The sequence below is a fragment of the Hypanus sabinus genome, chromosome 12, assembly GCF_030144855.1.
Source record: "Hypanus sabinus isolate sHypSab1 chromosome 12, sHypSab1.hap1, whole genome shotgun sequence".
Lineage (NCBI taxonomy): Eukaryota > Metazoa > Chordata > Chondrichthyes > Myliobatiformes > Dasyatidae > Hypanus > Hypanus sabinus.
Window position 1 is genome coordinate 56,674 of NC_082717.1, and position 72,089 is coordinate 128,762.

General features: G+C 44.4%; 2 protein-coding genes across 2 annotated transcripts; both read right to left on the reverse strand.

Moving 5' to 3' along the window:
- Positions 1–13,071: 13,071 nt before the first annotated feature.
- Positions 13,072–53,543, reverse strand: LOC132403303 (zinc finger protein 850-like). The gene is made up of 3 exons (XM_059986756.1): positions 53,489–53,543; positions 39,996–41,216; positions 13,072–16,762 (listed from the first exon to the last, which is right to left on the reverse strand). The coding sequence occupies exons 2-3, from the start codon at positions 41,141–41,143 to the stop codon at positions 15,742–15,744; spliced, it is 2,169 nt and encodes a 722-aa protein (XP_059842739.1). The 5' UTR covers positions 41,144–41,216; positions 53,489–53,543; the 3' UTR covers positions 13,072–15,741.
- A 14,100-nt stretch (positions 53,544–67,643) lies between these two features.
- On the reverse strand, positions 67,644–71,090 carry LOC132402427 (gastrula zinc finger protein XlCGF49.1-like). Its single transcript, XM_059985282.1, has 2 exons — positions 71,038–71,090; positions 67,644–70,015 (listed from the first exon to the last, which is right to left on the reverse strand). Exon 2 carries the CDS (start codon positions 69,203–69,205, stop codon positions 68,537–68,539), a length of 669 nt encoding a protein of 222 aa, XP_059841265.1. The 5' UTR covers positions 69,206–70,015; positions 71,038–71,090; the 3' UTR covers positions 67,644–68,536.
- Positions 71,091–72,089: the final 999 nt, after the last annotated feature.

Genomic DNA, 72,089 nt, shown 5'->3' on the forward strand with positions numbered 1-72,089 from the left:
GTTTATCTCTAACAGTACAAAGAACTTTACTGTCTTCTTTTTCTTCCTTCTTCAATACATCTGTTCCTACACTCTGGTTTCCCTCCCCCTCATATCTAGTTTAAATCCACTGGAGCCTCTCTAGCAAATCTACCTGCAGGAATATTTGTCCCCCTCCAGTTCAGATGTAAACCGTCCCGCTGGAACAGGTCCCACTTTCCCTGGAAAACTGCCGAATTATCTATAAATCTGAAGCCCTCCCTCCTACACCATGTCTTCAGCCACGTGTTGATCTGCACTATCTTACTATTTCTAAACCCACCTGCACGTGGCTCTGGAAGCAATCTTGATATTGCTGTCCTGGAGGTCCTGTCCTTTAACTTGGCACCTTGCTCCCTAAACTCACCTTTCAGGACTTCCTCACTCTTCCTACCCACGTCATTGGTCCCTACATGGACCACGATATCTGGGAGCTCACCCTCCCTCTTGAGAATACTGAGAACTGGTTCTGAGATATCGCGGACCCTGGCATCAGGGAGGCAACAGACCATCCGGGATTATTGATCTCTTCCACAGAACCTGCTATCTGTCCCCCTAACTATCGAATCCTCTATCACTACTGCTCTCCTCTTTTCTCTCCTTCCCTTCTGAGCTAAGGGTCCAGTCTCGGTGCCAGAGACGCAACCACTGCAACTTGTCCCTGGTAGGTCATCCTCACCATCAGGATCCAAAACGGTATACTTATTGTTGGTGGGAATGGCCACAGGGGTGCTCTGCTCTTCCTGGAAAGGTGTAAGAATAACAGAGTTGTCATGGTGGGAGATTTTAATTTCCCAAATATCGATTGGCACCTCCCTGGAGACTTGATTTAGATGGGGTGGAGTTTGTTAGGTGTGTTCAGGAAGGTTTCTTGACACAATATGTGGATAAGCCTACAAGAGGAGGGACGGTACTTGATTTGGTACTGGGAAACAAACTAGGTCAGGTGTCAGTAGGAGAGCATTTTGGCGATAGTGATCACAATTCTATCTCCTTTACCAAAGCATTGGAGAGGGATAGGAACAGACAAGTTAGGGAAACGTTTAATTGGAGTAGGAGGAATTATGAGGCTATCAGGCAGGATCTTGGAAGGTTAAATTGGGAACAGATGTTCTCAGGGTAAGGAACGGAAGAAATGTGGCAAATGTTCAGGGGATATTTGAGATATCAAGGCTTATTGGGAGAGTGGGGAGGTGTAGACATTGCTTTGTGGATCCAGTGCTGGCTTGCCAATGGAAGGTGGGGAGTGGTTGTGGATGGGTCGTGTTCTGCATGCAGGTAGGTGACCAGTAGTGTACCTCAGAGATCTATTCTGAGACCCTTGTTCTTTGTGATTTTTGTGGATGGCTTGAATAGGGATGTAGAGGGATGTGTTAGTGGGTTTTGTGATGGCATGGGGGTTGGTTTTGTTGTGGATGGTGTGGAGGACTGTCAGGGGTTGCAGCGGGACGTTGGTGGGATGTGGGACGGGGCTGGGAGATGGTCGGTGGCGTTCAGCCCAGATGGGTGTGTTACGGATTCAGCAACAACAAATATATAAGTGTGGCAGGGTTTTTTATAACAAATAAAACATTTATTAAACACTGAAAAACAAACCCCCAGAAGTAAACAATCCACTAACATAACCAAAAATCAGCTGCTGTGGCAGCTTAAACAGTTCTTAAAGGAATAAAGCGAAAACAGTTCTTAAAGCGATGTTGAAAAAAAAGTTCTTCAAAGTAGTACTGCAAAAGTTCAAAAAGCTTACAGTCCATTAAATGAGAGACTTTTTAGACATTTAAATTCTCTTTCACGTCATGTTGTTGGGGTTCCCAGTCGAACTATACTTTTCCCGGAGAATTTACGAAGATGAAAATGAAACGGCTTAAAGGCACTGACCTTTCCTTTACAAAACTGTACCCAACCCTTTCTGCTATTATTCGCAGGGGTTACCACAGGGACAGCCAACGAATTCCTTCCGAATGAGGATCAAACAAGGTTGAACCTGTTTCACCATCGAAATCTACTTTTTCGATCTTTTAGCTCCCGAACTCCAATCTTCACTCTCCACTGATTTTTAACTGGCAGTATTATAAAGAAACTGCTGGCAATGACCTTTTAAACTTTAGGCATTAAATAAAACTCCACCTTTCAACCAAACTGCGTCATAATATTGGACCACGTAGTGGCATGGAGTCAAAATGGCAAATCCAGCCACGAACTGCCCCTCCTCACAGGGAGGGGTCCTCCTTTTATACCCTGCAAAAAAAACCCGTCACATGACCTCTACTGGCAGGAAAATAACGTCACTCCACCATCACAAGACCATTACCTTAAGTCCAGTATAGCTTCAACACCACTGTCACGTGACAAGTACAAGATACCCACGGGTACGTGTACGGGAGAGATACCTCCCTCCAAAAAAAATTGGTTTGTCAAGAACAAAATTTTAACAATTATTTACAAGAAAAAAAGCATGTATAAATTTTATAACACAGTATACATAGTATCATCATATAACATCTTACAACTTACAATACAGTAGGAGTGTTACAATTGTAAAAAAACCACTCCATAAAAAAAATTACATTGTACATTTAACATCGAGATAGACAATCAGCAACCATATTATCTTTACCTTTAATATGAGTTATTCACAATATTGTACTCTTGTAACATCAAATTCCAATTTAATAACCTTCTGTTTTTGTTTTTCATCTTACTCAGAAACACTAATGGATTATGATCAATGTAAACAATAAGTGGTTTTTGAGTTGTACCAACATATACGTCAAAATGTTCTAAAGCTAAAACAAGAGATAACAATTCTCTATTGTTGAATAGTTTCTTTGATGCTTATTAAATTTCTTAGAAAAGTAAGCTACTGGATGATCAACCTCATCACCCACATTCCTTTGCATTAATACTGCTCCTGCAGCCTCATCACGAGCATCTACAGCTAATGAAAAAGGTTTTTTCAAAGTCAGGTGCCTTAAGCACAGGTTGCTGATATGTCATAGTTTTCAATTTTTCAAATGCTTCTTGACAAGGCACTGTCCACACAAACTTCACATTCTTCTGCAAGAGGTTAGTTAATGGAAGGGCAACATTAGCAAAATTCTTACAAAATTTTTGATAATATCCTACCATTCCCAAGAACCCTCTGAGAGCTTTTTTTTTCCTGTTGGAGTGGGAATCTCTAAAATTGCCCGAACTTTTGCCTGAACAGGAGCTACCTTACCTTGATCCACAACATAACCAAGGTAAGTCACAGTGGCATATCCGAATTCACTCTTAGCTAAATTAATAGTTAAGTTAGCTTTTGAAAGCCTTTCAAACAATTTCTCCACTGCAATAATGTGTGCTTCCCAAGTATCATTTCCTGTCACTAAATCATCAATATAAGCATCTGTATCTTTCAATCCCTGAATCACTGAGTTAATCATCCTCTGGAAAGTACCTGGGGCATTCTTCATCCCAAATGGAAGAACATTATATTCATATAGCCCAGATGGAGTTACAAATGCAGAAATCTCTCTACCTCTTGTCTGTTAATGGAACACACCAATACCCTTTCAATAAATCAATCTTTGTAAGGAACCTTGCTTTTCCAACTTTAGCTACACAATCATTTACTCTAGGAATTGGATGTGCATCTGTTTTCGTTACAGCATTCACCTTCCTATAGTCCGTACAAAACCTAATACTACCATCTGGTTTTGGCACCATAACACAGGGTGAACTCCAATTCGAGTTAGGAGGTCTAATAATATTATTCTCTAACATACATTTAATTTCTTTCTCAGCAAGTTCACATTTTTCTATGTTCATCCTATATGGGTGTTGTTTAATGGATTTGGCATCTCCAACATCTACATCATGTGAAGCTATAGTAGTCCTTCTCGGAACGTCTGGAAACAAATCCTTATATTAAAAAATTAATTTCTTCATCTGCTGTTTCTGCTCTGGCTGTAAATGTGCTAGTTTCTCATTAATATTTTCCAGAATGGTTGAATTTGGTAACCTGACAGAAACAATGTTGGATTTAGAATGAAATTCAGATGAATCATCTATCATGTTCCTAGTTAAATCAAATTCATTATCATTAACCACAACAGTCTCAGTATCAGATTGTTTCTCATAATATGGCTTTATTTTATTTATATGGCAAAGTTGTGTTGACCTTCTATGATCTGGAGTTTTTATCAAGTAATCCACATCATTGATTTTAGACACAATTTCATAAGGACCATGAAATCTAGCTTGTAAAGGATTCGTTTGCACTGGGAAAAGAACCAGCACCTTATCTCCAGGCTTAAACATCCTCATCCTAGCTTCTTTATCATACCAAGTTTTCATTTTCTCCTGAGCCAATTTTAAATTTTCCTTGGCTAAGCTACAAGCTTTATGTAACCTGTCCTTAAATTTCAAAACATTGTCCAACAAATTAGTGTGTACATCCTTACTAATCCACTGTTCTTTTAATAAAGGTCCTCTAACTCTATGCCCAAATACAAGTTCAAATGGACTGAAACCTAAAGATCTTGTACTGATTCCCTTACTGCAAATAAAAGTAACTTTATACCCTCATCCCAATCACTTTCATCTTCCACACAATATGTCCTAATCATATTCTTGAGGGTAGAATGAAACCTCTCCAAGGCACCTTGCGATTCTGGATGGTATGCAGACAAAGTGATTTGCTTAGCTCCCAATTTATAAACTATCTGTTGAAATAATCCAGACATAAAATTACTGCCTTGATCAGTTTGTATTTCCTTAGGGAATCCAAAATAAGTAAAGAATTTTATAAGAGCCTTTGTCACAGTTTTGGCTGTTATATTCCTAAGTGGCACTGCCTCTGGAAACCTAGACAAAGTACACATGATAGTCAACAAGTACTGATAACCAGTTTTTGTCTTTGGTAATGGACCGACACAATCTAAAATAACTTAAGAAAATGGTTCACCAAATGCTGGAATAGATTGTAATGGAGCCACTGGTGTAACTTGATTTGGTTTACCCACAATTTGACAAGCATGGCACGTTTTACAAAACATCACCACACCTTTTCTTAGACCAGGCCAGTAAAAATGTTTTAAAATCTTGTCCACAGTTTTCCTTACCCCTTGATGTCCACCTAAGGGCACACTATGAGCTAAAGTCAAAATCTCATTTCGATAAACTTTAGGGACAACTACCTGGTAAACAATATTCTATTCATCACTTGCAGGAATTGTAGGTGATCTCCACTTCCTCATCAACATTCCTTTTTCCAAGTAATATCCTACTGGCACCTTCTCAATTTCACTATCTGCTAGAACTTGTTCTCTTAATTTTATAATCTCAGGGTCTCTATTCTGCTCTGCTATCATCTCCTTCCAAGACAGAGATAAATCTTCATAGTCAGACTTACTCCAAGAATCTTGTTCAAACAATGAAGGTAAGAAAGTCTCTGACACATCCTCAAAACTTGAATCCTGAGCTGAACAGTCATGAGTAACAACCTCATTCTGCGCATCAATCTTTTTAGCCATAGCTCTAGTCACAACACAGGAAGAATCTGTGTTAGAATTCATCTCTGGTTTCTCTGACTCCATTGTCAAATGCACTTCAGGAAAAACTTGTCCACCTGCCAAGTCATTACCTAACAATAAAAAAAATCCTTCACAGGTAAGCTAGACTGTAATCCTACTTTAACAAATCCTGTAACTAACCCTGACTTTAAATTTACTTTATGTAAATGTACAGGCATAAAAGCACTCCCAACACCTCGTATATAATTTACCTCACCAGTATCAGACTCTTCATTAAACTTCAATACACTGTCTAACATCAGTGATTGAGAAGCTCCAGTATCCCCAAGGATTTTTATGGCACCGGAGTAGATCTTTCTTTCAAGGATACAACCCCTTCAGTTATAAAATGATCATATCCCTTTTTAACTTGGTCAGACTCTAACAAAACCTCATTTGTGTTTATCGAACCCTGTAATTTTACAGGTGCTTCAGTATATTGCACACAAGCATCTGGGACTGCTTCCTTCTCCTTTTTCAATCGGAAACAGTTAGCTATTACATGGCCAGGTTTCTTACAATGGTTACAAATAGGACCAAGTTGTCTTTCCTTCACAGGTTTTCCTTCCTCCTTACCTTTCTCATTAACTTCTGATTTAATTTCTGATTTACCTTGAGTCTCTGTGTTATTTTTCCTCTTAAAAATTCTGCCCTGAGGAAATTTATTCTTATGGATTAAAACATACTCATCAGCTAATCTAGCAGAGTCCTGCAATGTATCAGTATCCCTCTCATTTAAGTAGGTCCTTACTTCAACAGGGATGTTTCTTTTAAATTCCTCCATTAAAATCAGCTCTTTCAATGTATTATCATCCCCATTTACATTTTTAGAGGAAACCCATCTCTCAAAACACACAGCCTTATCATAGGCAAGTTCCACATAAGTTTTTTCCACAGACTTCTTCAAACTTCTGAATCTTTCTCTATATGCTCTTGGGACCAATTCATATGCTTTCAAAATCTGCTGTTTCACAATATCATAATCAAGTGCTTGTGCAGCAGATATGCTGTATAAACTTGTGCTTTGCCTTTAATTACACTCTGTAACAACACTGACCATTTATCTTTCGGCCACTCTGAAATCTGAGCAATCGTTTCAAAATGTTGGAAATATCTTTCCACTTCTGTTTCACTAAATGGAGGGACCAATTTAATTTCTTGACTAGCAACAAACGGTTTTCTAGAACCAGAAGACTGATTCTCAGACCTTAATCCCGCCATCGCATATTCAAATTCCCTCTGTTTACTTTCAGCTTCTAACCTACAACGCTCCAACTTCATTTGTTTGATTTGCAACTGCATCTCTAGGTTACTTATTGGAAACGACTCTAAAATCGATTCATCAAAATCACCCGAATTTACATAGTGTGACACGATTTTTCTCTGTATTAGAGCCTTTGATGTAGACCTCAAAGTACCTTTAAGTTCAAATCTACTAGCTATCTCAGACACCTCAGTTTTTTTTGCCTTCGCTAACAACTCTGCATCTGGTGAAGCCAGAAACTAATCAATATTCATTGTTGCCTAATACTACTCACAAGCCAATCAAACAAAAGAATCGAGTATTCCCCTTTCTAAAACACCGATTCAAAATTTAATAAGCATTTAAACTCAAAAAATGGTTCATCCCGAACGAGCCTCCGTATTTATGTTACGGATTCAATAACAATAAATATATAAGTGTGACAGGGTTTTTTTATAACAAATAAAACATTTATTAAACACTGAAAAACAAACCCCCAGAAGTAAACAAACCACTAACGTAACTGGAAATCAGCTGCTGTGCGGCAGCTTAAACAGTTCTTAAAGGAATAAAGCAAAAACAGTTCTTCAAAGTAGTACTGCAAAAGTTCAAAACGCTTAAAGTCCTTTAAAGGAGAGACTTTTTAAACAATTTAAATTCTCTTTCACGTCATGTTGTTGGGGTTCCCAGTCGAACTATACTTTTCCTGGAGAATTTACGAAGATGAAAATGAAACGGCTTAAAGGCACTGACCTTTCCTTTACAAAACTGTACCCAACCCTTTCTGCTATTATTCGCAGGGGTTACCACAGGGACAGCCAACGAATTCCTTCCGAATGAGGATCAAACAAGGTTGAACCTGTTTCACCGTCGAAATCGACTTTCCTCGATCTTTTAGCTCCCGAACTCCAATCTTCACTCTCCACTGATTTTTAACTCGCAGTATTATAAAGAAACTGCTGGCGATGACCTTTTAAACTTTAGGCATTAAATAAAACTCCACCTTTCAACCAAACTGCGTCATAATATTGGACCACGTAGTGGCATGGAGTCAAAATGGCAAATCCAGCCACGAACTGCCCCTCCTCACAGGGAGGGGTCCTCCTTTTATACCCTGCAAAAAAAACCTGTCACATGACCTCTACTGGCAGGAAAATAACGTCACTCCACCATCACAAGACCACTACCTTAAGTCCAGTATAGCTTCAACACCACTGTTACGTGACAAGTACAAGATACCCACGGGTACGTAACAGGTGTGAGATGGTTCATTTTGGTGGGTCAGGTGTGGTGACGGACTGTAGTGTTGGTGGTGGCACTCTTGGCAGCGTGGAGGATAGGAAGCATCTTGGGGTCCAAGTCCATAGGACGCTCGGAGCAGCTGTGCAGGTGGCTCTGTAGTTGGGAGGGTGTGCGCTGTGTTGGCCTTCATTGATCGTGGAGTTGAATTTGGGAGCCAGGAGGTAGTGTTGTACTTGTATGGGACCCTGGTCAAACCCCACTTTGAAAACTGTGCTCAGTTCTGGTCACCTCACTGCAGGAAGGATGTGGAAACCATAGAAAGGGTACAGAGGAGATTTACAAGGATGTTGCCTGGATTGAGGAGCATGCCTTATGGGGATAGGTTGAGTGAACTCCTTGGAGCGATGGAGGATGAGGAGTGACCTGATAGAGGTGTAGAAGATGATAAGAGGCATTGATCATATGGATAGTCAGACGCATTTTCCCAGGGCTGAAATGGTTGCCAAAAGATTTTGCAGTATGTGGGAAGTCAGGGCGAGCACTGTTGTCCCTGATGACTACACCTGCAAAAGGTGCATCCAGCTGCAGCTCCTTAAAAACCATGTTAGGGAACTGGAGCTGGAGCTGGAGCTGGATGAACTTCAGATCATTCGGGAAGCAGAGGCAGAAATAGACAGGAGTTTCAGGGAGATAGTCACCCCGAGGAGTCAGGAGACAGGTAGTGTCAGGGTGAGTCAGGGTGACTGTCAGGAGAGGGCAGTGGAATAGACAGGAAGAGCAGAGCACTCCTGTGGCCGTTCCCATCAACAATAAGTATACCGTTTTGGATACTGTTGGTGGGGACAACCCACCAGGGACAAGTTGCAGTGGTTGCATCTCTGGCATCGAGACTGGACCCAGTCAGAAGGGAAGGAGGGAAAAGAGGAGAGCAGTAGTGATAGGGGATTTGATAGCTAGGGGGACAGTTTAAATCCACTGGAGCCTCTCTAGCAAATCTACCTGCAAGAATATTTGTCCCCCTCCAGTTCAGATGTAAACCGTCCTGCTGGAAAACTGCCCAATTATCTATAAATCTGAAGCCCTCCATCCTGCACCATGTCTTCCTCCACGTGTTGATCTGCACTATCTTACTATTTCTAAACCCACCTGCACGTGGCACTGGTAGCAATCCTGAGATTGCTATCCTGGAGGTCCTGTCCTTTAACTTGGCACCTAGCTCCCTAAACTCACCTTTCAGGACCTCCTCACTCTTCCTACCCACGTCATTGGTCCCTACATGGACCATGACATCTGGCTGCTCACCCTCCCTCTTGAGAATACTGAGAACTCGATCTGAAATATCGCGGACCCTGGCACCAGGGAGGCAACAGACCATCCGGGATTCTCAATCTCTTCCACAGAACCTCCTATCTGTCCCCCTAACTATCGAATCCTCTACTGATGGTTACTTTACACACTTCATGATCTTTGACGTTAACAACTTCCACCAGTCTGTTAGTTTCTTCCACAGTGAAGACTGATGCAAAATACTTATTCAATTCATCCGCTATTTCTTTGTTCCTCATTATTAACTCTCCAGCATCATTCTCCAGCAGTCTGATATCACCTCTTGCTCGCTTTTACACATCATGTATCTGAAAAAAACTTTCGTATCCTCTTGAATATTAACAGATCTTGAATCTGTTAGTATCTCCTCCCTCTTGCTTCTGTCACTGCCTTTACACCACTGTAAAATTGATACATTGGACTTCACCTTCTTATTCTCAAATTTTGGGATGAATTTGATCACTTTATCCTAAGGATTCTGTTACCTTAAGCTCTCTAATCAATTCCAGAATTTATTGCAAAATATTGAATTGAGAATAGCTGATCCCCTCGTGGGCTCAACCACAATAAGCCATCTCATATGCATTCTAGAAATTCCCCCCCTATTTGAAACTGCATAATCTAATTTTCCCAATCTGCCTGCATATTGAAACATTGTAACTTTGCCCTTTTGGCATGCATTTTCTACTTCCCGTTGGAACTTGCGGACCACATCCTTACTACTGTTTGCTGGTCTGTACATACCTCCAATTAGGGTCTGTTTACCCTTGTAGTGCCTTTACTCTCTCCACAATAATTCATCATCTGATCCATCGTCACCTCTTTCTAAAGATTCAATTTCAATTTTTTACCAACAGAGCCATGCCACCCTCTCTGCTTTCCTTCCTGTCCTTTCAATGCAAGGAGTATCCTTGGACATTAAGTTTGCAGCTATAATCTTCTTTCAGCCATGATTCAGTGATACCTGCCAATCTGTAACTGTGCTACAAGTTCATTGGCCTTATTCAGTATACTGCACGTATTCAAATATACCACCTTCAGTCTTGTATTCAACTTTCCCAATTCTGTCCACCTTTTACATTGGCAACTCATCCTGTTGATTGCAATGTTGCCTGGCCTTCAGCCTATCCTCGCTAGGAATATTACTACACATTGCCTCTATTTGTAAACCAACTGCCTCATCTTCAGCACTATCACTCCGGTTCCCATCCCCCTGCCACCCACCTGAACAACACAAAGATCACATTGTTTCTCCAACATGGGCCGAGATTCACGACAATGGTGAGATGTCAGAGCTCACTATGGAGACTAAAATTATTTAATCTGAAATGCTGTCCTTCACTCATTGATACCTTTTGTAAATCTTTCTACAGCTTACAAGTGACAAAGAATTTGTGAACGGGAATCCAAACGCAACAACACGTCAATTTTAATGTCTCTGTCCAGATTTAAAGGAGTAAACAGATACTTCCATTGTGACACCAATATATCAGTTGTTGATTCTTGGGAATGAAGAAGTATCTCATCCCAGCTGGAAACATGTTTTGTGTCTGAAATAGAAACATAGAAAACTTACAGCACAATACAGGCGCTTCGGCCCACAAGGTTGTGCCGAACACATCCCTGCCCAAGAAATTACTAGGCTTCTCTATATCCCTCTATTTTTCTAAGCTCCATGTACCTATCCAAGTCTCTTAAAAGACCCTATCGTATCTGCCTCCACCATCTTTGCTGGCACCCCATTCCATGCACTCACCACTCTCTGAGTAAAAAACTTTCCTGGCATCTCCTCTGTACCTGCTCCCCAGCATCTTAAACCTGTGTCCTCTTGTGCAACCACTTAGCCCTGCGAAAAAGCCTCTGACTATCCACACGATAAACACCTCTCAACATCTTATACACCTCTATCAGGTCACCTCTGATCCTCTGTCGCTCCAAGGAGAAAAGGCCGAAGTCACTCAACCTATCCTCGTAAGACATGCTCCCCAATCCTGGAAACATCCCCATAAATCTCCTCTGTACCCTTTCTGTGGCTTCCATATCCTTCCTGTAGTGAGGAACCGAAACTGAGCATAGTACTCTAAGTGGGGTCTGACCAGGGTCCTATACAGCTGCAACATTACCTCTCGGCTCCTAAATTCAATTCAACGATTGATGAAGGCCAATACACCATATGCCTTCTTAACCACAGGGTCAACCTACGCAGCCACTTTGACCGTCCTATGGACTCGGACCCCAGGATTCCTCTGATCCTTCACTCTGCCTAGAGTCCTACTATTAATACTATATTCTGCCATCATATTTGACCTACCAGAATGAACCACTTCACACTTATCTGGGTTGAACTCCATCTGCCGCTTCTCAGCCCAGTTCTGTATCCTATCAATGTCTCGCTGTAAACTCTGACAGCCCTCCACGCTATCCACAGCACCCAAACTTACTAACCCATCCCTCCACTTCCTCATCCAGGTCATTTATAAAAATCATGAAGAGTAAGGGTCCCAGAACAGATCCCTGAGGCACTCCACTGGTGACCAACTTCCATACAGAATATGACCCTTCTCCAACCACTCTTTGTCTTCTCTGGGCAAGCCAGTTCTCGATCCACAAAGCAATGTCCCCTTGGATCCCATGCCTCCTTACTTTCTCAATAAGCCTTGCATGGGGTATCTTATCTTAAATGTTGTAACTCAGTGAAATCTACTGGAACCAGGGTGCTGAGAACCTCATTCTTCAACTGCATTGATTGTACGAGGGATTCCCTACAGCTAACATCCAACCTTGTGAAGCACTACTGAGTTCACACTGTGGAGAGACCATTCACCTGCTCAGTATCCGGGAAGGGATTTACTTGGTCATCCGGTGTACAGAGGCATAAGAAATTTCACACCGGAGAGAGACAGTTCACCTGTTCCGTTTGTGGGAAAGGATTGATTGGATCATTTGACCTGCTGGCACACCAGTCAGTTCACAGAAATGCTTTCTATAACTACTCATGCCCTTCAAGCACCGATTTAGCTTTACTCTTTTTATCCCAAGAAAATTATATGTTCATAGTTTTTAAAGACTTCAAAGAATGAACTTCTTTTATCATTTACAGCTTTGACGATGATTTCAGGTCTATTCCCTAACGTTTAATTAATTTGTGATGAGATGCATTTTTATCTGACTGCATTGTTTCCATTTTAACAAACAAAAATTGACTTTGGATTCTGCTTAATTCTCCAGTGTCTTATAATATACAAGCATAAATGCAAATTAGAAGCAGGAGTAAGATATTTAAGTCTTCTCTGCCAGTTATTAACATTAATGATGATCCAGATGTGACCTCAGTGCTCCATTCCCAATGGCTCTGTTGCTTATTAAGAATCTAATTTCGGATTAAAGTTATTCAAAGACTACTTTGAACATTCTTGAAGGAAAAAAGTTCCAAGGACGAACAACACTGAGAGAAAAACATTGTCTAATTTGTTTCAAACAAATAACCCTTATACAGTATGTACCCTGAATTAAGAAATACAATGTCATTTCCACATTTACTCTGTCATCTCCTCTTGCTCTTCTAAATCCAAAAGATAAAAGTCTATATTGTCCAGCACTCCCCATGACAAACTGCCTATTACATTCAATAGCCTAGTGAACCTACTCTGAACTACTACTCAAAAAACAAATATACAAACACAGAAATGATGAAAGAAAGATGAGTTTTATTTGTCACAAGTACATTGGAATATTGAATAACAATGCAACGCGTTGTTTGAGTCAATGACCAACACAGCTGGTAAATAAGTTGTGGGCACCGAACAAGTGTTGCCATGCTTCCAGCGCCAACATAACATGCCCACAACTTACTAACCTGGATCCGTATGTCAGGAGGAAATTGGAGCATCCAGAGGAAACCCATGTCCTCACGGGAGAACAGCGGCATTAATTGAAACCCAGTCTTATGATTGCTGGAGTTGTGAAGTGTAAAGTTAACTGCGATATTACCATGCTCCCCTGGATTGCATCCTTCTCTTTGGTAATCGTCTCAAATAAAACCAAAGTATTCTTTATCACTGATGACACAATTAAAAAAGTTTCAGAATGGATATCCTGTTCCTAAGAAGGCTTATTTTGCCATTTGCAATGAATTTTTTTTGCTAAAATCTTAACTCATGCCTTGTTTGTCACTGAGTTTGACTGTCCCAATATATTCATAGAAACACAGAAACATAGAAAACCTACAGCACATTACAGGCTATTCCGGTCATAAAGTTGTGCTGAACATATCCCTACCTGAGAAATTACTGGGGTTACACATAGCCCTCTATTTTTCTAAGCTCCATGTACCCATCCAAAAGTCTCTTAAAAGACCCTATCGTATCCACCTCCACCACTGTTGCCGGCAGCCCATTCCACGCACTCACTACTCTCTGCATAAAAAAACTTACCTCTGACATCTCCTCTGTACCAACGCCCAAGCACATTAAACCTGTGCTCTCTGGTGGCAGCCATTTCAGCCCTGGGAAAAAGCCTCTGACTATCCACATGATCAATGCCTCTCATCATCTTATACACTTTTATCAGGTCACCTCTCATCCTCCGTCACTCCAAGGAGAAAAGGCCGAGTTCACTCAACCTGTTTTCATAAGGCATGCTCCTGGATGGACATTGTTCTTTCATCTCATCTGAAGGAACATCAGCGAGTTCACATTGGGGAGAAGCCGTTCAGCTGCTCAGATATGTGAAGGGGTTCAGACACTTCTTCAGTCTAAGGAAGCTGGAGAGAGGCCATTCACTTGTTCTGTTTGTCAGAAGGCATTTATTCAATCATCTCACCTACTGGCACACCAGTCAGTTGACACTGGGGTGAAGCTGTTCACCTGATCTGAATGTGGGGAGAGATTCACTTGGTCAACCAACCTTGTTGTGCACAACCCAGTTCACACTGGGGAAACATTTTAAATCAGCTGAATGCTGACTATTTCTCCATTACAGTTGCTGAATACAGAGGCAAGTTCAAAATTGACTGGTGGTGCCGAACTTGGCAAATATTGCTGCTGTTCATCAAACCCAGCAACTGATTTCAAGTTATTTACCAGTGTGAGCTCGGTAGTCTCACAGGGGTGGATGATTGAGTGAATCACGTCCCACAGTCTGAGCAGGTGAATGGCCTCTTCCTAGAGTGAACTGACTGGTGTACCAATACTGGTGAGATGATCGAGTGATTGAGTAAATCCCTTCTCACAAGTGGAACAGGTGAACGGCTTCTCTCTGGTGTCTCTATATGTCGGATGACAGAGTGAATCCCTTACAACAGTTGAAGCAGGTGAATGGTGTCTGCCCAGTGTGAACTCGCTGGTAAGTCAGCAGATCAGATGGCAGAGTGAATCGCAGCAGTCTGACAGAGACTGGGGAGGAGAATTCAGTCCGGCAGAGACAGGGGATGATATCTTCAATCTGGCAGGAGACCTGGTGTGAAATCAAACCACTGACCCATTGATGGTCTCTCCCAAGCTGCAGGTCTCATCCTCAGTCTCTCTTGGACTGAAGTATCCAATCTCCAGTTTCTCCCAGACTGAAGGTCCCATCCCCAGTCTCTCCTGGACTGAAAGTCCAATCTCCAGTTTCTCCCAGACTGAAGATGTCACACCTAGTTTCTCCATGACTGAAGGTCCAGTCCCAGGGCATGTGGTAGGGGTGGGTTCAGAGAGCCAGTGCTGAACGATGGAGCTGAGTGGCTCAGCAGGAGGACTGGCTAAGCTGCAGCTACCAGCATGGGATGGTGGGAGAGAATGGCCTGGTCCACAGCCTTACCGATGCGATTACAGTTCTCGCTTAATCCCTCTCAGAATGTTCCTGTGAATGTAGCTGTGAGAGTCAATGGGTTTGTAATGGACATCAGTGGATAAACTGTCCCCAATGATAGAGGCAGAGAAATTGAGAAAGGGGAGGGATGTGTCAGAAATGAACCAGGTAAATTTAGGGGAAGGGTGGAAATTAGAGGCAAAGTTGATGAAGTTGACTAGTTTGGCACCAATACAGTCATCAATGTAGCATAGGAAAAGTGGGAAGGTGACATCAGTTTAGGCTTGGAACATATAGACTGTTCCACATAGCTGACAAACAGGCAGGCATAGCTGGGACCCATGTGAGTACCATGGATACACCTTTTGTTTGAAGGAAGTGGGAGGAGCCTAGGGGTAATAATTGACAGTGAGGACTAGTTCCGTATGATGGAGGAGAGTGGTGGTGGAGGGTAACTCGTGTCCAGAAAAATGGAGAGCTTTGAGGCCTTTTTGGTGGGGTATGGATGTGTATAGGGACTCGACATCCATGGTGAAAGTAAGATGGTCGGGGCCAGAGAACATGAAATTACTGAAAAGATTGCATCTTTCTTTTTCTGCCAGCATGAACTCGCTGGTGTGTCTGTAGGTTGGATGATCGAGTGAATTTCTTCCCACAATCCAAGCAAGTGAATGGCCTTTCCCCAGTGTGAACTCGCTGGTGTACCAGTAGGTCAGACGATTGAGTGAATCCCTTCCCACATACAAAGCAGGTGAACGGCCTTTGTCCAGTGTGAACTCGCTGGTGTACTTTCAGATTAGAAGACCGAGTAAAACCCTTGCCACAATCTGAGCAGGTGAACGGCCTCTCCCCAGTGTGAATTCGCTGATGGACTTTCATTTCAGATGATCGGGTGAATCTCTTCCCACAGTCTGCGCAGGCAAATGGCCTCTCCGCAGTATGAACTGACTGGTGTGCCACTAGGTTAGATGACCGAGTGAATCCCTTCCCACAGTCTGAGCAGGTGAATGGCTTTGCCCCAGTGTGAATTGACTTGTGTGTCAGTAGGTCAGATGACCGAGTGAATCCCTTCCCACAATCCGAGCAGATGAATGGTGTTTCCCCAGTGTGAACTCGCTGGTGTACCAGTAGGTCAGATGACCGAGTAAACCCCTTCCCACAGTCTGAGCAGGTGAATGGCCTCTCCCCAGTGTGAACTCGCAGATGTACCTTGAGTTTAGATAGGTGAGTAAACCTCTTCCCACAGTCTGAGCAGGTGAATGGCCTCTCTCCAGTGTGCACTGCCTGGTGTGCCAGTAGTTTAGATGACCCAGTAAACCCCTTACCACAATGAGAGCAGGTGAACAGGCATTCACCAGTGTGAACTGACTGGTGTTTCAGCAGGTTAGATGACCGAGTGAATCCCTTCCCACAGTCAGAGCAGGTGAATGGCCTCTCACCAGTGTGAGCTTGTTGGTGTCTCCGTAGGTTGGATGACCGAGTGAATCCTTTCCCACATTCTGAGCAGGTGAACGGCATCTCCCAGTGTGAACTCACTAGTGTGTCTGCAGCTGGGATGAGATGACTGAGTGAATCACTTCCCACAGTCCTCCATCACTTCTCTGTCAATTCAACGAATCAGATATCAGACACAGTCAATCCCCTGAACAATTAATCCTGTTGAAGAACTGATCTCCCATGAATAAATGCTAGAGTGTTCTCAGCACCATGTTTCCCCAGGAGTTCACTGAATTAAAACAGAAAACCTCATGTCAGTGACAAGGCTCGTTTCCAGCTGGGTTGAGATATTTCTTCATCTCCAAGCATCAGGACTGATATATTGGTGTTACAAGGTGAATTCAGGTCACTCCTTAAACATCTGGACAAAGATGCGAAATGTGATGTGTTGCTGTGTCTGAGATTCCTGGACACAAATTATTTTTGCTGTTTCGCACCTGTAGAAAGATTTACAAAAGGAATCAATAGACAAAGGACTGAATTTCAGGACGTGCATGGTGATGAACACTGGTAGAAGAAATAAAAGCGTAGACTATTTTCTAACTGGAGAGAAATTTCTAAAGTGTCAAAGAGACTTTTAAATCCTCGTGCTGGTTGAGTCGGCAATGAGGAAGGCCAATTAACATTCATTTTCAGACAATCAAAACATAAAGGAAGGATCCATTGCTGAGGCTTTACAATGAACTGACAAGGCCTCACTTGGAGTATTGGGAGTAGTTTTAAGCCCCATATCTAAGAAAGGATGTGCTGACATTGGAAAGGCCTCAGAGGCGGCTCACAAAAGTGATAATCCAGGAATGAAAGTCTTGTCATATGAGGAGCATTTGATGGCTCTGGGCCTCTACTCACCGGAATTCAGAAGAATGAGGGGGACCTCACTGAAAACCTATCAAATATTGAAAGGTCTCGATAGAATGGATGTGGAGAGGATGTTTCCTGTGGTGGAACTAAGTGGCCTAATTCTGCTCATTTATGTTATGGTCATATTTTAGATGAGGTAGTGTTAGTCTCTCTCCTGAGCTTTGACATCACAGTTACAGTGAGATTCAACCGAACCTGGGAGAAGCAGTCATCCTCTAACTGGGCATAGTGCCAGCATCTGGACTGACCATCAACTTCCTCTCTGTACAAAACTGGGACATTTCTGCCCGTCTGCAGCCTGCGACTTGGCTGAGTTTGATTCTCTCCATTGGTGTTATTCACCATTCTCTCTAAGCTGCTTGTGGCTGGCTGCACAACTGAAATGCTACCATACAGTTCACATTTGGTGCTGCACTGACAGAATTTTCTTTCACATAATGTTAATTGAAAGTGCCATGCAGTTTTCAGGCCGTGTAAAAAATCCCTAGTCAGACCAATGGCTGGTCCAACAGTGCTACAAAGAGCCTGTGATATTACCTGGAGACTTTCCAGTTACTCTGACCCATCCCCCCCAGGTGACTAACGGCAGTGAACCCATCAATGACAGTGTGAATTAATAGGAGGGGGAGAGCGGAACTTTTCCTAGTGCAGTGTCATATTTTGTGATGTGAAATCTACAGGACACTTGTTACCCAGAACAAAGGTGTTTGTTATCATTGTGTACTCACTGAGAATAGTATGTTCTCATGGGTAGAAAGTTCTGGAAGAAGAGGTGGTAGAACTAAAGCTTTTTGGAAGGTTCTGTGTTTTTTTTTTCACACATCACTAACTGGCATTTTCGCTGACTGGAAGGTGAACTCTTCATCTCAGTTGAACTGAGAACTGTATTTTTGTTCCAAGATCCTAATCCTTGGATCGTTTGATTTGAGTGTATCTGGTACGTACATGTATAAAGACAATCATGCATACAAACTTAGTGTTTGGGCAATATCTCCCCACTTTATTGCTTGTACATTGCACATATAACGACGTTTACTCCTTTGGATGTAAGGATTCAATTAGTATTATTATTATTATGCGATACCTATTGCTCAGCAATGTTTGCCAAACGCTTCCGCTCCCAATCCTACACCTGTACTTCGAAACACGTTTATAGACTGGCTGTGAGGGCGCAGGTAGACTCACCTATGGCTTACTCTTTACCCAGAAACGAGACACCCTTTTATCGGCTACGGTCCCAGCAATGCGCATGCGTCATAAAATGGCGACAGCGCCAGCTCATCGTCAGCAGAAAGCTTAACGGGCCCGGAAGATTGTGGGGCCGGGAGAGGGGGAAAGGACCGAGACTGACCCGGAGTGCGGATCTCACAGAAATTGTCCCTCAGTCGCGGTTCACCGGTGCCGTTAAGATTTTCACCCGGAGTCCCGCTCCTACCTGTTGTCGAGCCTCCGCGACCCATTTGACCATCGAGCGCAAGCGCAGTTTTTCCGGAACTGTCTCTGACCCCCTACGCATACGCATGCGCATGTAATTGCCTGGTCACGGACGGTGAGTTCTGCAACAAACACGCGGAAGTCAGCAGATGCTGGAAATCCAAAGCAACTCAGACAAATCGCTGGAGGAACTCAGCAGATCAGGCAGCATCGATAAAAAAGAATAAGCAGTCGCGATTTGCGCTGAGCAGGATGGGGAAAGATACCAGGTTAAAAAAAATGGGGAGGGGAAAGAGGCTAGCTGTAAGGTGACCGGTGAAGCTAGGTGGGTGGGAAAAGTCAAGTGGACCGTAGTAGAGAGGGAAGGAGAGGAGACCCGAAGGAAGTATTAGGCAGGTGAGAAGTAAAGGGTCAGAGTGGGGAATAGAAGAAGGCGGGGTGGGGGGATTTGTTTATAAATATTCATACCATCACATTGGAGGGTACTCAAACCAAATATAAAGTTCCAACCTGACAGTGGTCTTTTTGCAGCACAAGGGGAGACACCATAGATCGACATGTCAGAACGGGAATGGGAATCAGTATGAAAATTGCTTGCTGACAGGGAAATTCTGCTTGTGGCAGATTCTGTTAAATTGATGATGTCATGCTCAGGATGGAGGAGCAACACCTTATATTCTGTCTTGGTACCCTCCAACCTGATGAACTGAACTGCAGTGCACCAGTCTTGTCTGTTTGAATGGAGTGACACCAAAGGAAAGCTACATCTTCATCTGAATAACGGTCGTCTTTCACCTTCTGAGGAACTGTTGTTGAGTGACCATACAACCATATAACAATTACACCATGGAAACAGTCCATCTTGGTCCTTCTAGTCCGTGCTGAACACTTACTCTCACCTAGTCCCACCCACCTACATTCAGCCCATAACCCTCCATTACTTTCCTGTCCATATACCTATCCAATTTTTTTTAAATGACAAAATCGAACCTGCCTCTACCACTTCTACTGGAAGCTCGTTCCACACAACTACCACTCCCTGAGGAAAGAAGTTCCCCCTCGTGTTACCCCTAAACTTTTGCCCCCTAACTCTCAACTCATGTCCTCTTGTTTGAATCTCCCCTACTCTCAATGGAAAAAGCCTATCCACGTCAACTCTATCTGTCCGCCTCATAATTTTAAATACCTCTATCAAGTTCACCCTCAGCCTTCTACACTCCAAAGAATAAAGACCTAACTTGTTCAACCTTTCACTGTAACTTAGGTGCTGAAACACAGGTAACATTCTAGTAAATCTCCTCTGTACTCTCTAATTTGTTGACATCTTTCCTATAATTCAGTGACCAGAACTGTACATAATACTCCAAATTCGGCCTTACCAATGCCTTGTACAATTTTAACATTACGTCCCAACTCCTATACTCAATGCTGTGATTTATAAAGGTCAGCATACCAAAAACTTTCTTCACCACCCTATCCACAGGAACCCTATCCATAGTTCCAGCTTCAGGGAACTATGCACCATTATTCCTAGATCACTCTGTTCTACTGCATTCCTTAATGTCCTGCCATTTACCATTTATGTCCTATTTTGATTATTCCTACCAAACTAGCACCTCACACTTATCAGCACTAAACTCCATCTGCCATCTTTCAGCTCAGTCTTCTAACTGGCCTAAATCTCTCTGCAAGCTTTGAAAACATACTTCATTATCCACAATGCCACCTATCTTAGTATAATCTGCATATTTACTAATCCAATTTACCATACCATCATCCAGATCATTAATGTATATGACAAACAACATTGGACCCAGTACAGATCCCTGAGGCACACCACTAGGCACCGGCCTCCAACCTGACAAACAGTTATCCACAATTACTCTCAGGCATCTCCCATTCAAACACTGTTGAATCCATTTTACTACTTCAATGCTAATCGCTAACGATTGAACCTTCCAAACTAACCTTCTGTGCGGAACCTTGTCAAAGGCCTTAATGAAGTCCATATCACAACATCCACTGTTTTACCCTCGTCAACTTTGCTCGTAACCTCTTCAAAAAATTCAATAAGATTTGTCAAACATGACCTTCCACGTACAAATCCATGTTGACTGCTCCTAATCAGACCCTGTCTATCCAGATAATTATATATACCATCTCTAAGAGTACTTTTCACTAATTTACCCACCACTGATGTCAAACTGACAGGCCTATAATTGCTAGGTTTACTCTTAGAACCCTTTTTAAACAATGAAACCACACGAGCAATGCGCCAATCCTCCGGCACCATCCCTGTTTCTAATGACATTTGAAATATTTCTGTCAGAGCCCCTGCTATTTCTGTACAAATTTCCCTAAAGGTCCTAGGGAATATCCTGTCAGAATCTGGAGAGTTATCCACTTTTATATTCTTTAAAAGCTCTAGTACTTCCTCTTCTTTAATCATCATAGTTTCCATAACTACCCTACTTGCTCCCTTATCTTACACAATTCAATATCCTTCTCCTTAGTGAATACCGATGAAAAGAAATTGTTCAAAATCTCCCCCATCTCTTTTGGCTCCACACATAGCTGTCCACTCTGATTCTCTAAAGGACCAATTTTTTCCCTCACTATCCTTTTGCTATTAATATAACTGTAGAAACCCTTTGGATTTATTTTCACCTTACTTGCCAAAGCAACCTCCTATCTTAGCTTTATTAATTTCTTTTTAAGATTCTTTTTATGTTCTTTATATTCCTCGAGCACCTCATTTACTCCGTGCTACCTATATTTACTGTAGATCTCTCTCTTTTTCCGAACCAAGTTTCCAGTATCTCTTGAAAACCATGACTCTCTCAAACTTCTAACCTTTCCTTTCAACCTAACAGGAACATAAAGATTTTGCACACTCAAAATTTCACCTTTAAATGACCACCATTTCTCTATTACATCCTTCCCATAAAACAAATTGTCCCAATCCACTCCTTCTAAATCCTTTTGCATCACCTCAAAGTTGGCCTTTCTCCAATCAAAAATCTCAACCTGGGTCCAGTCCTATCCTTCCCCATAATTATATTAAAAACTAATGGTATTGTGATCACTGGACCTGAAGTGCTCCCCAACACATACCTCCATCTCCTGACCTATCTGATTCCCTAACAGGAGATCCAGCACTGCCTCTACTCTAGTTCGTACCACTATGTATTGCTGCAAAAAACTATCCTGCACACATTTTACAAACTCCAAACCATCCAGCCCTTTTACAGAATGGGCTTCCCAGTCTTTGTGTGGAAAATTAAAATCTCCCATATTCACAACCTTGTGCTTACTACAAATATCTGCTATCTCCTTACAAATGTGCTCCTTCAATTCTCACTCTACATTAGGTGGTCTGTAATATACTCCTATGAGTGTTACTACTTATTTCCCATTCCTCAATTCCACCCAAATAGCCCCCCTAGATGAGTCCTCTAATCTATCCTGCCAAAGCACTGCTGTAATATTTTCTCGGACAAGTAATGCAACACCTCCCCCTCTTGCCCCTCCGATTCTATCATACCTGAAGCAACGAAATCCAGGAATATTTAGTTGCCAATCACACCCCTCCTGCAACCATGTTTCGCTAATAGCTACAACATCATATTTCCAGGTATCAATCCATGCTCTCTCATCCACCTTTCTGACAATGCTCCTAGCATTAAAATAGATGCACTTGATAAGCTCTCCACCTCTTCCTCTCTGTTCATCCCTAACGGTGCAAGCAAATTTATTATCTATTTCTTCCTTCTCCCTTACATCTTTGGTCTGAGCACTCCCTTTCTCTATCACCTGCCTATCCTCTCTCACACACTGACTACTAGCTTTCTCTATTTGTGAACTAACCTCCTCTCCCCTAGTATCTTCAAATTGATTCCCACCCCCAACCATTCTAGTTTAAAGTCTCCCCAGTAGCCTTCGCAAATCTTCCCGCCAGGATATTGGTCCCCCTAGGATTCAAGTGTAACCTGTCCTTTTTGTACAGGTCACATCTGCCCCAAAAGAGGTCCCAATGATCCAGAAACTTGAATCCCTGCCTGCTGCTCCAATCCCTCAGCCATGCATTTATCCTCCACCTCATTCCATTCCTACTCTCACTACTGCATGGCACAGGCAGTAATCCCGAGATTACTACCTTTGCGGTCCTTCTTCTCAACTTCCTTCCTACCTCCCTATATTCTCCTTTCAGGACCTCTTCCCTTTTCCTACCTATGTCATTGGTACCTGTATGTATCCAACACGGCTCCGAAATTGCAATGCTCCAACAGCTGCCAAAGCTCGGCCACAAACTGACCTGGCTTCCGGACATGGCTGTGAAACTTGAACCACTGGACTATCACCGAAGGTTTTGGATTATGGTGGTTCCCCACAAGCTTGACCAGTTCATCATATGGAATTTCTCCCAGTTTCCGCCGCGTGACTAAGTTCCTTATCAACTTGTAAGTCTTTGCCCCACACACACTAGAATAGAGCTCTTCTTAGCCTCCTCAGTAATGCCATTAGCACAGAAAAAGTGTCTGAACCTTTCCTCATACTTTGGCTACTCCTTGGTTCGCTCCACGAATTCACCGATAGACCCAAACATAGCCATCTGAATGTGAGGTTGCTCGTCCCCGCACAGCTCATGTTTGAAACGGGCCGACACATCAACAAAACCATTTCACCTTGTTGCCAAAAATATGTGGTAACTTCTACTTTACAAAAGACCGCTCGACAATTTTATGGCCAAAAGAACATCTTTATCTGGGACGGCAAATAATATTTACAATACAGAGGCTTCCAGGTAGTTCGTGCGGCATGGGTGAAGGCACTATATACAATGCATACTGGGAGTAAAAAGAGCAGAAGTAAGAACCCCGCCAACCCCAGAACCCGCCTCTTGTTACCAACAGCTTCCCGATTAGTATTAACTTACTTTTAATAACACTCACATTACAACATCCTCCAAATCATTAACAGACATCATTGTCCGGTTGTAAGCCAATGAATTTCAGGGGGTCAAGAATGCCGGAAATGGTACCATCTGGATGAGCGCCGAGAATTGCATGCTTTCATTGTATGAGCCCATGATGAAGCCATGAGTGCCCAGTCCGGAACTCCAGCCTGAGACAGTAGATCCCAGCTGCAATCAAACTGACCCTCCTGTGCTATTTCTGTGTGTCGGTGGGTGTTTGTCTTCCGGAGCAGTTCTGTCTGAAGTTGTTTGGTCTGACCAGTGGGTTTTCCCTGAGTGGACCAGCTGAGAGTTACTATACCGGCTCTGGACAGGACCCAGGCACTGATGGTAGGCCATACCGCATGGTAAGCCCAGTACACACTGGTACTGAGACCTCCCAGAATAGAGGAAGAATCCTTGTCTGACACCAGCAGGCTCTGTCCATCCGTACCAGAACGTGACTGGTTCCCCCAATCGCCGACAGATGCAGTTGGTGTGTCATTCAATGGGGGCACACGTCATGCTCTCTGGTGGCACTAACCCAGCCCCAGGACTCTGGTCTCCAGTTGGCACTGGCTCGTTTTGGGGAACCATCCTTTTGGACTCCATGCCTTTCAGGGGCATCCCTCTTGTGGGTGGGCTAAACTTTGCAGAGGGCAGTCTCAGATCTCAAATGGCCTTTTATGTGCCCCCCCCCCACCATTCTCCAATGCGGACATACCCGCAAGCCCTCTCCACAATTCCTATGGGGCTATCTTTGTTCATGCAGCTGGCACAGCTATAGAGAGTATATCGGCTCCAGCAGCAGCTCGACTGAGTGGCAGGTGTTCATGGCAAGGGTTGAACTTGAAGCCAGTCATCATGAGCTCAGAGCTGGATAGGCACTCTCATCCCTATTCCTAGTAATTCCCATTCAAACCTCCCTCCCTGCTGGTTCACCCCAGGGAAGCTTCCCGGGAGTCCCTGCTTGAGTTGGCCATGTGATTTCGAAAGATGTACTGAACATAAGGGGTATCTGAGTCTGGAACTGAGAGCTCGGAAGGCCCTCCATTAATCCTCTCAAGGCCATCTATCCATTCCATTCACCTCCAAGACTCTGTCAAGCACCAACTTCCCAAGTCCTGGTCCTGTCTTGCTCACGCAAGGTGGTGCAGGTGGAGAGGGTCACTGCCAGTGGACACAAGAGGAAGCATTGAGGGAGTCTCAGTCCAGTGCTTGGGCCCAAGTCACCTGAGGGTATCATAATCCTCTGTTAGTGTGATTGCACCCTTCCTATTCCGGAGTTCTGTCCAATGGACTCAGTGTCTGACCACTCCATTATGTCTCCAAGAAGTGCCGTTGTGATATTGTCCCTGATTAGTAGTGAAACTCTATCCCCTCTTTTGCCTCCTTCTCTGACTTTTCTAAAATATCTAAAATCTGGTACTTTAATCACCCATTCCTGCCCCTCTAGTAATGACTACAGCATTGTAATTCCATGTACTGATTTATGCTCTGCTCATCACCTTTACTCACAATTAGACAATAGACAATAGACAATAGGTGCAGAAGTAGACCATTCGGCCCCTCGAGTCTGCACCGCCATTCTGAGATCATGGCTGATCATTCACTATCAATACCCAGTCCCTGCCTTGTCCCCATATCCCTTGATTCCCCTATCCATCAGATATCTATCCAGCTCCTTCTTGAAAGCATCCAGAGAATTGGCCTCCACCGTCTTCCGAGGCAGTGCATTCCACACCTCCACAACTCTCTGGGAGAAGAAGCTCTTCCTCAACTCTGTTTTAAATAACTGACCTCTTATTCTCAATCCATGCCCTCTGGTACTGGACTCTCCCAACATCTGGAACATATTACCTGCCTCAATCCTATCAAATCCTTTAATTATCTTAAACGTTTCAATCAGATCCCCTCTCAATCTCCTCAATTCCAGCGTGTACAAGCCCAATCTCTCCAATCTCTCTGCGTAAGACAGCCCTGCCATCCCAGGAATCAACCTAGTGAATCTACGCTGCACTTCCTCAATTGCCAGAATGTCCTTCCTTAAACCTGGAGACCAAAACTGTACACAATATTCCAGGTGTGGTCTCACCAGGGCCCTGTACAAATGCAAAAGAACATCCTTGCTCTTGTATTCAATTCCCCTTGTAACAAAGGCCAACATTCCATTTGCCCTCTTCACTGCCTGTTGCACTTGCTCATTCACCTTCATTGACTGGTGAACTAGGACTCCTAGGTCTCTTTGCATTTCTCCCTTACCTAACTCTACACCGTTCAGACAATACTCTGCCCTCATGTTCCAGCTTCCAAAGTGGATAACTTCACATTTATTCACATTGAATGACATCTGCCAATTGTGACAAGATCTGAAGGATTATTAAAAGTAGACTGTTCCTTTAAAAAGAGAGAGGGAATGGACAGCATGTGTGCTATTCCAAGGAGAGGGGATGCAACAGAAAGTCTGTGAGTTGCCTTGCAAATTGAAAGTTGGAACTATATGATGGACAAGGTCAGCTGACTTTGTAATTAGACACACGAGACACGACAGAAGCCAAGGAAAACACTGACACTGGTTGAGCTTTGTTGTGCCCACAGTAAAGTGGGTTTTTGGAAGATCGATCAGTGGCTCTCGCAGTGTGGAAAAGGGGTTACTGGTGGGAAGTTATTAGTGTGTCCAACCCTTGCCTGGGTTGATAACTTCACCACAAAAGAGGGTCTCCTTTTTGTGGTTACAGTCAGTGACTTTAATAAGTTTCGGGAGGCGGAGAACAATGTAGAAGATTCGACAGCATTGCCACTAGGAAGACAAAACAACTCTCTCTCTCATTCCAACTCTACTCAATTCAAATTCTAGAACTGAACTGACTTCTTACCATACCACTGTAAGACTGTATCATCTAATCATCTGAGCTGGGAGAAGCTTGGGAACCTTATTTACTCACCCATATATACATACACTCTGCTAACCTGTTTGCCTTATCTTGTTTTATATTACCTTATAACCATATAACTATATAACAATTACAGAATGGAAACAGGCCATCTTGGCCTTTTAGTCCATGCCGAACGCTTACTCTCACCTAGTCCCACTGACCCGCACACAGCCCATAACCCGCCATTCCTCTCCTGTCCATATACCTATCCAATTTTACTTTAAATGACAATACCGAACCTGCCTCTGCCACTTCTACTGGAAGTTCATTCCACACAGCTACCACTCTCTGAGTAAAGAAATTCCCCCTTGTGTTACTCTTAAACTTTTGCCCCCTAACTCTCAACTCATGTCCTCTTGCTTGAATCTCCCCTACTCTCAATGGAAAAAGCCAATCCACGTCAACTCTATCTATCCCCCTCATAATTTTAAATAGCTCTATCAAGTCCATCCTCAACCTTCGACGCACCAAAAAATAAAGACCTAACTTATTCAACCTTTCTCTGTAACTTAGGTGCTGAAACCCAGGTAACATTTTAGTAAATCTTCTCTGTACTCTCTCTATTTTGTTGACATCTTTCCTATAATTCGGTGACCAGAACTGTACACAATACTCCAAATTCGGCCTTACCAATGCCTTGTACAATTTTAACATTACATCCCAACTCCTATACTCAATGCTCTGATTTATAAAGGTGAACATACCAAAAGCTTTCTTCACCACCCTATCCACATGAGATTCCAACTTCAGGGAACTATGCACCATTATTCCTAAATCACTCTGTTCTACTGCATTCTTCAATGCCCTACCATTTACCATATATGTCCTATTTGGATTATTCCTACCAAAATGTAGCAACTCACACTTATCAGCATTAAACTCCATCTGCCATCTGCCACTCTTCTAACTGGCCTAAATCTCTCTGCAAGCTTTGAAAACCTACTTCATTATCCACAATGCCACCTACCTTAGTATCATCTGCATACTTACTAATACAATTTACCACCCCATCATCCAGATCATTAATGTATATGACAAACAACATTGGAGTCAGTACAGATCCCTGAGGCACACCACTAGGCACCGGCCTCCAACCTGACAAACAGTTATCCACAATTACTCTCAGGCATCTCCCATTCAAACACTGTTGAATCCATTTTACTACTTCAATGCTAATAGCTAACGATTGAACCTTCCAAACTAACCTTCTGTGCGGAACCTTGTCAAAGGCCTTAATGAAGTCCATATAGACAACATCCACTGCTTTACCCTTGTCAACTTTCCTCGTAGCCGCTTCAAAAAATTCAATAAGATTTGTCAAACATGCCCTTCCATGCACAAATCCATGTTGACTGTTTCTAATCAGACCCTGTCTATCCAGATAATTATATATACCATCTCTAAGAATACTTTACATTAATTTACCCCCCCCCCCCCACTGACGTCAAACTGACAGGCCTATAATTGCTAAGTTTACTCTTAGAACCCTTTTTAAACAATGGAACCACATGCGCAATACGCCAGTCCTCCAGCACCATTCCCATTTCTAATGACATTTGAAATATTTCTGTCAGAGCCCCTGCTATTTCTACACTAACTTCCCTCAAGGTCGTAGAGAATATCCTGTCAGGAATTGGAGAGTTATCCACTTTTATATTCCTTAAAAGCTCCAGTACTTCCTCCTCTTAAACCCCTCCTCGGGGGGGGTTTAAACTAGATGTGCAGGGGGCAGGGATCCAGATCCAGAGGGTTGGTCAGAAGGAGCATGGGGTTAAATGTGCAGAAGGTTTGGGTGATCTTGAGAAGGTCATCAAAATTCAGGGTGCAGTTAGCCTGATGGAAGTTCAAGGAGCTGGGTTAGGTACAGTAGACAGTGTTTTAAGCAAAGAGAGGAGGAATGGGCTAAGAATTCTATACTTGAATGCGCGTAGTGTCAGAAATAAGACAGATGAGCTTGAAGCTCAGATGAAAATGGGGAACTACGATATTGTTGGGATAACGGAGACATGGCTGCAAGGGGATCAGGCCTGGGAATTGAGTGTACCAGGGTATACGTGCTATCGTAGAGACAGAAATATGGGAAGAGGGGGTGGGGTGGCCCTGTTGGTGAGGAATGAGATTTAGTCCTTAGCAAGAGGTGACTTCGGAACAGCGGAAGTAGAGTCTGTGTGGATTGAGCTGAGGAACAGTAAGGGTAAAAAGACCCTAATGGGTGTTGTGTACAGGCCCCCAAACTGTAGCATGGATATTGGGTACAAGTTGATTAGGGAGTTAACATTGGCATGTGCCAAAGGTAATGTAGTCGTTATGGGAGATTTCAACATGCAGGTGAACTGGGAGAATCAGGTAGGTGCTGGACCCCAGGATAGGGAGTTTGTGGAGTGTCTAAGGGATGTATTTTTGGAACAGCTTGTGCTTGAGCCAACCAGGAACGAGGCTATTTTGGACTTGGTGATGTGTAATGAACAGGAATTGATCTTGAAGTAAAGGAGCCATTAGGAAGTAGTGATCATAACATGATAAGTTTTTATCTACAATTTGAGAGGGATAAGGGCAGATCAGAGGTGTCAGTGTTGCAATTAAATAAAGGAGACTACGGAGCCATGAGGGAAGAGCTGGCCAAAGTTAAATGGGCGGATGCCCTGGCAGGAAAGACAGTGGATCAGCAGTGGCAGATATTCTTGGGCATAATACAAAAGATGCAAAAGCAGTTCATTCCAATGAGAAGGAAGGATTCAAAGAGGGGGAAGGGGCCACAGTGGTTGACAAAGGAAGTCAGAGATTGTATAGCATTAAAGAAAAAGAAGTATGACAGGGCTAAGATGAGTGGGAATACAGATGATTGGGAAAGTTTTAAGGAACAGCAGATCTTAACTAAAAAAGCAATACGGAGAGAAAAAATCAGGTATGAGCTCAGTCTAGCCAGGAATATAAAAGGGGATAGCAAAAGCTTTTTTAGCTATGTGAAGAGAAAGAAGATAGTTAAGAACAATGTTGGCCCCTTGAAGAATGAATTGGGAGAAATTGTTATGGGAAACAGAGAAATGGCAACAGAATTTAATGCGTACTTTAGATCTGTCTTCACCAGGGAGGACTCAAGCAATCTCCCAGATGTATGGATGGGCCAGGGTCATAAGATATCAGAGGAATTCAGACAGATTGACATTAGGAAAGAAACTGTGATGCGTAGACTGGTAGGACTGAAGGCTAATAAATCCCCGGGTCCAGATGGTCTGCATCCGAGGGTTCTAAAAGAGGTGGCTCAGGAAATTGCAGATGCACTGGTAATCATTTTCCAATGTTCCTTAGATTCAGGATCAGTTCCTGAAGATTGGAGAGTGGCTAATGTTATCCCACTTTTCAAGAAGGGAGGGAAGGAGAAAACAGAGAACTATCACCCTGTTAGCCTAACGTCAGTCGTGGGGAAGATGCTTGAGTCCATTATTAAGGACGAAATAGTGGCACATCTTGATGGCAGTAATAGGATTAGGCCGAGCCAGCATGGATTTATCAAGGGCAAATCATGCTTGACTAATCTGTTGGAGTTTTTTGAGGGTGTAACAGGGATGTTAGACGAGGGTAAGCCAGTGGATGTTGTATACCTAGATTTTCAGAAGGCATTCGATAAGGTGCCACATAGGAGATTGGTGAGTAAAATCAGAGCTCATGGCATTGGGGGCAGGGTTTCAACATGGATAGAAAACTGGTTGGCAGATAGAAAGCAAAGGGTAGCAGTGAATGGGTGTTTCTCGGACTGGCTGGAGGTGACTAGTGGGGTACCACAGGGCTCTGTATTGGGACCACAGCTCTTTACGATTTATGTCAATGATTTAAATGAGGGCATTGAAAACTATATCAGCAAGTTTGCTGACGATACTAAACTGGGTGGCAGTGTGACATGCGAAGAGGACATTAGGAGAATACAGGGAGACTTGGATAGGCTAGGTGAGTGGGCAGATACTTGGCAGATGTCATTCAATGTGAATAAACGTGAAGTTATCCACTTTGGAAGCAGGAACAAGAGGGCAGAGTATTGTCTGAATGGTGTCGAGTTAGGTAAGGGAGAAATGCAAAGAGACCTAGGAGTCCTAGTTCACCAGTCAATGAAGGTGAATGAGCAAGTGCAACAGGCAGTGAAGAGGGCAAATGGAATGTTGGCCTTTGTTACAAGGGGAATTGAATACAAGAGCAAGGATGTCCTTTTGCATTTGTACAGGGCCCTGGTGAGACCACACCTGGAATATTGTGTACAGTTTTGGTCCCCAGGTTTAAGGAAGGACATTCTGGCAATTGAGGAAGTGCAGCGTAGATTCCTGATTCCTGGGATGGCAGGGCTGTCTTACGCAGAGAGATTGGAGAGATTGGGCTTGTACACGCTGGAATTGAGGAGATTGAGAGGGGATCTGATTGAAACGTTTAAGATAATTAAAGGATTTGATAGGATTGAGGCAGGAAATATGTTCCAGATGTTGGGAGAGTCCAGTACCAGAGGGCATGGATTGAGAATAAGAGGTCAGTTATTTAAAACAGAGTTGAGGAAGAGCTTCTTCTCCCAGAGAGTTGTGGAGGTGTGGAATGCACTGCCTCGGAAGATGGTGGAGGCCAATTCTCTGGATGCTTTCAAGAAGGAGCTATATAGATATCTGATGGATAGGGGAATCAAGGGATATGGGGACAAGGCAGGGACTAGGTATTGATAATGAATGATCAGCCATGATCTCAGAATGGCGGTGCAGACTCGAGGGGCTGAATGGTCTACTTCTGCACCTATTGTCTATTGTCTCTTTAATTGTCATAGTTTCCATAACTTCCCTACTTGTTTCTCTTACCTTACACAATTCAATATCCTTCTCCTTAGTGAATACCGAAGAAAATAAATTGTTCAAAATCTCCCCCATCTCTTTCAGCTCCACACATAGCTGTCCACTCTGATTTTCTAAGGGACCAATTTTATCTCTCACTATCCTTTGGCTATTACTATAACTGTAGAAACCCTTCGGATTTATTTTCACCTTACTTGCCAAAGCAACCTCATATCTTCTTTTAGCTTTTCTAATTTCTTTCTTAAGATTCTTCTTACATTCTTTTGTTCCTTGAGCACCTCATTTACTCCATGCTGCCTATAATTATTGTAGATATCTCTTTTTCCTAACCAAGTTTCCAATATCCCTTGAAAACCATGCCTCTCTCAAACTTTTAACCTTTCGTTTCAACCTAACAAGTACATAAAGATTCTGTACCCTCAAGATTTCACCTTTAAATGATCTCCATTTCTCTATTACATCCTTCCCATAAAACAAATTGTCCCAATCCACTCCTTCTAAATCCTTTCGCATCTCCTCAAAGTTAGCCTTTCTCCAATCAACAATCTCAACCCTGGGTCCAGTCCTATCCTTCTCCATAATCATACTGAAACTAATGGCATTGTGATCACTGGACCCGAAGTGCTCCCCAACACATACCTCCATCACCTGACCTATCTGATTCCCTAACAGGAGATCCAGCACTGCCCCTACTCTAGTTGGTACCACTATGTATTGCTGCAAAAAACTATCCTGCACACATTTTACAAACTCCAAACCATCCAGCCCTTTTACAGAATGGGCTTCCCAGTCTTTGTGTGGAAAATTAAAAAATGCCATATTCACATCCTTGTGCTTACTACAAATATCTGCCATCTCCTTACAAATTTGCTCCACCAATTCTCATTCCCCATTAGATGGTCTAAAATACACCCCTACACCTTCCCCATACCTCAATTCCACCCAAATAGTCTCCCTAGACGAGCCCTCTAATCTATCCTGCCTGAGCACTGCTATAATATTTTCTCTGTCAAGCAATGTAACACCTCCCCCTCTTATTCTATCATACCCGAAGCAACGAAATCCAGGAATATTTAGTTGCCAATCACACCCCTCTGCAACCATGTTTCACTAATAGCTACAACATTTCCAGGTATCAATCCATGCTCTAAGCTCATCCACCTTTCTTACAATGCTCCTAGCATTAATATAAATGCATTTAAGAAATTCTCCACCTCTTCCTCTCTGTTTATCTCTAACAGTACAAAGAACTTTACTGTCTTCTTTTGCTTCCTTCTCCCATACATCTGTTCCTACACTCTGGTTCCCATCCCCCCCTCATATCTAGTTTAAATCCACTGGACCCTCTCTAGCAAACCTACTTGCAAGAATATTTGTCCCCCTCCAGTGCAGATGTGAACCGTCCTGCTGGAACAGGTCCCATTTTCCCTGGAAAACTGCCAAATTATCTATAAATCTGAAGCCCTCCATCCTGCACCATGTCTTCAGCCACGTGTTGATCTGCACTACCTTACTATTTCTAAACCTACCTGCACGTGGCACTGGTAGCAATCCTGAGATTGCTATCCTGGAGGTCCTGTCCTTTAACTTGGCACCTAGCTCTACCTCCTCACTCTTCCTACCCACGTCATTGATCCCAACATGGACCACGACATCCGGCTGCTCACCCTCCCTCTTGAGAATACTGAGACCTCGATCCGAGATATCGTGGACCCTGGCACCAGGGAGGCAACAGACCATCCGGGATTCTCAATCTCTTCCATAGAACATCCTATCTGTCCCCCTAACTATTGAACCCCCTATCACTACTGCTCTCCCCTTTTCCCTCCTTCCCTTCTGAGCTGTGGGTCCAGTCTCGGTGCCAGAGACGCAACCACTGCAACTTGTCCCTGGTAGGTTATCCTCACCAACAGGATCCAAAACGGTATACTTATTGTTGATGGGAATGGCCACAGGGGTGCTCTGCTCTTCCTGTCTATTCCCCTTCCCTCTCCTGACAGTCACCCAACTACCTGTCTCCTGACTCCTAGGAATGACTATCTCCCTGAAATTCCTGTCTATTTCTGTCTCTGCCTCCCGAATGATCTGAAGTTCATCCAGCTCCAGCTCCAGCTCCATTTCCCTAACACAGTTTGTCAGGAGCTGCAGCTGGATGCACCTTTTGCAGGTGTAGTCATCAGGGACAACAGTGCTCGCCCTGACTTCCCACATACTGCAAGCGGAGCACTCAACTGCCCTAACTGCTGCCTCCATTACCTACTCGTAAGCTGATTAGATTAATTAAAGGAGCTTACCTGGCCTTACCTCACCTGGAGTGAAGCTTGTACTCAGCCTCTGCTCTCTTTTTAAATTCCCCCGCTGATCTGAGGCCGACTTCCACGCGCTTGCGCTGTTGTGCCCCGTTCAAAGCTCGCCTCTGCCTGTTCTTGCTGAAGCCTGATTGAGCCAAAGTCGTCCCACTCTGCCTCAGTCCACTCTGACAATTTATCACACAGTTACTAATAAAATAGTATTTATAATGGAAGACTCAGACTCCAAGTGTGTCTATTTCTGCTGGTCTTTTTTAACCTGTTACGGGTTACGTAGCACAATACACACTTCAAACTGTCAGACCCGTCATACCTGTTATCAGAATCAGGTTTATTATCACTGGCATTTGACGTGAAATTTGTTAATATAGCAGCAGTAGCAGTTCAATGCGATAATCTAGTAGAGAGAGAAAATAATAATAAATAAAACATAATAATAGATAAACAAGTAAATCAATTACGTATAGTGAATAGATTATTAAAAATGTGCAAAAACAGAAATACTGTATATTAAAAAAGTGAGGTAGTGTCCAAAGCTTCAATGTCCATTTCAGAATTGGATGGCAGAGGGGAAGAAGCCATTTTGCTGCTTGTCCTGCTGATGCTTTTATCCATCCTGGATCCCAGCACCCGGGTGGTAGCACACCACCCTGGTGACACTTTTGCATCCTCAAAATCTCCTTTCTTTCCCCTGCACTACTGTGTCCCCTATAACTACTGTGCTGCCTCCTTTGTCCTTCCGTGTCAGGCTGAGCCCGCCGCAGTGCCACCAGCCTGGCTGCTGCTGTGTCAGCTGATTGGTCATTCCCCACCAGCAATATCGAAAGGGGTATAATTGTTGCTGAGGGGAATATTTAACTACTTAATCTCTTTCCCTCTCCTGGTGGTTTCCCACCCACTGTCTGAAGCCACCTATTCAAAAGTCTCATCTATGATATTTTCATCCTCCTAAATGATCCTCAAGGCATCCAACTCCTGCTCCAACTGGAGTAGAGGGCAGAGTATCTCTCACGGTCCAGTCCGTTGACTCCTCATTTCAGTTTTTTTTCCCCATGTTCCACTGGGCTCCTTGATTAGGGCACCTGATCCTCATTCGAACCAGCAGCATAAAAAACTCCAGCTTACATCTACTCACTGCTGGTTTGTCACCTCAGCAGTGCAGCTATGCTCGTTCTGGACCACTGAGAATGAGCTGAGTTGAGAACCTGCCATCCACAGTTCCTGGGTCGAGTCAAGAGCCTCATGTCCAGCTGAGTATTGCAGGCCATTTGCCACTGCTCTGAGCCACAATACAAATTGTGCGTCAGTTTGGCTTTGTCACTCAGTGTCCAAGTCCAGGCTCGGTGGCCAAGTCCAAGCTCCTCTGGTTTGTTGTCCAACGCTCATGTTCCCCTTAGCATCTAATCCTTGCTCCCCGGCCTTCCTGGCAACTATTATAAACACACTTTTGTTAATACTACCTCCTTGTCTGTGTCCTGCACTTGGGTTCGCCTCATTCCATTGCAACAGTATCAGGTACCCTGGGGGATCGATTGTGGAAAACAGTTAGTGAAAAGAAAAAAAAGCTGTTCTAATAGGATATATGCTTGAAGATCCAATTGAAGTCACAGAGCCTTTTAAGAGTACAGCACAAAAACTGGCCCTTCTGCCCAACCTAGTCCAAGTCAAAGCCATATAAACTGCCTCATCTCATGGACCTGCTCTGGACCATAGTCCTCTCTACCTATCCAAACTTTGCTTAAATATTGAAATCAAGCTCGTATGCACCACTGCTGCTGGTAGCTCTTTCCAGACTCTCACAGTCCTCTGAGTGAAGAAGGAACCCCTCCCCCCAATGGTCCTCTGAAAGTTTTTGCCTTTCACCCATAACCCATGACCTCAGGTTTTAGTCCCACCTAATCTCAGTTGAAAAGCCTGCTTGCATTTACCCTCCCTAAACCACTCATAATTTGTAGACCTCCATCAAATCTGCTCTCAATCTTCCATGTTCTATTGAATAAAATTCTAACCTCTTCAAACCTTTCTCATACCTCAGGTCCTCTGGACCCAGCAACATCCTTCTCAAATTTCCCTCTGCTCTTCCAACGTTACTTACATCTTTCCTGCAGGTAGATAACCAAAAGTGCACAGAATACTTCATATTACTCCTGGAACACCACGTGGTGAAGTGCCAGTCATTTTACCTGCTGCAGGAGATTTCAGTGATCATTTTCATGGAAGTTTACATTCCACCTCAGGCTCCAGACGAACTCTGCGACGTGATCAACAGGCACAAATAGTACATCCTGAAGCCATCCCCATCATTCTAGGGGAGATTTGATCCAGGCCAGATTGAAAAAGCCTCGCAATAATTATTACCAACAGATCACCTTTAGTACGAGGAACCAACACCTTGGGCCATTGTCACACGACCATCAAGAACACTTACCGTGCTATCCGACGTCCACACTTTGGAATGTCTGATCACCTGGCTGTATGTCTTCTCCCGGAGTGTCGGCAGACACCAAATACTGCAACAGTCGCAGTGAGGGCCAAGAAGATTTGAACAAGTGAGGTGCAGGAGCATTACAGGACAACTTTGATTTGGTGTATTCAGGGATTCATCTTCGAGTGTGAGTGAGTACCGCACAGCTGACACAGACTTCATTAAAACCTGTGTGGATGAGCGTGTGCCAATGACAACTTACTATGGCATACGTATGCAGATCAAAACCTATGGATGACCAAGTGGCTCGTAGTCTGTGGAGCGTTAGATCTGTGACATTTAAGTCTGGCCACCCAGGTCTGTACAAGTGAACAAGGCATGACTTGCAGAGGGCTACTTCAAGAGCTAAGAAATAAATCCAAGCAAGGTTTCAGGCGACATCGAATGCATGTCAATTCTGGCAGGGTTTGCAGACCATTATTTTCTACAAAGGTAACACTCTGAAAACCAGAGCTAACTAATTAGTGGGGGTATTAAACACCATTTTCAATCTTATTGCTACGGTCAGAAGTTCCCACCCGATTCAAAAGGGTTACAATTATACCAGTATATAAGAGCAGGGTGAACTGCCTTAATGACTATTGTTCACTAGCACTCTAATCTTAGGTGATTTGAGAGTTGGGTTATGGCTGAAATCAGCTCTTGCTTCAGAAAACACCTGGACCCACTGCAATTTGCCGATCACCCAACACTCCAAATGAGGCCTTGCCTGTGCTTCATAAAGATTCAACTATACATCTTTGTATATTCTAGTCCTCTTGAAGTGAATGCGTACATAGTATTTGCTTTCCTTGCCAACAACTCAGCCTGCAAATTAACCTCCAGTGAATCCAACATAAGGACTTCCAAGTGTCTTTGCAACTCAGATGATTGAAATTCCCCTCCATTTAGAAAATGCACTTTTATTTGATATAACAAACTGCACGACAATACAGCTCCTGAAATACTATCAAAAAGAGTTTCAAATCTGAAATAAATTTTCTGTTGTAACTCAGGGAAGTCCACTGGAACTGGGATGCTGAGAACAAACCAGCATTTGTCCACTGGAGGTCCGTTCTTCAACTGATTGATTTTGCATTGTTGAACCACTTCTGACACCATGTTGTGCATTTTATTGAGGAAAAGTGCAGAGCACACTAGGACAGTCATGCAGGATATTCAACAGGTCTTTATTGACAACCCTGCTTGTACAGTGTGGAACTCCTCCCATGTGGGAGTGGCTAACTGAGTGGCAGAGGAACGACACTGCTAACTACCACTACACTTGCATCAGTTCAGATGAATAATGAATATACAATTTGGAAATAATACACTTTATTGGAAAACGTATAACCTTCAATCAAGCATTTGACCATTTTGAGGACACTCATCAGTACTATTCCAACATCAGTTATTTCCGAATATCTGTAAGTAAAACCATCAAGAACAATTTCTGTACTTATCTGATTACCTGATACCTCCTCAAAATTCAACTCTTCTATTGCATGCTTCATTCCCAGAACATTTGGTGTTGAACATATCTGTTTCTCTCCTCCATTGTGTCTGCCTTGGCTCAGGCGATTGCAAAGATTGCCTTTCCTTAACCCACCCTTCTTGATGCTGAGTATGAAGTGAACTATCCTTCAAACTGCAGGTGTTTGCGCCCAACCGACTGAGGGGTCAACAGCTCCTTCATCCTCACCTTCAACATTGCCTGAAAGATAAATCTAAGAGTATCATCATCTCCATCCAGAGCATCCCATTGACAATGTACCTATGGACCTCAGCTTCCAAAGAACAGTCACTATCTACAAGTGGATTCATATGCTGCCAAAGTAAACTATCTGGAGCAGTCTGGATTTGATAGACTGATGGACTGGCTCTGTCCCTGGCATGATATGGCTCTGCACATCTCGGAGATGTAACAGGCCCCAGCTGATGTACTGAGATCATAACCTTCTGTCCTCTTTGCAACTCACGAGGTTTCATTCGCATGTCAGAATCAGCTTTACACTGCTGTACTTTCTCTCCCACATTATGGTCTGCAATTTAATGGACTTCCTTAGTAGTGTTGATTAATTGGTGTAGCCATTTGTCCTTTACAATACCACCAGCTGCCTGGGGCTTGTACTGTGGACTGGTCAGTCACAGCTTCACCGCTGGCTCGTACAGTGAAATGCTGCGTTTCCCTGTGCTCACCCGGATGGCACGGTTTCCAGCACTCTTGTCTCTCTAAGAGAAGAGAAAGTAAATTCACTGGCTTACAACTGGACAATGACGCAACTATTTTCACTGACAGCCACAGATTTACACAGCACAAGAACCCATCCACACCTTCTTCAATCTCATGTCTATGTGTGTCACCACTTCTAGGGATGCCTCTATTTGCACCCTTCCGCCCCTCTGTTCTGCCACTCTCACTGGACCCTGTCATTCACTCTGTATTTTCTGCTCTGATTTAACTTCCCAAAATCAATTACGTTTTGCTTGCCGTAGTTAAGTTCCACCTGCCGTTCCTTAGCTCACTTTCCCAGTTGGTTTCCATCCCATTGCAATCACAGACAACCCTCACTTTCACCACACACCAATTTTGGTGTCATCCATAACCTCACTAATTGTCCGACCTACATTCTCCTCCAAATCATTCACAATTGTGACCAACACCAGTTTACTGCAAGATGACAGAATAAGTGACAGTAGAGCTCAACTCAAACAAAGAAGACAAGCAAAACAAAAAGCAGGAAAGTGGTGGTGGAGGAGAGCTTGCGTGTCTGCTGCACAGGTGGAAACAAGACAGCTCTGATTTGCCTAGTAGGCTTTACATCATTAAGATAAGATGATTGGGGCCAAGGACCTTGAAATCTTTGGAAAGATTTTGTGTGTGTTATTTGGATTTCCAGCATCTGCAGATTTTCACTTGTTTGTGACCGGGTAATTCTGTTTATTGCGGACAGAGCAAATGTACTTGACAAACTGGATTCCTGACCTGCATTGGGTCTCTCTGATATAACCATATAACAATCACAGCACGTAAACAGGCCATCTCGGCCCTCCTAGTCCGTGCCGAACTCTTAATCTCACCTAGTCCCACCTACCCGCACTCAGCCCATAACCTTCCACTCCTTTCCTGTCCATATACCTATCTAATTTTACCTTAAATGACACAACTGAACTGGCCTCTACTACTTCTACAGGATGCTAGTAGATGTAGAGGATGTAGAGGAGGCTGCACTGGGAGCATCAGATACTGTACATCAACCTGAGAGATTTGCAGGTGCAGTGTTGCCTCACCTGGAAGGATTGTTTGTGATCCAGAAAGGAGCTGAGGGAGGAGGTAAATGGGAGTGTGTAGACCTTTTCTTGCTAGCAAGGTATGTTCCAGGAGGGAGATTAGTGGGACGGGTGTAAAGATAGGAAGGGAGGAAGTGGTTTAGTCAAGATAACTACGCAAATCGGGAGGTTATATTAAAAAAATCAGCTAGTATGAATGTGTTTTGTGAAACCTGCCACATGTCACAATGTCCTTCTCGGGTCAGCTGTCACCTGAATGTGTCAGAGTGGACAGAGGAGGGTTTACAGGGATGCCGAGTGGAAGGCCTCTCTCCAGTGTGAACTCGCTGATGTTCTTTCAGTTGAAACGACCGAGTGAATTCCTTCCCACAGTCTGAGCATTTGAAAGGTTTCTCCCCAGTGTGAATTCGCTGATGTTCCTTCTGCTGAGAAGACCGAGTGAATCCCTTCCCACATTCAGAACAGGTGAATGGCTTCTCCCCAGTGTGAACTCGCTGATGCACTTTCCAGTCAGAGAACCGAATGAATTCCTTCCCACAGATTGAGCAGGTGAATGGTTTCTCCCCAGTGTGAACTAACTGGTGTGTGAGTAGATGAGATGATCGAGTGAATCTCTTCCCACACTCAGAGCAGCTAAATAGCTTCTCCCCGGTATGAAGTCGCTGATGCACTTTCAAGTCAGATGACCGTGCAAATTGTTTTCTACAATCTGAGCAGGTGAATGGTTTCTCCCCAGTATGAACTCGCTGATGTATTTTTAAGTCAGATGACCGTGTGAATTCCTTCCCACAGTCTGAGCATGTGTACGGCTTCTCCCCAGTGTGGATTCGCTGATGAACTTTCAAGTTATATGACCGCGTGAATTCCTTATCACAATCTGAGCAGGTGAATGGTTTCTTCCCAGTGTGAACTCGCTGATGTACCTTCAGTTGAAATGACCGAGCGAATCCATTCCCACACTCAGAACAGATGAACGGCCTCGTCCCAGTGTGCAGTTGCTGATGTTCCTGCAGTTGAGATGACCGAGTGAATCTCTTCCCACATTCAGAGCATGTGAAAGGCCACTGCCCAGTGTGAACTACCCGGTGTGTCAGTAGGTGAGATGGCTGAGTGAATTCCTTACCACAGTCTGAGCAGGTGAATGGCCTCTCCCCGGTGTGAATTTGGTAGTGCTTCACAAGGGTGGATGACTGAGTGAATCCCTTCCCACATTCAGAGCAGCAGTATGGCCACTCCCCAGTGTGAACAAACTGGTGAGTCAGTAGGTGATTTGACCGAATGAATCCCTTTCCACAGTCTGAGCAGGTGAATGGCCTCTCCCCAGTGTGAACTTGCTGGTGTCTCTGTAGTGTTGAAAAGTGAGTGAATCCCTTCCCACAGTCTGAGCAGATAAATGGCATCTTCTCAGTGTGAGCTCACTGGCGTTCATTCAGTTGAGATGATTGCGTGAACCCTGTCCCACATTCAGCACACCTGTAAAAATAATTGCAAAAGAGATCAGTGGATGAAGGACAATATTTCAGGTGAGATTTTAGTCTGTTCTGAGAACATAAGAAGCAGGAGTAGGCCATCTGGCCCATCAAGCCTGTTCCATTCCCTAATGTGAGGGTCATTTAATAAGATAATGGCTGATCTGGCCATGGACTCATTTCCACCTACCTGCCTTTTCCCCATAACCCTCAATTTCTCTGCTATGCAAAAATTTATCCAACCTTGTCTCAAATACATTTACTGAGGCTGCCTCCACTGCATCACTGGGCAGAGAAATCCACAGATTCACCACTCTCTGGGAAAAACAGTTGCTCCTCATCTCCATCCCACACCCCCCAAATCTTGAGGCAATGTCCTCTAGATCTAGTCTCACCTACCAGTGAAAACAACTTTCCTGCCTCTATCTTATCTATCCCTTTCATAATTTTACTTATCTATGTAAGATCTTCTTTCAGTGTGATCTCTGTCATCCCAATGTTACCCAGTTCAACTCAAGTTGAGATATACCCCACGCTACTGTGGGAAGTGAAGGAGAAGATGGCTGAGCCTCTGGCAACGACCTTTGTATTATCAATCAGGACAGCAGAAGAACCAAAGGATTGGAAGACGTTGTTCTCTTGTTCAAGAAAGGGAATTTTTTAAAAAAGAGGCTAGACTGCGCAGGCGCGTGAGGTAGCACGCTAAAGGTTTGAAAAAAAGACTGCCATGTACAGAGGCCATCATCAGAGTGGACTGAGGCAGAGTGGGATGGTTTTGGCTCAATAGGCTTCGGTGAGAACAGGCAGAAGCGAGGTTTGAATGGGGCATGACTGTGCAAGCACATGAAAGTCGGCCTCTTGAGATCAGCGGTGGAATTTAAAAAGCGAGCAGAGGCTGAGGACGAGCTTCACTCCAAGTGAGGTAAGGCTGGGTAAGCTCCTTTAATTAATCTCATTAGCTTAGGAGTAGGTAATGGAGGCAGCAGTTAGGGCAGTTGAGTGCTCCGTTTGCAGTATGTGGGAGGTTAGGGTGAGCACAATTCTCCCCAGTTACTACACCTACAAAAGGTGCATCCAGCTGCAGCCCCTGACAAACCATGTTAGGGAGCTGGAGCTGGATGAACTTTGGATCATTCAGGAGGCAGAGGCAGAAATAAACAGGAATTTACAGGGAGATGGTCACCCCTAAGAGTCAGGAGACAGGTAACTGGGTGACTGTCAGGAGAGGGAAGGGGAATAGACAGAATGAGCAGAGCACCCCTGTGGCCATTCCCATCAATAATAAGTATACCGTTTTGGATACTGTTGGTGGGGACGACCTACCGGGGAAAAGTTGCAGTGGTTGCGTCTCTGGCACCAAATCTGGACCCTCAGCTCAGAAGTGAAGGAGGGAAAAGAGGAGAGCAGTAATGATAGGGGATTCGATAGTTAGGGGGACAGACAGGAGGTTCTGTGGAAGAGATCGAGTACTCCGGATGGTTCGTTGCCTCCCGGGTGTCAGGGTCTGCGATAACTCGGATCAAGCTCTCTCTTTTGGAAGAGGACAGCGAGGCTTGAGAGGAAGTGCGGCGGCGGCCATTTTTCAAATTGTCCAATTGTTTCTCAGATCGGAGTTCTGAGAGGTGGGACTGCGCAGGCGCGTGAAGGAGGCCCGGGAAGGAGGGAAGATATATAAAGAACGCCACCTTAAGAAGCGGGCAGCTTCGTTTGCGGGCAGCGGAGTGAGCCGGGCGCAGAGTGTAGGGCTTGGGAGTGAGCCGGGCGCAGAGTGTAGGGCTTGGGAGTGAGCCGGGCGCAGAGTGTAGGGCTTGGGAGTGAGCCGGGCGCAGAGTGTAGGGCTTGGGAGTGAGCCGGGCGCAGAGTGTAGGGCTTGGGAGTGAGCCGGGCGCAGAGTGTAGGGCTTGGGAGTGAGCCGGGCGCAGAGTGTAGGGCTTGGGAGTGAGCCGGGCGCAGAGTGTAGGGCTTGGGAGTGAGCCGGGCGCAGAGTGTAGGGCTTGGGAGTGAGCCGGGCGCAGAGTGTAGGGCTTGGGCTCAGAGGGCTTAGGCGGAAGAGGGCACAGTAGGCTTATCTTTTAGTTCTTGTATTTTCAGTTATTTGGGAGGTATGAGTGTGAGGGCAGCTTGTTGTTCTCGGTGTCGGATGTGGGAGATCCTGAGGTCTCCGAGCCTCCCGGACGTCCACATCTGCGCCAGGTGCACCAAACTGCAGCTCCTGAGGGACCGAGTTAGGGAACTGGAGCTGCAGCTCGATGACCTTCGCCTGGTCAGGGAGAGTGAGGAGGTGATAGAGAGGAGTTACAGGCAGGTGGTCACTCCGGGACCACGGGAGGCAGATAGGTGGGTTACAGTCAGGAAGGGGAAGAGGCAGGTACTAGAGAGTACCCCAGTGGCTGTACCCCTTGAAAATAAGTACTCATGTTTGAGTACTGTTGGGGGGGACAGCCTACCTGGTGGGAGTGACAGCCTACCTGGTGGGAGTGACAGTGGCCGAGCCTCCGGCACAGAGGACGGCCCTGTAGCTCAGAAGGGTAGGGTTAGAAGAAAGAGGTCCATAGTAATAGGGGACTCAATAGTCAGGGGCTCAGACAGGCGTTTCAGTGGAGGTGACTGGGAGTCCCGATGGTAATTTGCCTCCCTGGTGCCAGGGTTCGGGACGTTTCTGATCACGTCCAAGATATCCTGAAGTGGGAGGGTGAAGAGCCAGAGGTCGTGGTACATGTAGGTACCAATGACATAGGAAGGAAAGGGGAAGAGGTCCTGAAACGAGAGTATAGGGAGTTAGGAAGGCAGTTAAGAAGAAGGACCGCAAAGGTAGTAATCTCGGGATTACTGCCTGTGCCACGCGACAGTGAGAGTAGGAATAGGATGAGGTGGAGGATGAATGCGTGGCTGTGGGATTGGAGCAGGGGGCAGGGATTCAAGTTTCTGGATCATTGGGACCTCTTCTGGGGCAGGAGTGACCTGTTCAAGAAGGACGGGTTACACTTGAATCGTGGGGGGACCAATATCCTAGCGGGGAGGTTTGCTAGGGCTACAGGGCGGACTTTAAACTAGTAAGATGGGGGGGCGGGAGACTATTTGAGACTATGGGAGAGGAGGTTAGTTCACCAGTGGAGCAAGTAAATAGACAGTGTGTGAGGGAGGAAAGGCAGGTGATGGAGAAGGGATGAGCTCAGCCCGAAGATGTAGGGGAGAAGAAAGAAAAGGATAATAAATTTGAATGCATTGTTAGGGATGGAAAGAGAGGAGGAGATGGAGAGTATCTTAAATGTATCTATTTTAATGCTAGGAGCATTGTAAGAAAGGTGGATGAGCTTAAAGCGTGGATTGATACCTGGAATTATGATGTTGTAGCTATTAGTGAAACATGGTTGCAGGAAGGGTGTGATTGGCAACTAAATATTCCTGGATTTAGTTGCTTCAGGTGTGATAGAGTAGGAGGGGCCAGAGGAGGAGGTGTTGCATTGCTTGTCCGAGAAAATCTTATGGCGGTGCTTTGGAAGGATAGATTAGAGAGCTCCTCTAGGGAGGCCATTTGGGTGGAATTGAAGAATGGGAAAGGTGCAGTAACACTGATAGGAGTGTATTATAGGCCACCTAATGGGGCGCGTGAGTTGGAAGAGCAAATGTGTAAGGAGATAGCAGATATTTGTAGTAAACACAAGGTGGTGATTGTGGGAGATTTTAATTTTCCACACGTAGACTGGGAAGCTCATTCTGTAAAAGGGCTGGATGGTTTAGAGTTTGTGAAATGTGTGCAGGATAGTTTTTTGCAACAATACATAGAAGTACTGACTAGAGACGGGGCAGTGTTGGATCTCCTGTTAGGGAATGCGATAGGTCAGCTGACAGATGTATGTGTTGGGGAGCACTTCGGGTCCAGTGATCACAATAGCATTAGCTTCAATATAATTATGGAGAAGGACAGGACTGGACCTAGAGTTGAGATTTTTGATTGGAGAAAGGCTAACTTTGAGGGGATGCGAAGGGATTTAGAGAGAGTGGATTGGGTCAAGTTGTTTTATGGGAAGGATGTAATAGAGAAATGGAGGTCATTTAAGGGTGAAATTATGAGGGTACAGAATCTTTATGTTCCTGTTAGGGTGAAAGGAAAGGTTAAAGGTTTGAGAGCACCATGGTTTTCAAGGGATATTAGAAATTTGGTTCAGAAAAAGAGGGATGTCTACAATAGATATAGGCAGCATGGAGTAAAGGAATTGCTCGAGGAATATAAAGAATGTAAAAGGAATCTTAAGAAAGAGATTAGAAAAGCTAAAAGAAGATACGAGGTTGGTTTGGCAAATAAGGTGAAAGTAAATCCAAAAGGTTTCTACAGTTATATTAAAAGCAAGAGGATAGTGAGGGATAAAATTGGCCCCTTAGGGAATCAGAGTGGTCAGCTATGTGTGGAACCGAAGGAGATGGGAGAGATTTTGAATGATTTCTTCTCTTCGGTATTCACTAAGGAGAAGGATATTGAATTGTCTAAGGTGTGGGAAACAAGTAAGGAAGTTATGGAACCTATGACAATTAAAGAGGTGGAGGTACTGGCGCTTTTAAGAAATTTAAAAGTGGATAAATCTCCGGGTCCTGACAGGATATTCCCCAGGACCTTGAGGGAAGTATGTGTAGAAATAGCAGGAGCTCTGACGGAGATCTTTAATATGTCATTAGAAACGGGGATTGTGCCGGAGGATTGGCGTATTGCTCATGTGGTTCCATTGTTTAAAAAGGGTTCTAGAAGGAAGCCTAGCAATTATAGACCTGTCAGTTTGACATCAGTGGTGGGTAAATTAATGGAAAGTATTCTTAGAGATAGTATTTATAATTATCTGGATAGACGGGATCTGATTAGAAGTAGCCAGCATGGATTTGTGCGTGGAAGGTCATGTTTGACAAACCTTATTGAATTTTTTGAAGAAGTTACGAGGAATGTTGACGAGGGTAAGGCAGTGGATGTAGTCTATATGGACTTCAGCAAAGCCTTTGACAAAGTTCCACATGGAAGGTTAGTTAAGAAGGTTCAGTCGTTAGGTATTAATGCTGGAGTAATAAAATGGATTCAACAGTGGCTAGATGGGAGATGCCAGAGAGTAGTGGTGGATAATTGTTTATCGGGATGGAGGCCGGTGACTAGCGGGGTGCCTCAGGGATCTGTTTTGGGCCCAATGTTGTTTGTAATATACATAAATGATCTGGACGATGGGGTGGTAAATTGGATTAGTAAGTATGCCGATGATACTAAGGTAGGAGGTGTTGTGGATAATGAGGTGGATTTTCAAAGCTTGCAGGGAGATTTATGCCGGTTAGAAGAATGGGCTGAACGTTGGCAGATGGAGTTTAATGCTGAGAAGTGTGAGGTTCTACATTTTGGCAGGAATAATCCAAATAGAACATACAGAGTAAATGGTAGGGCATTGAGGAATGCAGAGGAACAGAGAGATCTAGGAATAACTGTGCATAGTTCCCTGAAAGTGGAGTCTCATGTAGATAGGGTGGTGAAGAGGGCTTTTGGAATGCTGGCCTTTATAAATCAAAGCATTGAGTACAGAAGTTGGGATGTAATGCTAAAGTTGTACAAGGCATTGGTAAGGCCAAATTTGGAATATTGTGTGCAGTTCTGGTCACCGAATTATAGGAAAGATATCAATAAATTAGAGAGAGTGCAGAGACGATTTACTAGGATGTTACCTGGGTTTCAACAATTAAGTTACAGAGAAAGGTTTAACAAGTTAGGTCTCTATTCATTGGAGCGTAGAAGGTTGAGGGGGGATTTGATCGAGGTATTTAAAATTTTGAGAGGGATAGATAGAGTTGACGTGAACAGGCTGTTTCCGTTGAGAGTAGGGGAGATTCAAACTAGAGGACATGATTTGAGAGTTAGGGGGCAGAAGTTTAAGGGAAACACGAGGGGGTATTTCTTTACTCAAAGAGTGATAGCTGTGTGGAATGAGCTTCCTGTAGAAGTAGTAGAGGCCAGCTCAGTTGTGTCATTTAAGGTAAAATTGGATAGGTATATGGACAGGAAAGGAGTGGAGGGTTATGGGCTGAGTGCGGGTAGGTGGGACTAGGTGAGATTAAGGGTTCGGCACGGACTAGGAGGGCCAAGATGGCCTGTTTCCGTGCTGTGATTGTTATATGGTTATAAGTTCTCAGTATTCTCAAGAGGGAGGGTGAGCAGCCGGATGTCGTGGTCCATGTAGGGACTACGTGGGTATGAAGAGTGAGGAGGTCCTGAAAGGTGAGTTTAGGCAGTTAGGCACCAAGTTAAAGGACAGGACATCCAGGATAGCAATCTCAGGATTGCTACCAGTGCCACGTGCAGGTGGGTTTAGAAATAGTAAGAAAGCGCAGATCAACACGTGGCTGAAGACATAGTGCAGGAGGGAGGGCTTCAGATTTATAGATAATTCGGCAGTTTTCCAAGGAAGATGGGACCTGTTCCAGCAGGACGGTTCACATCTGAATTGGAAGGGGACAAATATTCTTGCAGGTAGGTTTGCTAGAAGGCTCCAGTGGATTTAAACTAGATATGAGAGGGTGATGGGAACCAGAGTGTAGGAACAGATGTATGGGAGAAGGAAGAAAAAGAAGATAGTAAAGTTGTTTGCACCGTTAGAGATAAACAGAGAGGAAGAGGTGGAGAATTTCTTAAATGCATTTATTTTAATGCTAGGAGCATTGTAAGAAAGGTGGATGAGCTTAGAGCATGGATTAATACCTGGAAATACGATGTTGTAGCTAATAGTGAAACATGGTTGCAGAAGGGGTGTGATTGGTAACTAAATATTCCTGGATTTCGTTGCTTCCAGCGTGATAGAATCGGAGGGACAAAAGGAGGAGGTGTTGCATTGCTTGTCAGAGAAAATATTACAGCAGTGCTCTGGCAGGATAGATTAGAGGGCTTATCTAGGGAGGCTACTTGGATGGAATTGAGGAATGGGAAAGGTATAGTAACACACTTATACAAGGTGTATTATAGACCACCTAATGGGGAGCAAGAATTGGAGGAGCAAATTTGTAAGGAGATAGCAGATATTTGTAGTAAGCTCAGGGTTGTGATTGTGGGAGATTTTAATTTCCCACACAAAGACTGGGAAGCCCATACTGTAAAAGGGCTGGATTGTTTGGAGTTTGTAAAATGTGCAGGATAGTTTTTTTGCAGCAATACATAGAGGTACCAACTAGAGAAGGGGCAGTGTTGGATCACCTGCTAGGGAATAAGATAAGTCAGGTGTCAGAGGTATGTGTTGGAGAGCACTTTGGGTCCAGTGATCACAGTGCCATTAGTTTCAATATAATTATGGAGAAGGATAGCACTGGACCCAGGTTGAGATTTTTGATTGCAGAAAGGCTAACTTTGAGAAGATGCGAAAAGATTTAGAAGGAGTGGTTTGGGACAATTTGTTTTATGGGGAGGATGTAATAGAGAAATGGAGGTCATTTAAAGGAGAAATTTTGAGGGTACAGAATCTTTATGTTCCTGTTAGGTTGAAAGGAAAGGTTAAAAGTTTGAGACAGCCATGGTTTTCAAGGGATATTGGAAACTTGGTTTGGAAAAAGAGAGAGATCTACAATAAATATAGGCAGCATTGTGTAAATGAGGTGCTCGAGAAATATAAAGAATAGAACCATAGAACACTACAGCACAGTACTGGCCCTTCAGTACTGGCCCATGTTGTGCCAACCCATATAATCCTTAAAAAGTACTAAACCCACACTACCTTATAACCCTCAATTTTTCTTTCATTCATGTCCCTGTCCAAGAGGCTCTTAGATACCCCTAATGTTTTAGCCTCCACCACTGTCCATGGCAAGTCATTCCAGGCACTCACAACCCTCTGTGTAAAAAACTTACCCCTGATGTCTCCCCAAAACTTCCCTCCCTTAATTTTGTACATATGCCCTCTGGTATTTGCTACTGGTGCCTTGGGAAACAGGTACTGACTATCCACCCTATCTATGCCTCTCATAATCTTGTAGACCTCTATCAAGTCCCCTCTCATTCTTCTACGCTCCAAAGAGAAAAGTCCCAGCTCTGCTAACCTTGCTTCATATGACTTGTTCTCCAAACCAGGCAACATCCTGGTAAATCTCCTCTGCACCCTCTCCATAGCTTCCACATCCTTCCTATAGTGAGGTGCCCAGAATTGAACATAATACTCTAAGTGCAGCCTCGCCAGAGATTTGTAGAGTTGCAACATGAAAATGTAAAAAAGAATCTTCAGAAAGAAATTAGAAAAGCTAAAAGAAGATATGAGGTTGCTTTGGTAAGTAAGGTGAAAGTAAATCCAAAGCATTTCTACAGCTATATTAATAGCAAAAGGATAGTGAGAATCAGAGTGGACAACTATGTGTGGAGCCAAAAGAGATGGGGGAGATTTCGAACAATTTCCTTTCTTCGAGGGGTATTCATTAAGGAGAAGGATATTGAATTGTGTAAGGTAAGGGAAACAAGTAGGGAAGTTATAGAAACTATGACAATTAAAGAGGAGGAAGTGCTGGTGCTTTTAAGGAATATAAAATTGGATAAATCTCCGGGTCCTGTAGGATATTGCCTAGGACCTTGAGGGAAGTTAGTGTAGAAATAGCAGGGGCTCTGACAGAAATATTTCAAATGTCATTAGAAATGGGGATGGCGCCAGAGGTTTGGCGTATTGCTCATATTGTTTAAAAAGGGTTCTAAGAGTAAACCTAGCAATTATAGGCCTGTAAGTTTGACGTCAGTGGTGGGTAAATTAATGGAAGGTATTCTTAAAGATGGTATATATAATTATCTGGATAGAGAGGGTCTGATTAGGAACAGTCAACATGGATTTGTGCATGGAAGATCATATTTGACAAATCTTATTGAATTTTTTTAAGAGGTTACTAGGAAAGTTGACGAGGGTAAAGCAGCGGATGTTGTCTATATAGACTTCAGTAAGGCTTTTGACAAGGTTCCGCACAGAAGGTTAGTGAGGAAGGTTCGATCTTTAGGTGTTAATATTGAAGTAGTAAAATGGATTCAACAGTGGCTGGATGGGAGATGCCAGAGAGTAGTGGTAGATAACTGTTTGTCAGGTTAGAGGCCGGTGACTAGTGGTGTGCCTCAGGGATCTGTACTGGGTCTAATGTTGTTTATCACATACATTAATGATCTGGATGATGGGGTGGTAAATTGGATTAGTAAGTATGCAGATGATACTAAGATAGGTGGCGTTGTGGATAATGAAGTAGATTTTCAAAGCTTGCAGAGAGAATTAGGCCAGTTAGAAGAGTGGACTGAAAAATGGCAGATGGAGTTTAATGCTGATAAGTGTGAGGTGCTACATTTTGGTAGGAATAACCAAAATAGGACATACTTGGTAAATGGTAGGGATTGAAGAATGCAGTAGAACAGAGTGATCTAGGAATAATGGTGCATAGTTCCGTGACAGTGGAATCTCATGTGGATAGGGTGGTGAAGAAAGCTTTCGGTAATCAGAGCATTGAGTATAGGAGTTGGGATGTAATGTTAAAATTGTACAAGGCATTGGCAAGGCCGAATTTAGAGTATTATGTACAGTTCTAGTCACCGAATTATAGGAAAGATGTCAACAAAATAGAGAGAGTACAGAAGAGATTTACTAGAATGTTACCTGGGTTTCAGCACCTAAGTTACAGAGAAAGGTTGAACGAGTTAGGTCTTTATTCTTTGGAGCGTAGAAGGTTGAGTGGGGACTTGATAGAGATATTTAAAATTATGAGGCGGATAGATGGAGTTGATGCGGATCGGCTTTTTCCATTGAGAGTAGGGCAGATTCAAACAAGAGGACACGAGTTGAGAGTTAGGGGGCAAAAGTTTAGGGGTAACACAAGGGTGAACTTCTTTACTCAGAGAGTGGTAGTTGTGTGGAACGAGCTTCCAGTAGAAGTGGTAGAGGCAGGTACGATATTGTCATTTAAAGTAAAATTGGATAAGTATATGGACAGGAAAGGAATGGAAGGTTATCGGCTGAGTGCAGGTCGGTGGGACTAGATGAGAGTAAGAGTCCGGTATGGACTAGAAGGGCCGAGATGGTCTGTTTCCATACTGTAATTGAAAAATGTTTTTTTTTTAGACGTAACTCAGGAAATTATAGACCAGCGAACTTTGCTTCAGTGGTGGACAAGTTGTTGGAGAAGATCCTGAGAGGCAGCACTTTTGAACATTTGGGGAGATATAATTTGAATAGGGGTAGTCAGCATGGCTTTGTCAAGAGCAGGTCACGCTTCACGACCCTGATTGAATTCTTTGAGGATGTAACAAACCACACTGATGAATGTACAGCATTGGATGTCGAGTACATGGCTTTCAGTCCGACTTCTGACAAGGTTCCTCATGTGAGGGTCATTCAGAAAATAATGAGGCAAGGATCCAAGGAGATCTTGCTTTGTGGACCCAGAATTGGCTCGTCCACGGAAAGCAAAGTGTGGTTGTAGATGGTCGTATTCTTCATGGAGGACGGTGACCAATAGTGTTCCATAGGGATCTGTTCTGGAACCCCTCTACTTTTTAATTTTTAGAAATAACCTTGATAAGGAAGTAGAATGGTGGGGAAGTAAGTCTGCTGATGACAAGTTGGGTTGTTGTGGATAGTCAGGATGGTTGTCAGAGGTTACTGTGCCACATTGATAGGATGCAAATCTGGGCAGAGAGGAGCCAGATGGAGCTCACCAGTGTTTCATTTTGTAGGTTCAATTTGAAGACAGAGTACAATATTAATATTGGGACTCGTGGCAGTGTGGATGATCAGCTAGATCTTGAGGTCTGTGTCAAAGGCACACGCAAAGCTGCTGTGCAGGTTAACAGTGTTGTTAAAAAAAGACTTCATCAACCATGAGTCTGAGATCAAAAGCTGTCAGGTAACTTTACAATTATATAAGGTCTTAGTTAGACCCTACTTTTGGTACTTTTGGTGTTCAATTCAATTCCGGTCACCTCACTACAGGAAGGATGAGGATTCCAGAGAAAGCCTGCAGAGTAGATTTACAAGGATGTTGCTTGGATTGGAGCCTTGTGAGAATTGGTTGAGTCAACGTTGGAGTGACAGAAGATGATAGGTGACCTGATAGGAGGTGAATATGATGATGAGGGCCAGAAGCTTTTACCCAAGACTGAAATGGTTTTAAGGTACTTGGAAGTAGGTACAAGGGGGATGTCAGAGGTAACTTTTTCACACAGAGAGTGGTAGGTGTTTGGAATGCATTGTGAAGGTGGGAGAGGTAGGTACAATAGGGTATTTTAAGAGACTCTCAAATAGATACATGGAGCTTGGAAAAGTAGGGAAATTCTAGGCAGTTTCTCAATTCATGGTCAGCACAACATTCTGGGCCGAAGGGCGTGTAATGTACTGTAGATTTCTATGTTTCTATATGAACACCTCATTGTCTAACAAGGCAAGGATCTGGTATCCAGAGTGACCATCAAATTCTCTGTGTTCCTGTCTGCATGAGAATGGGTTGTTTCTGCCTTCGATCAACCTGTAACTTGGCTTAGTTTGTCTTGTCCTTTGGTATTATTTCAAGTTCTGTTCATGTTCCACAACACTACAAAGAACACTTTTTACTACATGTATGATGCTGGAGATTTTCTAATTCCCTTGATAACCTCTCCCAGCTGACTGACAGTGATGAACCCATTGATGGCAATGGCAATGACATGATTGGGAGGGTAGTAGTTATTTTCATTAGAGTGTGGCACTTTTGTGATGTGAAAGCCATAAGTCACTTGGTATCGAGGACAAAGCTGTTTAATATCGTTATTTATCTGGAGAGAACTAAAGCTGACGAAAGGATTTTTTTTGTCATACAGCACTAATTGAAACTTTTACTGACTAGAAGGTAAATTCTTCATCTAGGATTAACTGGGAAATATACTTTTGTTTCGAGTTACTAATCCTCGGATTTACATGGCTGGAACTCGGCAGTGTTTGGGAGATACATTCGCTCCCATTTCCTCAGACTGTACGGGGACCACGCCGGTAGTGTCACCCGTGGCTGCCTCTTTACCCAGAAGGCGCCACGAAAGAGAAACCTGTCTGTCAGCCACCGAACCATCTAGCGATGCGCATGCGCTGCAGAAATGGCGGCGGCTCCAGCGCTCAACAGCCGAAAGCCCCGCGGGGCTCGGGTACAGATCGTGGGGCTGAGAAAGAGGGAACGGACCGGGGCTGTCCTGGGTACAGGATCAGTGCGGCAGGAGCTCACAGTAATAGCCCTTGAATCGTGTTTCAGACACCGAAGATTAAAGCCCGCCCGGAGACCCCCTCCTACCTGCGGCCGAACCTTATGAGCTTCTCGTCTACAATGCGCATGCGCGATATTTGGGATTGCCGCAGACCTCCGCGCATGCGTATTCGATCAACCAGGAGAAAAGCTGCCGATGCGGAAATCCAGAGATACAGATAGAAAATGCTGGAGGAAAGTCGGGTGGGGGGGGGGGGGGGGGCAGGCAGCAACTATGGAGAGGGGAGAGCAGTCGCCGTTTCAGATCAAGATCTTTTTTCAGGACTGCAAATTAAATGCAGCATCTCCAAGTTTGCGGATGACACGAAGCTGGGCGGCGGTGTTAGCAGTGAGGAGGGTGCTAAGAGGATGCAGAGTGACGTGGATAGGTTAGGTGAGTGGGCAAATTCATGGCAGATGCAATTTAATGTGGATAAATGTGAGGTTATCCACTTTGTGGCAAGAACAGGAAAACAGATTATTATCTGAACGGTGGCCGATTAGGGAGGTGCAACGCGACCTGAGCGTCATTGTACACCAGTCATTGAAAGTGGGCATGCAGGTACAGCAGGTGGTGAAAAAGGCAAATGGTATGTTGGCATTCATAGCAAGAGGATTCGAGTGCAAGAACAGGGAGGTTCTACTGCAGTTGTACAAGGCCTTGGTGAGACCACACCTGGAGTATTGTGTGCAGTTTTGGTCCCTTAATCTGAGGAAAGATATTCTTGCCATAGAGGGAGTACAAAGAAGGTTCACCAGATTGATTCCTGGGATGGCAGGACTTCCATATGAAGAAAGACTGGATCGACTAGGCTTATACTCACTGGAATTTAGAAGATTGAAGGGGGATCTTATTGAAACATATTAAATTCTAAAGGGATTGGACAGACTAGATGCAGGAAGATTGTTTCCAATGTTGGGGAAGTCCAGAACGAGAGGTCACAGTTTAGGGATAAAGGGGAAGCCTTTTAGGACCGAGATGAGGAAAAACTTCTTCACACAGAGAGTGATGAATCTGTGGAATTCTCTGTCACAGGAAACAGTTGAGGCCAGTTCATTGGCTATATTTAAGAGTGAGTTAGATATGGCCCTTCTGGTTAAAGGGATCAGGGGGTATGGAGAAAAAACAGGTAGAGGGTTCTGAGTTGGATGATCAGCCATGATCATACTGAATAGCGGTGCAGGCTCAAAGGGCCAAATGGCCTACTCCTGCTTTTATGCGTGATGAACAGACCTGATGGACAATGGGGTAAAGAGTTAATCATCCCCCCCCCGAGAACCACGAACTATTACTGTTATGTTGACCATGAGAAAGAGAGACGAAAAACAGGCAAGAACATCTGCGACAGTTAAGAGAGAGGGGGAAATTGCTGATTAACTGTTTGTGACTTCTTTTTGAATTATTTACTATTTTGCTGCAAGGACAATAGTTTGCTCAATAATATTCCTCAGTGGACTGAAGGAGTGGCCTGATTTGATGGACACAGTCATTCAGGATTGATGGATAGCTGAGTCCCCGTTAGTTGGGATAAAAAGACAGGTCTGGAGAGACACCGTCCAGACACGCCAGTGGACACTGATTGAGTGTTAGAACCCACAAGAAAGGTGGGGGCTTCAAAGACCGAACCAGGAGGTCGGTCATTAAGGCTATCAGTGTAAAAGCAGGGCCGGTGGGGACTTGTGTGTGTGTGTCCACTCATGCCAGAGTGACGAGTCCACCACTGAAGAATGGTCTAGCAGAAGGACAGAGGGGTCATAGCTGAATGGCCACCATAACAACGATGCAATGGAATCAAAAGGCAACAGGAAGGTTTGCTGACTGCAACTGCTTAATCGCTCGCTCTCTCTCTCTCTCTCTCTCTCTCCCTCCAACGATTACAACTCAACAAGCATAACTACCTCAGCACTCATGAACCGAATTGAACTTTATACTTTTCTATGACAATTCATTTACCCCTAGACATTGATAGAGCTTGTTTATTATTGATTATTATTATTCCTATGCTTTTAGGTTTATTACTGCTAACTTGTTTTATATGTATATTTGCATTATTGATATGGTTTGCTTATTTTTATTAATAAACACCTTTAAATATAGTACCACCAAACTCCAATGGATTCTTCTTTCTCTGCTGGTTAGACACCCAGTTACGGGGTACGTAACACTGCACCTATTTTCTATGTTTCTATGAAAGGGCGGGAGGGAGTAAGAATGTGGGGGGAGGTGAGATAATAGTGTGAACAGAAACGTAGTTAGCACAGTCCCTTGTGGGCCTCCAGTACCACTCGCCACCACTTCCAGTAGAAAACCATCTGGCAATGCAAACTAGGGTCTATCTGTCAGGAAGGCAGTAATCCAGGAGCTAGTGAGTTTGTCTACGCCCATCCTTTGCAGGTTCTTGCTCTGAAGACATGACTGGATTGTATTGAAGGCACAATACCACAAGTATCATCCAGGTGGGAGTGAGCTTGCTGTGACAGGTAGATGATGGTATCATCCACAACCTCATGAGGTTGGTAGGCAAACTCCAGAGGGTCCGAGGTAAGTCAGGACCAGCCTCTCCAGTACCATCATTACATGAGATGTGGGGGCAATTGGTCTGTCGTTATTAACTTCAGATAGAGTCGCTTTATTGAGCAAAGGAACCAAGCAGGAAGTCTTCCACAGCACCGGTATCTTTTCCTGACTTAGTCTCAGATTGTAAAGGTGCAACAAAATACCAGAGAGCTGGCTTGTACAGGCCTTTGGTGCCCTGGGGCTGATATCAACAGGATCAGCAGATGTAGTCTCTCCGGCTGTCTCCTCCCTGACCTGCAGTCACTGTCAGACAGGATACTCCAAGCTACTCACACTCTAAGATGGTGCTGCACCAGTGACATCTTGTTGCAGCAACGTGTATGTTTTGCTGTTTTTTATATTATTTTTATGTTTTTCTGTGTGTCATTCTGGATTATTGTGTGCTAGCATCAGTTGTGATGGCAAATGTGTGTGTGGGTGTTGTGCCTGAATACTTGAATTGAGCCCAGTTAAAAGATGAGGTATTCCTCCTCTGACCAGGGTTGAGCCTTGCAATAATACTTTGATACCAGAGGTCACCATTAAGACCAACATTATTGCAGCCGTCTTTCATCCACTGATGACCTTTGCAGAATTTTGACAGCATGGAAAAGGCAAAGGGTTTGCATGTGGGAATGTCAAACACAACAGCACATCAGTTCTGCTGTGTCTGTCAGTTCACCAGCTCTTGAATGCCTCTAGTCCTTGAATGTAGAGAAGGAGATGCAAGAGAAAATGGCACCCCAGTTGTGGCAAGAACTGGAATATGGGTACACATCCATGATCTGACCTGATGAATGGTCAATCAGTTGAGAGTGGTGGGATGTCATTCACGGGCTTTCATTTTGGAAGGGATACACCAGCAATTTCACACCGGGTTGAGGCCATTTACCTGCACTGGGTGCGGGAAAGGATTCATACAAATATCCAGTCTGCAGAAATACCACAGCAGTCACTCAGGGGAGAGCCTATTCAACATCGGTGAGTGTGGGAAGGGTTCAATCAGTTAATCGAGCTACTGAAACACCAGCCATTTCACACTGGGGGAGCAGCTGTACACCTGTTTGGAGCGTGGGAAGAGTTTCATTCAGTTAACCCACCTTGAGAGGCTCCAGCGAGTTTACAGTAAGTAGAGGCCACACTTCGGCTCTAAAAGTAATCTGGGAAATTATAGGCCGGTTAGCTTGACGTCGGTAGTAGGTAAATTATTGGAAGGAGTATTAAGAGATAGGATCTCCAAGTATTTGGATAGGCAGGGACTTATTAGGGAGAGTCAACATGGCTTTGTGCGTGGTAGGTCATGTTTAACAAATCTATTAGAGTTTTTCCAGGTGGTTACAAGGAAAGTGGATGAAGAGAAGGCAGTGGATGTTGTCTACATGGACTTCAGTAAGGCCTTTGACAAGGTACCACATGGGAGGTTAGGGAGATTCAGTCGCTAGGTATACATAGTGAGGTAGTAAATTGGATTAGACATTGGGTCAATGGGAGAAGTCAGAGAGTGATAATGGAGGATTGCTCCTCTGAGTGGAGGCCTGACTAATGGTGTGCCACAGGGATTAGTGCTGGGTCCATTGTTATTTGTCATCTATATCAATGATCTGGATGATAATGTGGTAAATTGGATCAGCAAATTTGCTGATGAAACAAAGATTGGAGGTGTAGTGGAGAGTGAGGAAGGTTTTCAAAGCTTGCAGAGGGATTTGGACCAGCTAGAAAAATGGACTGAAAAATGGCAGATGGAGTTTAATTTAGACAGGTGTGAGGTATTGCACTTTGGAAGGAAAAACCAAGGTAGAACATACAAGGTAAATGGTAGGGCACTGAGGAGAGCAGTAGAACAGAGGGATCTGGGAATACCGATACAAATTCCTTAAAAGTGGCGCCACAGGTATATAGGGTAGTAAAGAGAGCTTTTGATACATTAGCCTTTATAAATCAAAGTATTGAGTATAAGAGTTGGAATGTTATGGTGAGGTTGTATAAGGCATTGGTGAGGCTGAATTTGGAGTATTGTGTGCAGTTTTGGTCACCGAATTACAGGAAGGATGTTAATAAGGTTGAAAGAGTGCAGAGAAGGTTTACAAGGATGTTGCCGGGAGTTGAGAAACTGAATTATAGAGAAAAGTTGAATAGGTTAGGACTTTATTCCCTGGAACGTAGAAGAATGAGGGGAGATTTGATAGAAGTATCTAAAATTATGATGGGTATAGATAGTGAATGCAAGCAGGCTTTTTCCACTGAAGTTAGGGGAGAGAAAAAAAAGAGGACATGGGTTAAGGGGAAAAAGTTTAAAGGGAACATTAGAGGGGGAATTCTTCACACAGAGAGTGGTGGGAGTGGAGAATGAGCTGCCAGATGAAGTGGTTCACTTTTAAGAAAAGGTACATGGATGACAGGTGTATGGAGGGATATGTTCCAGGGGCAGGTTAGTGGAACTGGGCAGAAAAATGGTTCGGCACAGCCAAGAAGGGCCAAAGGCCTGTTTCTGTGCTGTAATGTTTTGTAGTTCTATGGTTCTATCCTGAATGAGCAAAGAGACTTACTCAGTCACCCCACCTGCTGAAACTCCAGCAACATCACACTAGGGAGGAAGTTCAAGTCAGCTGTTTGTTAAATGCTTAAACATGATGGTGACTAAATCTAGTTGTGAGTAGCCAAGGGACTGTTAATGTCAGATTCTGTAGCTATTGCATCAGCTCATCATACCCAGGACTGAACCCTGGTCACTCAACATTGCAGGGGTTTGTTAGACCAGAACTCTATCAGATATGGGAGCATAATCAGGCGTTTCGGCACATGGAGTGTGCTCTGGGGTTTCATCAGGGCTCAATTCCGGTTCATCGCTCAACGCACAATCTGGGATTGCTGATCCCCGGTGTGTTCAACCAGCAGCTCCTTCGAACAGACATCTCATAGGCATTCTACAATTTTCCCCCTCTTGGTAACCAACTCTAACCTGATATTTCAAATTGATATTCCCCTTGACTATCGTAACATTGCCCTTCTGACATGCATTTTGTCTCCCGTTGTAATTTGTAGACCGCATCCTTACTACAGTTGGAGGTCTGCATATAAATTATCTCAGGGTCTTGTTACACTTAATGTTTCTTTGCTCTACACACAGAGATTCTACATCTTCTGATCCTAAGCTGCCTCTTTTTGGTAATGACTTGATTTCATATTTACCAGCAGAGCCACCCACCCCCTTTGACTACCTACCTGTCTTTTAGATACAACACGTTTGCTTGGATGTTAAGATCCAGGTTATAATCTTCTTTCAGCCACGATACAGAGATGTACAAAATCACACTGTGGTAAAAGTTCACCTCTGTTATTCTGCACGCTGTGCACATTTAAATATAACACCTTCAGTCCTGCATACATTGCCCTTATCAATGTCATCCCATTTGAACACTGCAACTCATCCCGTTGACTGCAATTTTGACTTGACATCAGCCTCTGCTTGTGTGTACTCTCACTGCACACTACCTCTGATGTCAACCAACTACCTCATCCCCAGCACTCACACTCCAGTTCCCATCCCCCTGACAAGTTATTTTAAACACCAAGCTCTAACAAACATGCGCACAAGCTTACTGGACCCCGTCAGATTCAGGTGCAACCCGTCCCTGTTGTACAGATCATTCCATTCTCAGAAGAGATCCCAACGACCCAGAGATCTGATGTAATGCCTCTGCACCAGTTCCTTAACCACACATTCATCTGCCAAATTATCCTAATCTTACACTATTTTGAAACGTTGCCTCACCTGGAGTGGAGCTGAGTGAGGAAGTAAATGGGAGCATGTAGAACTTCCCTCACTTGCAAGGATATGTTCCACAAGGGAGATTAGTTGGGGAAGCGGAGTAAGTTAAAGATAGGAAGCGGTTTAGTCAAGGTAACTGTGCAAATTTGTAGGGTTAAAAATAAATATCAGCTGGTGTGAATGTATTTTGTGAGCCCTGCTACCTGCCATGGTCGGTGTCTTTCTCAGGTCAACTGTCAACTGAATGCACCAGGCTGGATGGTGGAGGATTGTACAGAGATTGCGAGTGGTGTAGGGGTTGGGCTGGTTTACAAAATGTCGATAGGTATAGGGTTAGAAAGGTTTTCACAGATGGTGAGGGCTGCAAGGATTGGAGGTGTTAACAGAAATGGGGAGTGGCGTAAGGGTTAGAAGGGTTTTCACAGAGGGCGAGGTGTGAAGGAATGCTTTTCCGCCACTGGAGAAATGTACTTCACTTGTTGTACCAAAGTGGCATTTCTTTCTGTAACAAAATGGAAGCTGTATTGTATCATAGTGCTTTGCTAATAATCTTCGTGCAACATTATGCTGATGGTACCTGAGCACCTGAGTGCAGAACTGCAGCTGTTTTACTGGAGGAATGCCAAACATTGATTCAGTAGACAACAGAATGCACCCTGTCCTTGAACTTGTATTCAAAAGAGTGATGGTAGTTTATTTTTGATAAAGCTATTACCAGCACTTAGGCAGTGCTAGTCTTCCCTTGCTCCTCCATCTCAATACTATACAATTCAGTAGAAACTGAAATACTCATTCCATCCATTGAGTCTTCTCCACCATTCGATCACGGCTATTCAATGTTCCCTCTAAACCCCATACTGCTGCCTTCTACTGGTCACCTCTGACAGTCTTATTAATCAACCTACTTATTTGAAGTCTATTACGCCACTGGTGTTTGGGACAGCAATGAAAAGATTGCAGAAGAGGTTCACCAGGATGTTTTGTGGATTCGAAGCATGAGCTACTGTGTAAAGAGAGTTTGGACAGACATGGGCTGTTTTCTCTGGAGTGGAGGAGGCTCAAGGTGACCTGATAGAACTTGATAAGATTAAGAAAGATCTCGATAGAGTAGACAGCGGCCATTTTTAATCTTCTGGGTCACAATGTCTAAAACCAGAGATCATGTATTTAGAGAGATGAGGGACCTGTGTAATTCATTGCTGTGGACGGCTCAGAGGCCAAGTCATCACGTTTAGGTAAAACAGAGGTTGATCAGTGCTTGATTATTAAAGGCATCATAGGCTATGGGGAGAATGCAGGAAAATGAGGTTGAGAAGGAAAATAAAAAGACACTGGGACAGGTACAGAAGGAAGTAACATTAGAGTGAGACATGTCATGTACAGGCAGATGGGACAGACTCAGATAGGGGTTCTTGTCTGGCACGGAGCAGTGGGGCTGAACACTGGTTTATTTTCCACTCTCAGACCTTCACTGAGACCATTTCTCATCAGTATATGTTTTATGAACAATACATTTCAATGTTCAAGATGAAGGTAAATGTATTATCAAAGTACATTAACCAAATGCTATTGAACAATTCATTTACTTTTTGGCAAGGCAACTCAATGCTCACCCCCAGCCTGGGGTAGGGGTTGGGACCAATTCCAGAGGGGGAGGATTGTGTGAGTCTGGGACTTTGAGAAGGAGCCCTTATTCCACCCTACTAATTTCCCTAGTCCCTTCTCACTCCTCTACCACCCACTCCACTGCATGTGTTTGTGCGTGAGAGAGAGAGAGACCTGTCTGCCCACTTCACCCTCCATCAACGACGTCCCCTCTCCTCAGTGCACTCAGGCCTTCAGACATTGCAATCCCTTTGGGCTCAATTGATCCAAACATTTTATGCTCTCCCTCCTGCACCAACTGCTTAGCCACATGTTAAACAGTTTATCCTTCCTATTCCTGGCACATGGCACAGATGGCAGTCCTGAGATCACAGACTGATGCACTGTCTCTTTACTTAGTACCTCACTTCCTGAACTTCATTTGCAGAACCTTGATAGTCCAGCCCTCTTCCCATCTGAGCCTCAGAACCATACCCAGCGCCAGAGACCCTACAGCTGCGTCTTTCCTTTATGAAGTTATTTCCCCCCATCCCAACGGCATCTAAAGTGATATACCTGTTGTTCAGGGAGATGGCCACAGGAGTACATTGCACTCGATATTTAACCCCTTTCTCCTTACTGTCACTCAGTTTCCTGTGCCGTGACCTTGGGTGCAACTACCTCTCTATATGTTCTACCTATCACCCCTTCAGCCAACCAAATAATCTGTTCATCCAGTTCCAGCTCTAACTCCTGAATATGGATTGTTTGGAGCCACAGCTGGATGCACTTCTCACAGGTGTAGTTATCAGGGACACAGGAGGGTCCCCTGCCTTCCCACATCTCGCAAGAGGAGCTTTCCACTATCCTGCCTGTCATCTTGACTGTTCTGAGCAAATGTAAAGAAGGGGGTATTATTTTGCCTTTTCTGATTGAATGCTCTCCTCACCTGAACCTCAAAGTCTCTGCTCCAACTTTGCCCACTCCAACATTGGCCCCTCCTCTTGCTCATGCCTAAGATTAAGTTCTTCTTGATAATAAATCCTGTACACTGATTGGCTTCAAAGCTTCAATAAATACTGTCTTGAGCCACTGCTATTAATACTCACTTGTCAAACCTGAGTGATTTGCATCCCCTCAAGCTTCTGATCACTCTAATTAATGATGGGTTAAAGCTGGGTAGGGCAACACAAGGATGAATGACTGATTGAATCCCATCCCACATTCAGAGCAGGTGACCGCCCTCACCACATTGTAAACTCGCCACTGTCTCTGCAGCGTAGATAAGTGTGTGAATGCCTTCCCACAGTCTGAGCAGGTGAATGGCCTCTCCGCAGCGTGAACTCGTTGGGGTGTCTGTGCCATGGATGACCGAGTGAATGCCTTCCCACAGTCTGAGCAGATGAATGGCTTCTCCCCAGTGTGATTTGGTAGTGCTTCACAAGTGTGGACGACTGAGTGAATCCCTTCCCACATTCAGAGCGGCAGAATGGCTCAAATCCTCTCACTGCTGTAAACAGTCTGGTGTGTCAGTAGGTGAGATGTCCGAGTGAATCCCTTCCAACAATCTGAGGAAGGTAAACAGTTTCTGAGGAAGGTAAACAGTTAGTGTGAACTAACTCATTCCTTCGGTTGTGATGATTGAATGAATTCCTTCCCACAGTCTGAGCAGCTGAAAGGTTTCTCTCCAGTGTGAATTCGCTGATGTTCCTTCAATTGAGAAGACCGAGTGAATCCCCTCCCACATTCAGAGCAGGTGAATGGCTTCTTCCCAGTGTGAACTGTTACGAATCCCGTAACTGGAGAACTTACCAGCAAAGATAGAGAGGTCCGTTGAAGTCTGATGTCACTATTTTCAAACGTTTTTATTTATAAAGGGACACAAAAGTAAGGTTAGTACATACATTCAGATAGTGCACATTGTCAACACTCAATCTAACGCGCGGGTATAGTAATAATCATCATTAAGAAGCGAGCTCTACGGTTGTCTAGGGGTTAATAGATTGTCCGTTGGAAATATAAAAGTCACTCAGAAGGCTGCAGGCCTCAGCCCTTTGAAAATTGCTGGGTTTCACGTGGGGCGACCGAGAGAGAGAGAGATTGGGGGAGAAGAGAAAGAACTTGCCGAGTCTTGATGAAGCTTCTGTGAAATTGGGGGAGCGTTGGTTTCCTCTCCTCGATGTTAGTTAAAAGCGGTTTTCTGTGATTCCAGCCACAAATTCCAATCCCGGAATCTAACGCACGTGGCTTCCTTCAGAATGGCTTCCCGCTGCTGCGGGAACACTCTCTCGTGTCTTCTTGGTGCGTCTGAGGGGGCTGTCCCCCTGAGAATCTCCTTTATACTTCCTCACGGGGTCGCAGGTGTCAATCAGGTTGGGATGATGCAATCTCTCTCTCAACCAGCCCACCTTGCCCGAGGGCTTTTCACGTGGTCTCCATGAGACAATAGTCGCTGTCGTCTTATTCTGCATCCTGGGTGGGACGTGCAATTTTGCACGTTTCTCTCTCTCCCTCACTTCCTGGGTCTACTGACCCCCCCCTCAACGGGTGCTCTTGCGATTCTCACAAAGGAGGGGGCTGGGATCATAACACCTCCACTCTTAAAACGTTTTTACCAGCGGTTAAAACGGAGTGGTACACAGTCTTACAGGAGTTTTGAATCTAACACAATACACGTTTTTCTTTTCACAGAGTACTACCGTTATACATTCAAGTCAGTATCTAAATAGTTAACGATTACAGTATCCCTTTCTTTAATATCTTAACATTGCGAACCGTACATCAGACTTCAATTCAATAACCACCTATTTATTTTTTTCTCTTAAGCAACAAAACTAAGGACGTGTGACCTTAGCTTAGGTGCATTTACAAAAGTTTACGCGAATACTAATCGTTTCAGTCGTTTAACTTAACCGGCAGGTCTCCAAAGGGCTGTCTTTATTATTCACAGGCTTTGGCGCAAACCTGTTCAACCTGCTTGGCTGTCTAACAATGGCATCCTCATTAACTGTCGCCTCTTTTTTGGCGAGCCCCCCCGTGGGGAACTTGAGTAGTTTTGCGTGGTGAACTCCCGCCCGCCCCGTTCATTGGGGTTATTTTAGCAACACCGTGCCCCAGACCATCTCCACCCAATTCTTTGATTTTACCCAGGTGGCTGGCCCTTTTATCAGTCCCCTTCAGGCTATTGGTGTTTGATTCTAACTCTTCGCTCAAGCAGCATGTCGAAGGCGGCCTCTTCACACCCCATCCTGGCATAACAACAGAGTGGGGAGCCCCGCTATCCCCGGCTCACTCTGTGAGCGATCTGCCAGGTTCAAGATTTCTTCCTTCGATTTGGAAACTACAGACTTTCCGTTTCCTTCAACAACAATCCTCATCCCCCCATTCTTAAATTCTGCGTTAACTTTGAACCCACCTTCGAGTACAAACACCGGGGAACTCACACTTCCCCCGGTTACCAAGGTTAACCCTTTTTCCACTGAACCAAGTCTATCTGACCCACAAGGACGGCTGCCCCGTTCCCCTGAATCAGATACCTCAGACTTCTTCTGAGCTCCGTTACCAGGTTCAGCACCACGTGCATCCCCATCTCGGACACACTCAAACGGGACATTTGCCTCTTCCAGGCTTTCAACACCCGTACCTTTTTCAAATTCTAACTTCCCCCGATTCTCTCAGTTACTCTCTGGGCAGCTCCCACCCGGGGAAGGCGCAACCCTGCGAGCTGAAACAACCTCCTCGGCCCTTTCAGCAGACTCCTTCGAGGCAAGGGTACCCTTTCCATCTAGGACTGCCCTCACCTCATTATCGGGAACACCTTTAGAACTCTCAAGTTCTTCAAACAATTCTGCCAAACCAGACAGATCATCCATGTCCAACTCGGGACCTTTTAACAGCTTTATCTGTTTCTCATCTTTATTTCCTACCTTTAGGACCTTTCTCTTCGCTAAGGGCAGATCTATCTCCTCTCCCTTACCCCCTTTCACTTTACTGCTCTTCGTCTTACCACCTTCTAAACCCTCATGGCACAGGATCATCAAAGACGTCTCGGCCAAATCAAAACTGGCCAGATTTAAACTGCTCTCGTTCACAGCTGTCTCTCTCGACATGCTGTGAGTGACTGTGCCGGCGAGATAGTCCTTGTGCGCTAAGGGTGGGGCCACCACACTCGCCGGTCGCCAGCATGGCTGACCAAACCTTACCCCCTGCTAAGTCATTCCCCAACAGGATGTCCACGTCAGCTCTCGGGAATTCTGAGGGCACCCCTATTTCAACTGATCCATACACCAGCTCACAATCCAGAATGACCTTATATAAGGGCACCATTTCTATCCGTTTATTTATTCCTTCCACCTTTACCATGCCCGTTTCCCGACCAAATTCTAGTACCTTACGGCTAACCAGGGATAGTTCAGTGCCCGTATCCCTCCAGATTCGTACGGGAACTGGTGTGTCTCCCTCCGTCACAGACACGGTTCCGTGTGACAGACAACTCCCAGAGCCTTCTCGTACTCTGTCTACCCTCGGCTCTCTGGTTGATTTGCTGATTACCATGGCACACCTGATAGGGACTGCAGCTTTCCCTCTTCCTATCTCCTTTCTCGGAGCAAAGCATCGAGATGCAATGTGCCCCTCCTTTCCACAATTAAAACAGGTTAAACCCGGAACCCTCTGGCCGTCTTGCCTTTCCCCCTCAACCTTACCGCTAGCTTCCGGTGGGACCTCTGCCTCACTCGTCGGACTTTCTCGATCTGGGGACCTTTATTCGAGGGAGTCTTTGTCTTGTGGGATAGGACATATTCGTCCGCAAACCTAGCAAATTCTGACATGGACTTATCCGGCTTCTCATTCAAATACATCCGGATCTCCTCCGGAACACAACTTTTAAATTCCTCGATCAAAAGTAACTCCCTGAGACGCCCATAATCCTCGTCCACCCTTTCCACAGTGCACCAACGGTCCAAGAGCACCCCCTTTTCATGGGCTAGCTTGGTATACGTTTGATTCCACCCTTTCCTTAAATTTCTAAACTTTTGTCTATAGGCCTCAGGTACCAATTCGTAAGTCCGGAGAATGGCCTTCTTTACCTCATCATAATTCTCCGCTCCTCCATCCTCCAGGGACAACGCCGCATATGCTCGTTGGGCCTTCCCCTTTAACACACTTTGTAACTACGCCACCCACTGCTGTTTTGGCCACTTCTGATTTACTGACACCTTTTCAAAAAGCAAGAAATAACTATCGACATCTGTCTCCTCGAACGGTGGCACCAATCTCAACTCCCTAATAACATTAAACCGCTCCGCTTGGTCTAACCCTTGATCTCTTCGCTCGTTTCTCATCTTCTCAATTTCCCGGTCATGTTGCCTCTGTTTCTCTTTCTCGGCCCGTTCCTTCTCCTTCTCGGCCCGTTCCCTCTCTTTCTCTTCTGCTTCTAGCTTCTTTAGGTGAATTTCATGCTGTCTTTGCCTTTCCCTCTCTCTCTCAACCCTTTCTCTCTCTCTCTCAACCCTTTCTCTCTCTCTCTCTCTCAACCCTTTCTCTCTCTCTCTCTCTCAACCCTTTCTCTCTCTCTCTCTCTCAACCCTTTCTCTCTCTCTCTCTCTCTCAACCCTTTCTCTCTCTCTCTCAGCCACTTCCAGCTCTTTTAACTTAATTTCATGTTCCAACTTTAATTTCTCCACCTCTAACTGAACCGTCCCACTTGATGGTACTTTGTCAGGGATATCTGCCAATACCTCATCTTCAAACACATTCTTCTCAACATAATACTGAGTTATGGCCCTTCGTACCTCCCGCTTTTTCATGGACGACCTCACTTCTGTGAGGTTCAACCCCTTCACTAAATTTAACAAGTCTGATTTTGTGGCCGCCTCTAGCGCCCCCACCGTCGGGTTTTCCATAAATTCACCCACGTCCATCTTTGCTGGTTTCCCGTCTGGCTACCCGCGTAACCAGATTCAAGTTTTTGATTTACAAGCCCGATTCACTGGCCTCCCAATTTGGTGTCAGATCCCGAGACGAGAACCCCAACTGTTACAATAGGCAATAGACAATAGGTGCAGAAGTAGACCATTCGGCCCCTCGAGTCTGCACCGCCATTCTGAGATCATGGCTGATCATTCATTATCAATACCCAGTCCCTGCCTTGTCCCCATATCCCTTGATTCCCCTATCCATCAGATATCTATCTAGCTAAGAATCCCGTAACTGGAGAACTTACCAGCAAAGATAGAGAGGTCCGTTGAAGTCTGATGTCACTATTTTCAAACATTTTTATTTATAAAGGGACACAAAAGTAAGGTTAGTACATACATTCAGATAGTGCACATTGTCAACACTCAATCTAACGCGCGGGTATAGTAATAATCATCATTAAGAAGCGAGCTCTACGGTTGTCTAGGGGTTAATAGATTGTCCGTTGGAAATATAAAAGTCACTCAGAAGGCTGCAGGCCTCAGCCCTTTGAAAATCGCCGGGTTTCACGTGGGGCGACCGAGAGAGAGAGAGATTGAGGGAGAAGAGAAAGAACTTGCCGAGTCTTGATGAAGCTTCCGTGAAATCGGGGGAGCGTTGGTTTCCTCTCCCCGATGTTAGTTAAAAGCGGTTTTCTGTGATTCCAGCCACAAATTCCAATCCCGGAATCTAACGCACGTGGCTTCCTTCAGAATGGCTTCCCGCTGCTGCGGGAACACTCTCTCGTGTCTTCTTGGTGCGTCTGAGGGGGCTGTCCCCCTGAGAATCTCCTTTATACTTCCTTACGGGGTCGCAGGTGTCAATCAGGTTGGGATGATGCAATCTCTCTCTCAACCAGCCCACCTTGCCCGAGGGCTTTTCACGTGGTCTCCATGAGACAATAGTCGCTGTCGTCTTATTCTGCATCCTGGGTGGGACATGCAATTTTGCATGTTTCTCTCTCTCACTTCCTGGGTCTACTGACCCCCCCCCCCCAATGGGTGCTCTTGCGATTCTCACAAAGTAGGGGGCTGGGAACATAACAGAACTAACTGGTGTGTCAGTAGGTGAGAAGATCGAGTGAATCTTTTCCCACATTTGGAGCAGTTGAAGAGCCTCTCCCCAGTATGCAGTCGCTGATGCACTCTCAAGTCCGATGACCGTGTAAATTGTTTCCCACAGTCTGAGCAGGTGAATGGTTTCTCCCCAGTATGAACTCATTGATGGACTTTTAAGTCAGATGACCATGTGAATTCCTTCCCACAGTCTGAGCAGGTGTACGGCTTCTTCCCAGTGTGGATTCGCTGATAACTTTCAAGTCAGATGACTGTGTAAATCCCTTCCCACAAACTGAGCAGGTGAACGGCTTCTCCCCAGTGTGAATTCGGCAGTGCTTTACAAGTGTGGATGACTGAGTGAATCCCTTCCCACATTCAGAGCAGCTGAATGGTTTCTCCCCAGTGTGAACTCGCTGATGTACCTTCAGTTGAAACAACCGAGCAAATCCCTTCCCACATTCAGAGCAGATGAATGGTCTCTCCCCACTGTGAAGTCGCTGATGTTCCGTCAGTTGAGATGACCGAGTGAATCTCTTCCCACATTCAGAGCATGTGAAAGGCCTCTGTCCAGTGTGAACTAACAGGTGAGTCAGTAGGTGATTTGAATGAGTGAATCCCTTTCCACATTCAGAACATGTGAATGGCCTGTCCCAGGTGTGAACTAACTGGTGTATCAGTAGGTGAGATGACTGAGTGAATCCCTTCCCAGTCTGAGCAGGAAAATGGCCTCTCCCCAGTGTGAACTTGCTGGTGCCTCTGTAATGTGGACAAGTGAGTGAACCCCTTCCCACAGTCACTGCAGGTGAATGGCATCTTCTCAGTGTGAACTCGCTAATGTTCATTCAGTTGAGATGACTGACTGAACCCTTTCCCACATTCAGAGCTGGTGAATGACGTTTGCCCGGTGTAATCTTGCTGGTGTCACTGTGGTGTGTTTGAGTGTGTAAATGCCTTCCCACACTCACAGCTGGTCAATGTCTTCTCACTGGTGAATTTTCAGATATATCTTTAGCATCAATGACAGAATGAATTGCTTCCCACAGTCAGAACAGGTGGAGCATCTCACTATGGTGTGAACTTGCTGATGTATCTTCAGGCTGGATGACTGAGTAGTTCCCCTCCCACACACAGAGCAGGTGAAAGTCATAAATTTGAATCACTCATAGAATCAATGCAGTTGAAGAACTGATCTCCAGTGAACAAATGATGATGTGTTCTCAGCACCCTGGTTCCAGTGAATAACACTGAGTTACAACAGAAAACTTCATTTCGGACGCAAAACACATTTCCAGATTGCATGAGTGATGCACCATCAATAACTCACTCTGTGACGTAAGGCTGGAAGAAGGAACAAACAGTGAGTGACCACCATACTACATCCTGGAGACTGAGAGGCCGGGCTCAGGCCTTGATCGCCTTTATACAGGGGTCTGTGGGAGGAGCCACAGGAGCAGTCAGCAGGGGGCGTGTCCCGACAGGTATATGTAGTTCACCACAATGAGATACCTCTTCATCTCCAAGGATTGACAACAGATGTGTTGTTGTTGCAAAGAAAATACTTGGTCACTCCTTAAATATCCATTCAGTAACAGCAAAACTGATGTGCTGCTGTGTTTGAGGTTTCCCTGCACAAGTGTTCTGGCATTTTAAATCTGTAAAGATATTTGTAAAAGATATCAGTGGGTGAAGGACATTAATTCAGGTGAAATTTTAGTCTGTCCCACAATATTACAAAGTTCATCTCAAGTGTAGATTTCTATGTATGTTTGTATATCTATGAACTCCTCACCCTTGTAACTGGGCAAGGATCATGCATCCTAACTGACCAGCAAATTCTTTGTGTTCCTGTCTGTATGAGAATGGGCTATTTCTGCCCTCAATCAACCTGTGACTTGGCTCAATTTGTCTCTGTCCTTTGGTATTATTTCAAGTTCTGGTCATGTTCCACAACACTGCAAAGAGCCTTTGTTATTACAAGTCTGATCCTGGAGATTTTCTAATTCCTCGGATCCCCTCCCCCCAGCTGATTGACAATGATGAACGCATCAATGGCAATGCCAACGAATATGAAGGCGAAGGCAGCAGTTATTTGAATGTCACTTTTGTGATGTGAAAGTCACAGGTTACTTGTCATTGAGGACAAAGGTGTTTCATATCGTTATTTACTTAGAGAGAACTAAAGCTGATGGAAGGCTTATTTTCCACACAGCACTAAATGACATTTTTACTGACTGGAAGGTCGGCTCTTCATCCGAGATTAACTAGGAACTGTATTTTTGCTCTGAGTTCCTAATCCTCGGATTTACATAGCTGGAGCTCGGCAGTGTTTGCGAGATACATCTGCTCCCACCATTTCCGCTGCCTGTACGGGGACAAGGCTGGCAAAATCACCCATGGCTGTCTCTTTACCCGGAATGCCCAATGAACCAGAAACCTATCTACTCGCTATCCAAGGATCTAGCGATGCGCATGCGCCGCAAGGCTGGCTGTAGTTCCAGAGCTCATCAGCTGAAAGGTCCCTGGGGCCCGGGTACAGATTGTGGGGCTGAAAAAGAGGGAAAGGACCGGGGCTGCCCCATGGTGTAGGACCAGTGTGGCCAGAGCTCAAAGGAATGTACTTCAATCGCCATTCAAGCAGCGCTGATTAAAGTCTCGGCCGGAACCCCCCCGCTACCTGCGGCCGATCCTTGTGAGCTTCTCGTCTACTGAGTGCATGCGCGATATCCGGGAATCAGCTCAGACCTCTACGCTTGCGCATTTGATCCCAAGTGGGAAATTCGTAACCTCAGCAACATTTAAAAACTCACTTAGAAGTGTGCAGGCTTCACGAAAAATAAAATATATAACTACAATAAGTACCCATTTGCAATGGGTAGGAATATAGGAAATAATAAAGCAGAGACTATTGTATAACCATATAACAATTACAGCACAGAAACAGGCCATCTCAGCCCTTCCAGTCCGTGCCGAATGCTTACTCTCAACTAGTCCCGCTGACCTGCACTCAGCCCATAACCCTCCATTCCTTTCCTGTCCATATACCTATCCAATTTTACTTTAAATGACAATACTGAACCTGGCTCTACCACTTCTACTGGAACTCGTTCCACACAGTTACTACTCTCTGAGTGAAGAAATTCCCCCTCATGTTACCCTTAAACTTTTGCCCCCTAACTCTCAACTCGTGTCCTCTTGTTTGAATCTCCCCTACTCTCAATGGAAAAAGTCTTTCCACGTCAACTCTATCCCCCTCATAATTTTAAATGCCTCTATCAAGTCCCCCCTCAACCTTCTATGCTCCAAAGAATAAAGACCTAACTTGTTCAATCTTTCCCTGTAACTTAGGTGCTGAACCCAGGTAACATTCTAGTAAATCTTCTCTGTACTCTCTCTATTTGTTGACATCTTTCCTATAATTTGGTGAGCAGAACTGAACACGATACTCCAAATTCGGCCTTACCAATGCCTTGTACAATTTTAACATTACATCCCAACTCCTATACTCAATTCTCTGATTTATAAAGGCCAACATACCAAAAGCTTTCTTCACCACCCTATCCACATGAGATTCCACCTTAAGGGAACTATGCACCATTATTCCTAGATCACTCTGTTTTACTGCATTCTTCAATGCCATACCATTTATTATGTATGTCCTATTTGGATTATTCCTACCAAAATGTAGCACCTCACATTTATCAGTATTAAATTCCATCTGCCATCATT

Bases quoted from the DNA above. Each gene is read 5' to 3' on its own strand.
- LOC132403303 (XM_059986756.1), bottom strand. From the start codon at position 41,143: ATGCCATTTATCTGCTCAGACTGTGGGAAGGGATTCACTCACTTTTCA. The intron at 16,763-39,995 runs GTGACAGCTGAC...GAAGTGATGGAG, and splicing joins GTCCACTCTGACACATTCAG to GACTGTGGGAAGTGATTCAC.
- LOC132402427 (XM_059985282.1), bottom strand. From the start codon at position 69,205: ATGAACATTAGCGAGTTCACACTGAGAAGATGCCATTCACCTGCAGTG.